The sequence below is a fragment of the Rhamphochromis sp. 'chilingali' genome, assembly GCF_963969265.1.
Source record: "Rhamphochromis sp. 'chilingali' genome assembly, chromosome: 16".
Taxonomy (NCBI): Eukaryota; Metazoa; Chordata; class Actinopteri; order Cichliformes; family Cichlidae; genus Rhamphochromis; species Rhamphochromis sp. 'chilingali'.
In genome coordinates this window covers 22,211,671-22,283,110 of record NC_137943.1, presented here as the reverse complement: position 1 = coordinate 22,283,110, position 71,440 = coordinate 22,211,671, and the positions used below count along the sequence as shown (strand labels likewise).

At 39.0% G+C, this 71,440-nt stretch overlaps 6 protein-coding genes and 3 pseudogenes across 9 annotated transcripts in view; 2 read left to right on the top strand and 7 right to left on the bottom strand.

The window, feature by feature from the left end:
- LOC308413065 (chemokine XC receptor 1-like) overlaps window positions 1-51 on the bottom strand; it is a 1,301-nt pseudogene extending 1,250 nt beyond the window's left edge. The window contains exon 1 of the transcript in view: window positions 1-51. This exon is cut by the window's left edge and continues 452 nt beyond it. The product of the transcript in view is annotated as a chemokine XC receptor 1-like (transcript).
- Window positions 52-6,354: 6,303 nt separating this feature from the next.
- On the bottom strand, window positions 6,355-7,313 carry LOC308413005 (chemokine XC receptor 1-like; annotated as a pseudogene). Its single transcript has one exon. The product of its transcript is annotated as a chemokine XC receptor 1-like (transcript).
- A 2,422-nt stretch (window positions 7,314-9,735) lies between these two features.
- Window positions 9,736-11,723, bottom strand: LOC308413004 (chemokine XC receptor 1-like; the record flags this gene model as incomplete). Its single annotated transcript, XM_080907787.1, has 3 exons — window positions 11,589-11,723; window positions 11,308-11,452; window positions 9,736-10,620 (listed from the first exon to the last, which is right to left on the bottom strand). The coding sequence occupies exons 2-3, from the start codon at window positions 11,440-11,442 to the stop codon at window positions 9,736-9,738; spliced, it is 1,020 nt and encodes a 339-aa protein (XP_080763913.1). The 5' UTR covers window positions 11,443-11,452; window positions 11,589-11,723.
- A 3,953-nt stretch (window positions 11,724-15,676) lies between these two features.
- Window positions 15,677-16,690, bottom strand: LOC308413002 (chemokine XC receptor 1-like; the record flags this gene model as incomplete). The annotated part of the gene is made up of 1 exon (XM_080907785.1): window positions 15,677-16,690. One exon carries the CDS (start codon window positions 16,688-16,690, stop codon window positions 15,677-15,679), a length of 1,014 nt encoding a protein of 337 aa, XP_080763911.1.
- A 964-nt stretch (window positions 16,691-17,654) lies between these two features.
- LOC308413064 (chemokine XC receptor 1-like) lies at window positions 17,655-18,647 on the bottom strand (the record flags this gene model as incomplete). Its single annotated transcript, XM_080907852.1, has 1 exon — window positions 17,655-18,647. One exon carries the CDS (start codon window positions 18,645-18,647, stop codon window positions 17,655-17,657), a length of 993 nt encoding a protein of 330 aa, XP_080763978.1.
- A 2,004-nt stretch (window positions 18,648-20,651) lies between these two features.
- On the bottom strand, window positions 20,652-21,632 carry LOC308413063 (chemokine XC receptor 1-like; the record flags this gene model as incomplete). Its single annotated transcript, XM_080907851.1, has 1 exon — window positions 20,652-21,632. The coding sequence occupies one exon, from the start codon at window positions 21,630-21,632 to the stop codon at window positions 20,652-20,654; it is 981 nt and encodes a 326-aa protein (XP_080763977.1).
- A 1,691-nt stretch (window positions 21,633-23,323) lies between these two features.
- Window positions 23,324-24,367, bottom strand: LOC308412944 (chemokine XC receptor 1-like; the record flags this gene model as incomplete). Its single annotated transcript, XM_080907676.1, has 1 exon — window positions 23,324-24,367. The coding sequence occupies one exon, from the start codon at window positions 24,365-24,367 to the stop codon at window positions 23,324-23,326; it is 1,044 nt and encodes a 347-aa protein (XP_080763802.1).
- A 3,173-nt stretch (window positions 24,368-27,540) lies between these two features.
- fyco1b (FYVE and coiled-coil domain autophagy adaptor 1b) lies at window positions 27,541-56,562 on the top strand. Its single transcript, XM_080907778.1, has 18 exons — window positions 27,541-27,615; window positions 28,160-28,240; window positions 29,226-29,332; window positions 30,346-30,471; window positions 31,804-31,910; window positions 34,839-34,982; window positions 36,316-36,412; window positions 36,519-38,960; window positions 40,285-40,377; window positions 41,634-41,752; window positions 42,136-42,303; window positions 43,355-43,495; window positions 44,819-45,027; window positions 45,175-45,316; window positions 50,696-50,800; window positions 52,566-52,776; window positions 54,317-54,426; window positions 54,518-56,562. Exons 2-18 carry the CDS (start codon window positions 28,183-28,185, stop codon window positions 54,591-54,593), a joined length of 4,455 nt encoding a protein of 1,484 aa, XP_080763904.1. The 5' UTR covers window positions 27,541-27,615; window positions 28,160-28,182; the 3' UTR covers window positions 54,594-56,562.
- Window positions 56,563-64,426: 7,864 nt separating this feature from the next.
- LOC308413062 (arrestin-C-like) lies at window positions 64,427-70,975 on the top strand (annotated as a pseudogene). The gene is made up of 14 exons (XR_013974710.1): window positions 64,427-64,453; window positions 64,518-64,578; window positions 64,680-64,724; window positions 64,812-65,005; window positions 65,160-65,219; window positions 65,321-65,397; window positions 65,493-65,628; window positions 65,717-65,801; window positions 65,925-65,997; window positions 66,281-66,418; window positions 66,574-66,651; window positions 66,751-66,774; window positions 66,863-66,912; window positions 69,292-70,975. The product of XR_013974710.1 is annotated as an arrestin-C-like (transcript).
- The last annotated feature ends 465 nt before the right edge of the window (window positions 70,976-71,440 follow it).

The following is a 71,440-nucleotide window of genomic DNA, read 5'->3' as shown; positions in this document are numbered from 1 at the left end:
GTCCCAGGTAAAGTCATAGTAATCATCATAGTTGTATAAAGTTGAGTCCATTGTATCCACTTTCTTCTTGCACAAAAACAAAATCCAAATTTAAAAAAAAAGGCTTTGTTAGTCAAAAAATCAAGTACGTCAAATTACACAGTAAGACATGATATTATGACAACTTCAGCTTCATTAGATGTTAATCTATCATGCTGTTTTACTCTGACTACATTCACATATTTTTGTTTCATCACATTACGCTAGTGATATTTAGCCACTAATTAAAATTTTAGATTCATTTGCTGAAGTTAAGATTTCTGTCTCCATCCCAGTGCAGAGAAAGCTGATTTTACATTTTGCTCTGAGATTTATTCAAATTCTTCTAAATCCTCTATGATCCCAGAAATATGTCTCCATCTTGTTTCTTTTCACTTTAAATATTCATGTAAGTATGGAAAGGTTTTTTATAAAATGTATTAATGATATCACATCTATTTTCTACCTACAAATTCTACAAAATCTCTTATTTTTGGAGGGAATTCATATCAGCCAATAAAGCATGACATAAAAAAAGATTCATGAAAATTAAACAACAAACATCTTTTTCCAATAATAGTGTTTGTGTTACTTTGGTGTTGATGTGTTTTATAGGTCAGTGAGCAGCTTTTGTTTTAAAATTTGTTCTAAAAAAGAAATAAAACAGAGGTTAATCAGTCCATACATATTATTTAAAGCATGAACTCAGAGTTGTGACTACCAAGAGGAAGAATGTTCAAGAAATTAACTTCACATCTAAAATTCACATCTAAATCTCATTTTTACCCACAAGAATAACCACAGCAAGCAAATTAGTAGAGCTCACCATCAAAGTTAACCAGCCAACACCACTTTAGACCTTGAAATGGGACAAAGAGAAAATATGTTGATATATCATCAAAACTAAGAAAACAGTCAAATGGGCTTATACTGTAATTAATCATATTTACAGTATATCTCACTTATTAATTAATATTGCAACTACACAAATTACCTTCCGCTTGAGCTGAAAGTATACAAAAGTCAACTGTCCAGTTTATATGCAAAATATACAAAACAAAATTTTACGAAAAATACAAAAAAAAAATGTCAAATGTCAAAAACAATCACTCAAAAAAAATATGCAAAGCAAAAATGATCGAAATGCTTTTCAGTTTTGTACAGAATGAAAGCAAACCTACAAAGAGTGTGGTAACTAACCACCCAGACTTACTATAAACAATTTAGCTGGTTTTCATGCACCATCACTGAGTTTGTTTGAAAGTGCTCGAAGGCAATAAGATGCAGTAATGTAAAATTTCCACGTTCCAAGTTTACATTACATAGAAATTTGATAGCTTCTTCTGAAACAGGGAGGAGGTGACCTATACAGAGGGCTTATAACTATGAGCTATAAACAAAACAGTAAACATCTGCAACACAAGCTCCAAAAAAAGCACAAATACAATAAGCAGCAATGTTTTAAATTCAGACAGAGGCAGCAGAGAGAAAAAAACAGACTCAAACCTGTGACAGCTACAAAAATCAGGTGAATAAGAAACAAGATGTGCACTGACTTTTCTACCTAATGCAATATGTTGCATTATATTATAAAGGCTTCTTAGGAACTTTATTCTGCTGTGTAGACTTTATATTCTCTCTTAGTTTTTAACTTAACGTTAACTTAACATTACTATTGCGTTTCACATTCAGTCAGATGTGACACCAATATATTTCCTCACAGTGGTTATCTTACCATTAACGTAACATACGTTTGCAGCAATGATGCTTGTGGTTTACACAAAACATTACCAAAGCTCACCATATCTTGGCTCAAATGAAGACTTGTTTGATGCTTCTGTTTAACTTACATCATTATTTATGAATGTTAATGATATTTTTCCTGTTTTATTTTGCTTATTTAATTTTTTTTTTCTGCCCCAGAAGGATACATACTTTTTAACATCTACTTGCAAGTTACAATGTGTATGAATGTGATCCTAGCTCTGACACAGGCAGTGGAGATGATTAAACCAGCAGGAAAAATTGGAAAATAATTAACTCACATTTTTGTGTATATTCTTGACAACATGTAAAGATTTGATATTTACACGTTTTAATATTTAGACGTTTGATATGAAGAATTGCCTGACAGCATCTACACCATGACCTCCTCTTGATCAGTGGGAGCTCACCAGTCGTAGAGTTTAATCATAGATCTGCATAGTAAGTAAACTGTCACACATACAATAACTCAAGTATGCCTTTAAATATAAAGTCTTTAATGTGTGCCATGCAGCATCATTTTAGGAGTATATTGTTAATGTAGGCATGTGAGTAAATGAAGCTTAAAAAATATGTTGTCTGTTACACATGAGAGGTGGAACGTTAAAATTACCCTCATAGGCAGATTTGGGAAGTCTTTTTTTTCTTTACAACATAGGCTAAAGTAATTAGGGTATCTTTGTTTGAGCCTAATCACACTCTTTTACATCACACTCTTTCTCTGAACCTCCATCTGTGTCTGCTTTGTGATAATATATTACAGAGCAGTAACAAAGTACTGTATTTAAGTAGAATTTCTCATTTTTCATCTGCAGTCCGATGTCATTGCTGTATATCCTGGTGTGGATCAGTGAATCGATGTCTCATTCACTCTTGACATACAGCTTGATGTCATCCATAGCCAGTCTTGTCAGTGATCTCACTGAGGCAGAGCCCGCACTTGATTGCGACTTGGGCTTGTAGTCTTATACACCACATTCCCATCGAGTTCCTGATAAAGGCTCTTAGGGTCCTGTTGATTTTGTATAGTTCTAGGCATTTCACAGGTTGGTCAGCCTATAGTCTTGCAATGTCGGGCAACTGCTCTGTCTACCAGTAGCTGGTGTTTTGCGCCTCTGGTGCTCTTGCCAATTTCTTTCTGTGCCCCACTGAAGAGCTTATATTACCCTAGTTCAGGAGTCGGCTCTTTAGTCCTTATAGTGCGGCTCCGTGTGGTTTGGGAAAATAAATTAGAAGTATTTAGCTGAAGTGTATGTAAGTTGTTTTTTAACTTGTAGTTCTAAATTGGAAGATTATTGTGATATTGAAATATAAAAATAGAATTCTATTCTATTTTTATTTTTTTTTCATCGCTCAAAATAAGCGTCACACACACACAACAGCATAGATAGCACAGACGTAAAGGCGGCAAGGCGTGATTGCGGGTGCCGCTCAGGTGCGTCCGCCTCCCCTACAGCGGCGCTGCAGACCACGCCCCGCCACAAACATTAACCAGGTAAAATACATATTTAGGCAGAATTTTGCAAATATCTATTTTTCATTTTTTAGCAGCATAGTGCTTTTTTTTTCCAGTTATTTTTTAAAAGTCAGGTCAAGGCTCCAAAAGCCCAAAGGCGACATAACAGTTTTTGTTTGCTACATGGATCATTTTAGTTCAGCTGGGTGTCTTTCCTTTTGTTATATTTCTTTAAGAGTTTAAAATGTGTTAATTACATAAATAAAATTTTATTTTCTCTGTAGCACTTCAAGGATTTCATAAGCAACACACCAATATATACAGTGTTATCTTCATTTTAGATGTCAAAAAGTATTTGCGGCTCCCAGTGTTTTCTTTTGCATGGAAACCGGGTCCAAATGGCTCTTTCGGTGTTAAAGGTTGCTAAACCCTGCCCTAGTTCTTTAGCAGCTTCACTGGTTGCCCAGAAGCCAGGATAAACTTTAAAATCAAACTTCTCACATACAAGTGTATCCATAAATCTGCTCCTTCCTATTTGTGTGACCTGCTTCATATCACCACTGTTTCCCGCCCTCTCAGATCCTCATCTGCTATTCATCTTACTGTCCCGTCCGTACGTCTTATCACTATGGGGAACAGAGCCTTCAGTCGCTCTGTTCCTCGGCTCTGGAACGCTCTTCCTCCAGCCATAAGAAATATAGACTCTCTTCCCGTATTTAAGTCACAGTTAAAAACACATCTGTTCAAACTGGCTTATTCGGTTTAGTGCTGATTTTATCTGTTGTCAAGTTCTGTTTTGCAATTTTAATTTATTTTATGTATTTTATGACTATTGCTCCTTTTATTCATTTTGTTCTTCTGTAAGGTGACCTTGGGTTTTTGAAAGGCGCCCTCAAATAAAATGTATTATTATTATTATTATTATTATTATTATTATTATTATTATTATTATTATTATTAGTGAGCCATGCCTATTCATCTTAGTCGCTATGATGTCTGACAAGAGCTTCCATGTGGTACTCTCGTGTACTAATATTATTTTATTATCATTTCTATAAGGAGAGATCACTTGGAGGAATTGAACATGATTTATTGTGACAAAGAAATGAATGTAATTCGCGATAAGACTCTGATAAACCCCCCAGAATCTAGACGCTGGAGGTGGTGGTGAAGATGAAGACTGAGGCTTGAATAGAGCTTTGGCCGAGGTGCCTGAGGTGGAGATGGGGAGGAGGTGGGTTACATGAAAAGAAACTCAAAGAAATCAGACATGTCAATATTGAGATTGACAGCATGGGAAAGAAGCCAGGATGTAAAGAACAGAAATATCAATATTAATATTGCAAAGGTTCAGTTACTTTTGCAAAGTTGCTTCACGGAGCTACTTTTTACATTTATCTTACTTTTAATAGATTTCAGATCCTTTAATTTCTATTTTTACCTAAATAAAGAAGTTGGCTCAGTACTGTAACTTTTACTGGAGTATTTTTTTTAACGCAGGTGTCTGTACTTCTACTTAAATAAATAATGTCAGTACTTTGCCACTGCTCTGTTTTGTATCTTACACTGTGATTAATGTTAAATGATCAATGATTTCCCCTCCCTTCAGGTGGAGTGGTGACTCCACTTTTGGGAAGACTATTACTTTCTGGGCATTTCTTCTCAAAACAAGTATATAGAATTCGATTTTAATTTAAAGGACCACTTTAAATGGCGAAGCAATAATATGACAGAGATCTTTAATTACATTAAGTGAGCCTACAGGGGTCGCTGAGAGTCAAAGAAACAAAGGGTCACAGCAAACGTTGTTGCTTGCATAACATCGACATTTTCTTTCTTAAATGATATATCTGCACATCTGCATTACATAAATTTGTCTATTAAGCACCTACCCTATGTCACTCAAAGTACTGCTCATTGTATTGCATATCACACTAGTTTGACTCTACCTGGGATGCCAAAAAATGGGTGTTAATGGAATAATCTGCACATGCCACAGAAAAGACACATTTTCCCATGAGACAGCAGAAAAGACAAAACAGATTCACTGGATTTAAGCAACATTTTAAAAAGAAGAAACAGAAAGTGATGGTGCAGCATAAAATACACATTTTTACACACATACATCCTTTAGTTGGCACATTAAACACCTGAAAAATAGATGTATCCGGTTGTTCAGTCTGACGTCACTAGCCGTGTCTGGGTCTAAAACTCCGCTGCAGGTCCATATATCAAACGATCACTATGGCATTACTGAGAGTTGAAAAACTGTCTAAAGTCTTTCATCTTTAATAAAATGATCAGCGTTCTGCTCTACCAGGTGTAACAATTGAGTTTAACATCCAGGCATCCATGAAAACAGAATTTATGACATTTAACGGAGTTAGAAGTTAGCAGGGAGTTGGCTCGCTAGCTTCTATCTAAATACAATATAGCATGTCCTGACTGCGGGGTTTTGGAAACAAATTAAAACGTACAGCTCTGTTATCACTTCCAGCATAAATGAAGACAGAAAACTAAACAGCAGTGACGTTTGTAGGGTTACTGAAGTTGGGCTAGCTGGTATATAATGTGTTACGTGACCGCTAGCGACACAGCTATGTTAGCATAATATAAACAAGCTAACTTTTTTTCCACTCGATAAAAGTTACCGTGAGTGTTCTCGGTGGTCAGGAACAAATGTAATCGCATGGCAGGATGCTGTAAAAGGACCAAACTTCAGCCAGGAGAACAACTGAGATAATCCATCCACAATACGAGGTTAGTCATTCATATACTGCTGCATGGGCTGGGCTGTAGTTACATCCTAAGGTTTTAAAAACTGAGCTTAAATAAATGGTTAGTGGTAATAAAAGCCGAGGGAGGTCAACAGTGATCACTGACTGTTTTAGGAGCTTTTTGAGATCAAATAGAAGAAAATACATAACATTAAACATGTTAACAACACAAAAGCCATATTAAACGCAGACTACTTTAGACCCGGAAGTAGGATTCGTCGCGTCATCACTGAACAACCGGATATTGTTTCAAGAGAATATATAAAAGATGTAAATTCAAATGAAAGTATTTACACACTGAACCAACAGTTCATTTGTGCCTGCTTAATGGATCAGTGTTCAGTTACTCTTAACAACAGAGCTCTCTGCTGTGAAAGCTACATTCTGAATAACAAAAGTCTTCTGACTGGTGTCTTTCTTTCTGTTCTTCCTGCACAGTTTTTCACAGCACAAAAGATTAAACAGATGCTTTTGCGAATCCTGTGAGATCATATACAGCAGCGAGTTCATACAGCAGTGAGAATAGGCAAGCATTTCACAGATATGGTAGGCAACTGCTAACCGTTTCAGTACCTTACAATCTTTGTTTGTATTGAGAGACTTGATTAAAAGCTTAATATGGTATGGCCCCCAGCAAATGAAGAAAGCTGCAACAATACACAACAGCAAAGCTACAGCCCTGTGCTTCTTTTTCTTTAAACCTTGTAAAACTGTCTTGAGGATTGAAGAATAGCAAAAAATAATAATGGGAGGAAGAATAGGAGTGATACTTGGAGATAACGTCCAAGCTGTTCATCAGATCCATCCTCACAATAGTTAAAACCATACCAGTTTACCACCTTTACTTTTATGGCTTCACTCAGGGATGCTGAGATGCTGATGACCCAGGCAGATATACAAGCACCGACTGCATACTTCTTTCTAGCATGGTTGCTCGGCCACTTGTGCAGCACCACGAGAATGAAACGATCCACTGTCATGGCAGTCAGTAGAATGACACTGCTGTACAGCCCAACAAAGAATGCGGCAGTCAGAAATTTGCAGACAAATTCCCCAAAGACCCAGTGGTGTAAATGATCAACAGCCCAAAATGGAAGTGTGATGGTGAAGATCAAATCGGAGCAGGTCAGGTTCAGGATGAAAATAGTTGTGACACTTGTCAGTTTCTCGTAGATGAAGAGAACGCATAAGAGGAGACCGTTGCCTATGAGACTGATGATGAAGAGTGTCCCAGTTGAAATTGGAAAGTCAGTCTCACAAAGATAGGCAGCCTCATTGATTGTGAAGTTGTTTGCCATTGTTAATTTTCTAGAAAACATAAACACAAAGCTAAATTTTTTTCTCTAAAATGACACAAACTGTTGCTTTTAGTTTTAGTTTTTTCATGTTACATAAACCATGCATTCTAGTAAAGTACAAAATTAGAGGAGCAAACACAACAATTTACTTCAAGCATCTCTTGTCAAGTCTTCTGTTGAATTGAGCTGTGCTGACAAAGCTGTAATGTACTTAAACAAATCGGTGTTCCTCTTTTTGTTTCAAATTAAGTCAAAGATGCCTCCTTACCAAAGGTCACATTTTTTAAAGAAAAAGAATCCATATGCAATCCTTTTCTCATAGTGAAACTGAAAGTTGAAAATGAAACTCAAACTGTCAAGAACCATAGTTCAAGCACACAAGCTGGACCCAGAAGCAAACACAATACGCAGAGATGCACGCAAAATAAACTTTATTTCTGAACTAAGGGTGTCCCGGAATGGTCAAAGGAAAACACGCTGAGTTAATGTTAAAACAAAGGGACCGAGAGACAAACAACTCGGGAACGCCATGATCAGGACCGTGGGAGGCTGCAACAGAAAAGGCAAGAGAGTTACTGGGGAGCGGGGAGATAACAGCATACACGGGGTAGAGTTATTTATCTTACGATCAGGGCTGGGCCGTGGGAACCAGAGAGAGGGGTGAGGGTCTGCGGGAGAGCTCCAGGGAGACGGAGGAGATGATGACCGGTGGTTTATTCGAACTCCAGGCGGGCAGGAGGACAGGCAGATGTAGGCTCAAACACACCGAGCGATAACCGCTGAATGGTGACTAACGGACTGGCCTGGAGCAGCCAGCTGAGAGGGGTTAAATAGTCCTCCTGATGATCGCCTGGAATGGGATGCAGGTGTGGAGACGACAGCCACACCCGTAGTCGTGGGCATCCCATCTGCTCCTCAGACACCGGGCCGCGGACCATGACACAAACTGACTGTTTGGAACACAAATGTTTGAATATTTTTTTCTCATACTTATCAGGGACATATAACGGTGCACAAACATGCTGCACAGATCAGAACACACATAAACATAGATGTATGATTGTTTTTTGTAAAGCATGAAAATGCTGACTACATAATTTTTATGTAAAAGCACAATACCAACCATTGTGTTGGTAAGAAAGTATTTCCTGCTGATAAAATGAAATGGATCCATGATATCATCAAAGTGACAGATTTATGATATCTCTGATGGTATGCCCAGTGTAGTAGATCAACATCGAAAGTTTTCCGTTGTAAAACTGCACGGTTTTATAGCAAGAATAGATAACTACAAAAAACTACATGAAAGATACCAAACAAAGCACATCATATTACACATCAATTAACTTAGAGTGGTCCAGATATGCAATACAGAAGTCAGAGTTGACTATTAAGAATGCATGCAAAAAGACTGACACCATGTTCGCAGGTAATTCCCAAGTGAAACTAGATTTAAAAGAAGACTGAATTTCTCAAACTGAAATTTGAAATCAGAGCATGTTAACATATTAGACAAACAAAGAGAGAAGTCAATAAGCTGTTGATCAGTTCGTGCATATAATTTAAATCATCAACTGAGAGTCAGCCTCTTCTCATACAGAGAGAAATACAAAAGCAGGAGTACCAACAATCAGCAACAAGATCTCAAACTGAGACCAAGGCAGCGGATAAATAAACAAAACCGTGACAGCTACAGAACTCCAGGTGTCCAGGTCTGACCAACAAAGTCAGTGTGCCTTCACCCGAATTCTACTGACACACACAAAAGTAAATCAAATGATCTGAAAATGAAAGTCTTAAATACCCACTAGTTATTGCAGTAACAACCAAGCCCATGTTAATTATTCAGTTCATAATGCGAGACCTTTCTTTTTGCCTTTGTAATGAAATAGTAAAAAGAGTTCACTTTAATTTCACACCCATATAAGATCCAGAGTCATTTTTTCAAAAACATTTTCCTATATTTCTCTTTGAAACCTTTTAGATTTTAATTATTACATAAATCATTTCCCATTACTATGTTGTCACCTTACTCAAAAGAGATAAAATGCCACGGAGAGCTTACCGTGTGCTTGCACTCCATGTGACTTTAGGTACTGCTCAATGAGTCTCTCCATGGTTGTGTTATTGCACTCATACTTGACCAGTCTGACTCTATCAGCAATCACAAAAATCTGCTGTCAGTGCATTTCTTTTCCAACCCAGTCTATCCTGGCATACCATAAGAACAGAGAAGTGAAAATAGCTTCAACCGATTCTAGCAACATTTTCTTTTTTACAGGCACAGCTGATTAAAGCGGTGAAATACACATCTTTACACACATAAATCTTTGACTTTACACATTAAAAAATAATTTCAGGTGAATATATAAAAGATGTCAAATCAAATAAAAATAGTTACAGACTCAATTGGTGTTTAATTTCAACTGTGTATGTTTAATGGATGCAGTTCCAACTGAACAGCAGAACTCACAGTTGTAAAAGCTACATTACGAGTAACAGAAGTGTTCTGGCCAGTGTCTTCCTCTCTTTTCTTCCTGCACAGTTTTTTACAGCATAAAAGATTCAACAGATGCTTTCGTATCTTCTGTGAGAGCATACATAGCAGAGGGTTCATACAGCAGTGAGAATAGGCAAGCATTTCACAAATATGGTAGGCAACTGCTAACTGTTCCTCTGCCTTACAACCTATCGGTTTATAAAGAGATTTAATTAAAAGCACAATATGGTATGGCCCCCAGCAAAAGAAAAAGGCTGCAACAATACACAACAGCACAGCTACAGTTCTGTTCTTCTTTCTGTTTAAAGCTTGTAAAACTTTCATTAGGATGGCAGAATAGCAGAAAATAATGATGGCATATGGGAGGAAGAATAGCAGTGATACTTGGAGATAATGTCCAAGCTTGTCATCAAATTCAGGCTCGCAATAGGTAACATTTTCCCAGTCTACTACTTTTACTATCATAGCATCACTCAGGGATGCCGAGATGCTGATGACCCAGGCAGCTATACAGGCACCAACTCCACACCTCTTCCTTTTAACTTGGTTGCTCGGCCAGTTGTGCAGCACCACGAGAATGAAACGATCCACTGTCATGGCAGTCAGTAGAATGACACTGCTGTACAGTCCAACAAAGAATGCAGCAGTCAGAAATTTGCAGGCAAAGTCCCCAAAGACCCAGTGGTGTAAATGATCAACAGCCCAGAATGGAAGTGTGATGGTGAAGATCAAATCAGAGCAGACCAGGTTCAGGATGAAAATATTTGTGATACTTTTCAGTTTCTCGTAGATGAAGAGAACACATAAGTGTCATGGTCGGCTGTGTGGCAGGCAGGCAGGAGTGGTGGACCCAAAATGCAGGATTCTCAGGACACGAGGTTTAGACAGAAAATGCAGCTTTATTGCTGGAGCAGAACATCAAGATAAAATAAAACTCACAAAAGCAAACAAAACTCTAAACAGAGATGCAGGAGGACTGGAAATCCTAAACACGCAGCAAGTGAGGGTGAACAGACGTTAACGATGCGACACAGAGTAGGGGAAGACACAGACACTAAATACAAGAGGTGAACGGAGCAAAGAGGAAACAGCTGGGAGACACGGCTGACGTTGATTACACTGACGAGACAGGGAGAGCACAAAGCTGAACGCACTGACAAAGGACACAGACCTACAAAATAAGACAGGAAGCACACGCCAGACAGAGACAGACTCGTAAACAGGCATAATGACGTCATGGACAAACAGAGGGACATACGGGCAGAGAAGACTAAGCACAGGCAACCTAAACCAAACATAAGGGCAAGATAACAAAACCTAAACCAGACATAATCATCATCGTCATCAACATCATCATCAGATAACTAAAGAATCAGAATATAATTATAATCAAAACAGTATCACCAGAGAATAACCAATCCATAATGCAAAAATAAACCAAAACATAAGAAACTCAAAATGCTGGGTCGACCCGACCCAGGACCGTGACAATAAGAGGAGGCTGTTGCCTATGACGCTGATGATGAAGATCAAGATGAAGAAAGGGCCAGTAAAAGTTGGAAAGTCAGTCTCACAAAGAAATGCAACATCACTCAGTCCATGGTCACTCATTGTGAAGTTGTTTGTCATTGTCTGTTTTCTAGAAAAAACATAAACACAAAACTAGATTTATAAAATGTATGTACATTACCCCTTCTTTTTCCAATAAAATGACACAAACTGTTGAGTTTTAGTTTTCACCTTATGTAAGCAACAGGGATAGAGAAATCACTTACCCAAATCATCAGCTGTCATGCCTTGTGGTCAGTTGCATTGTGCTGGAAAAGTTGTGAAGTTCTTGTGTTAACTTACAGTTCCTCTTTTTATTCACAGTAATTCAGAGTTGCAGTTTTTTCTCTTTTGCAAAACACATGAATATTGCTGATGATATTAAAATGTGATTATGAGGACAGTACCCAAAACTTGTTGGAAAGCAGTTATTTTCAGCTGAAAACTGGAAAGATACAGCAAACCTTCAAAAAACTGACAATGATAACCTAAAATATACTTCTAATAATATGTACAGCATATTCAGTAGGTCAATGTATTTTAAAATTGCTACAACAGAATAACAATAAAAGGTCCCAATCATATGAACTGCAAAACCTGAAAATAACTTGAGGAAACACAGCATACACGTCACTGTTATTAAACTAAAACTTCACGCTCTTTATCCTAAGTTACACTTTCCGGTAATTGTTACCCTCCCATATAAAAATGAAAAAAATAAATAAATAACCACCCCTTAGAAGGGATAGTATGCATGTGAATCTTAAGCTTTGGCTCTCTTCCAGAGGCCTGATAGTTTGAGGGTGTTGAGCAGTATCTTAGGTGTTCCTATGTCTGCAATCTTCTGGACAAACACCTCTGATGTTGTGCTGAAATCTGCTGGAGCCAGTCTTCCAATTTCAGATTTATAGCTTCTAATGCTTCCTTTACCACTGGGACCACTTTGGACTTTACCTTCCACATCCCGCTGTTGCTACAGTCCCTTGTACATCTCTATTTTCTCATGCTACTTCTTTCTGATGTTGTTGTCCACTGGGATTGCCACATCTATCACAACCTCAGTCTTCGCTTCCTTGTCAGCCACCACTGTGGTGGTTGCTTGGCCAGCTGCTGCTTGTCTGTCTGAAACTGGAAGTCCCACAGGACATTAGCCCTGTTGTTCTCAACCACCTTTGTTGGTGTCTCCCATTGGGACTTAGGGACTTCAAGTCCATATGCAACTCAGATGTTCCTGTACATTATCCCAGCTACTTGATTGTACCTCTCAGCGTAAGCTGTCCCAATTTGCATTTTACATCCTGCTGCAGCATTGATAATAAAGACCAGTTTATTAAATCCAGTATCCAAAATGCTGGTGCATGCTCATTTTTACATTTATTAAATCAATTTGATTATTGGTAGTATCAATACCACTGCTGGTATCAATGCTAGCATGATAGGATCGATACTTTGTTTTGCTCCTTTACCTTTAGTGCGTTGCTCCCAGTCATCAGAAAGTTGATGTGTCTGTGCAAACACCACTCCTCTCATCCTGCCTAACTTTGCGCCACCCCTTCTTCCCTGCTCCACTATGTTTAGTTGTCTTGTGGTCAGGTGACTCAATCGCACAGAGCTGTAGTGAGTGAGAAAGCGCAGCATTGTGTAGAAGTACTTCACAACTGCAAATAAAAACACTGCGAACACAAATCCTGTACTGTGACAAACTAGTATAAATAAAAAGAGCTTTCACACAGAATGAGCAGCAAAAGAAACGAAGACAGGAGGAAGTAAATCCCTCCGACAGACCCAGACCACCAGCATACAGAAAAAGTCTAAAGACATTCCAGGTCTCCCAAAAACACAAGGATAGTTATAAGGCGTGGTCTTGTGTTCATTCATTATCATGAAAAGTAAAAATCACAGTGATTTTTTTTTAGTGGTTTTTAAAATGTGTTAATCTTGTAGATAATGACGCACCACTCTCCCCTTCATAAGCTGCTTTTATAAGTTAAAAGTATTAGTATACTGGCCCCGTATTTACTTGGTATCACATCAAAACTTGCACAAATATCACACACCACTAGCAGAAAGTCTAAAACAGGCTACGCAGCTTTCAATGAGCAGACTGCCTGCAGGTGTATGACAGAAAGCCCAGAAACGCAGCTTCACAGGAGGGCAGAAACCAGTTGGGATCCACCCACCAAACCACCTGCAACGAAACACAGAGAAAGGTACAAAGACCTGCTGGCTCGACCCTGTTTTAATTAATCTTTGATTTTCATGCAGCTGTTTCTTTTATTTAACTATTAAATCATATTTAATAATGATAAATGTTAGAAATACAGAAATAAACAACTTGCAGTTATATGTAATAATATATTAACTCTAACATGATTATGAAAACTCAAGATGTTGTATTAGTGGTTAAACTGGTTAAATTAAGGACATTCAGCAACCAGTTTTTTTTTGTTTTTGTTTTTGTTTTTTTGGTTATTTGTTTTTTGGCTATTTGTTTTTCATACATGCTAATCTGATGGCTGAGTCTGCACCTGCTGAACTTGCCTGCTTTGTTGAACTGAACATGCAAGGTGTTAACACGCTGGATCAATCGTTGAGCCTTTTCTATTATCATGCTAAGTCACACTTCACTCTAACTGATCTGCACCAGGAAATTTGTCCAACATGATTAGAAAGAGAAAATTGATCTTTCAAGTCGACAGGTCAAAGTGAAATTTGCTTACTTACTTCCTAGTTGCTCGCTTGTTGAAAAAGAAAGTATGCTGTTAAGAAAATATTAAAAGGTATCTCTTTCATATTAAATAAACTTCCACAAGATACAAACGTTAGTTTTATTTTTTTAAATCAAATGCATTGAGAATACTTTACATGAAATAAAATGTGAAAATAATCATGATATCAAATGTATAAAAAATAGCTTTGAAAGTGATTTTTTTGACAACAGAAAATGTAACACATGTAATCATAGAGACCGATCTACAATATCACTTCTACAATGTACAGTATAATCAACAGATCATTTTGGAGTAGTAGAAGTATAAAATAGAAGATTCTGATCAGAAAGTATATAAACACAGATAAAAACATTAAGAAAAGGTATTGAAACACAACACATTACACAATGTCAAAATGAAATTGTCACTTCTGTTTCTCTTTATATGATGGACACCTTTGCAGTAACTGGTAGAATCCCAGTCTAACCACAGAACACCCTGAATTTTCTGTGCATGAAGCAGCAGATGTAGCATTTGTCTTTCTATAAAGCTTGACTAATTGAGCTGTTTTTTATTTATTTGCCATTTTGTACCACTCTCTACCAAAGAGGTAAACTATGAGAATGTTGGCTTTCTTTGTCTTACCTGGCTCAACAAAACTGAAAACCCATGTGGGACATAACGAATATTACAAAGGTGGTTATCAACTTTCACTGGTTGGGTATTCAGCATGTTACCATGGTGATTTAGCCAGGTAAAAACAAAGTCACTTTCGTAACAGAAAACTCAGGTCACTAAGCCATTAATCTTGCTGTGTGGTACACCCCTTTGGCATCAACAAAGTCAGACTCTATCATTAATAGAAACTGCTGGACATTATGAACAATGCTGGGCATCCTCTGCACATGGCCATAAACAATCAGAAGAGTCTGTTCAGTGACAGGTTGCTTCTCCCCAAGACAAGAACTAGCAGACTTAAAAACTCCTTTGTCCCACACGCCATCAAACTGTTTAACTCCTCTCTGGAGGGGAGAGGGAGGGGAAACAGGAGGACAAAGGAGGGGGGAACAACTAAGCTGTAGTGCCTCTTCACCTCACTGTACAATACCTTGTGCAATACTTTTTGTAAATAGTCAACAGTGCAATAGACTCAATACTTGAAATGTGCAATTCACTTGTATTTTTATTTTTTATTCCTATTTATTCTATTTATCCCCTTTGTATATTTTATTTATATTTGTCTCTGTATTTATATATGTGTGTGTGTGTGTGTGTGTGTGTGTGTGTGTGTGTGTGTGTGTGTGTGTGTGTGTGTGTGTGTGTGTGTGTGTGTATATATATATATATATATATATATAACAATTCTGTAACTGTAACTTCGGTCGTTGCTGTGCTTTTTGGAAGTCGAATTTCCCAGAGGAACCCACCCGAGGGATTAATAAAGTTCTATCTTATCTTATCTTATCTTATCTTATCTTAATAGGTGCTGCCCATTTTTTGATCTTGTTACTGTTGCTTGTACTATATTAAGTTCAGCTAATTTATCTAATCAAACCCTCAAGCATCTAGCTGTCTCATCCTAATGCATGCATGCTACAGTAAATTCAAATTTCTTCCGCATTTTGGAGAGGGATTAATGCCATTGGACTGTCAGTTTTAGTTTCATCTCTGCACAGTGATAATGTATTGCACGGCATGGGAAGATACCTCCTAAACCTTTGTACTCCTATTAAATGCACCAAAGGGATAAAGCAGCAGTAGATGTGAATGATGGGATGAATGATCAACCAAGCATAGTGCAATGCATATATCAGTTCATGTGTGTACTCATAAAAATCCAATAGTAGCAAGGACTGTATAAACATGTGGATGCTAGAAGGAGCCAAGCATAGAAAAGTACTGACAGTTATGCCTAAAATCAATTTTGAAGGCTGTTGTTGGCTGTTTATCCTGCCCTGCTTCGCCATTATCCACATGTGAACATAACAGAATGAAGTGATAAGGACAGGAATGAGAAAGAAAAGAAAAATCTGTGTGTAGATTTCAGTGAGTTTCATGGTTAGTGACTCCACAAAATTTACACACACTTTAATGTCAGCAAATTCGATGACTCTACAACTCACAGCCAGTTTAATGCTTGCAGCAGCACACACCAGCCACATCACAATGCTACCTATGAGAACACCATATTTTGTTAAGGCCTGTGCAGACAAGCACCAAGGCTGAACCACAGTAACATAAGAATGCAAAGACATGGCAGTGAGGATCACCACGGCGGTGAATAGTCCCAGAAAATAAATCCCTACACCTACTCCGCAGGCCCACTCTCCAAAGACCCACCCATGGAGTGCATTACAGGCTGCAAAAGGCAATGTCACAGTGAGGCAGAGGTTAGAAACTGTGAGCTGAAGAAGTAAAATATCCGATGTGATCTTCCAAGCTTGTTCCGTCCAGAGGACCCACAGCAGGAAGCTGTTTGCAGGAAGGCTGATGCAGAAGACGAGACTGTTGACAGCAGCAGGATAGTAAAGTTCTGATATCTTAATGTCATACTCGGTCTCACTGCTGTGAGTCTCATTAAAGTGTATGTAATCATAACTGTCACTGTCCAAGGCCATGATTTACTTGTTTAGGTCTTGGGAGGAAAGTACTGTTGAGGAAATGAAAAAAAAATCTTATACTGTGAAGATGATTTATTTATTTATTTATTTATATATAGTAACATAATTAATGCATTTTGGTACAAATATGTTAGTCAAGATAAAAACTAATACAGTTTAGAACCAATGATTATAAAGTTGAACAGCATAATATTCATGCCTTCAACAGCATTCAGGAAAAATTAAATGTAGAAATGTAAAAAGAATGATATAACATCATAAATCTATGAATGGCAAATAAAGCATGTCCACAGGGGTTATTGTGAACCAGTGAAGAAAATGGTCAAAACATATAATGTTGCTTGCATAACAGCACTGCAGTTTTATTTAATATTCCCTGGTTAATTCACATCGCAGTTATATCAAATTCCACTCCATATTCCTACATTTCCTTACATTTCCTGTATTTCTGTCACAACATTTATTTTTGTTAATAATAAATAAATAATACTTTATTATTGTTATTATAATAAATAATAAATACTAATATTTTATTATTACATGAATCATTTCTTATGAGTATTATCACCTAATTCAAAAGAGAAAAACAGCCAAGAAGAGCCTACCTTGTGCATGCACTCTGTGTTTCCCTCACTGATTGTGTTAATACACTTACACTTCGTACTAATATGACCACAGAAATTTGCTTTCATTGCATTTTTTCCATCTAGCCTATAATGACATGTGCAGAGAGAAGAGAGAAGTGAAAACAGCTTCACTGGATTTCAGTAACATTGTATTTTGGTTTTTTTTACAAAAACAGCATTGCTTGTAAAAGTGCAGTAGAAAACAGATTCCTACACACGTACATTTTGCTTTTACTTGGCACATTAGAATTAAAAATGCATGTAATTTCTACTTAATTTCAGGAGAACATAAAAAAGATGTCAAATTAAATAAGAATATTTACAGATGTTTAACTTCACAAGTGGCTGTTTAACTGATTGTTGTGCAGTTCCAAGTTTATAGCAGAACTCCCAGCTATGAAAACTGCTTTCTGACTAACAGAACTGAGAGATGTGTCTCTCTCCCTGTTCTTCCTGAACAAAAGATTCAACAGATGCTTTCGCATCTTCTGTGAGAGCATATATAGCAGAGGGTTCATACAGCAGTGAGAATAGGCAAGCATTTCACAAATATGGTAGGCAACTTCTAACTGTTCCTGTGCCTTACAACCTATCGGTTTATAAAGAGATTTAATTAAAAGCACAATATGGTATGGCCCCCAGCAAAAGAAAAAGGCTGCAACAATACACAACAGCACAGCTACAGCCCTGTGCTTCTTTCTGTTTAAAGCTTGTAAAACTGTCTTGAGGATGGCAGAATAGCAGAAAATAATGATGGCATATGGGAGGAAAAATAGCAGTGATACTTGGAGATAATGTCCAAGCTTGTCATCAAATTCAGGCTCGCAATAGGTAACATTTTCCCAGTCTACTACTTTTACTATCATAGCATCACTCAGGGATGCCGAGATGCTGATGACCCAGGCAGCTATACAGGCACCAACTCCAGACTTCTGCCTTATAGCATGGTTGCTCAGCCGGTTGTGCAGCACCACGGTAATGAAGCGATCCACTGTCATGGCAGTCAGCAGAATGACACTGCTGTACAGCCCAACAAAGTATGCAGCAGTCATGAATTTGCAGGCAAAGTCCCCAAAGACCCAGTGGTGTAAATGATCAACGGCCCAGAATGGAAGTGTGATGGTGAAGATCAAATCAGAGCAGACCAGGTTCAGGATGAAAATATTTGTCATTGTGTTCAGTTTCTCGTAGATGAAAAGAACACATAAGAGGAGACCATTGCCTATGACACTGAGGATGAAGATCAGGATGAAAAGGGGGCCGGTGATGTTTGGAAAGTCAGTCTCACAAAGAAATTCAACATGATCACTCAGTCTATAGTCACTCATTGTGAAGTTGTTTTCCTTTGTCAGTTTTCTAAAAAACAAAAAACAAAAAACTAGATTTTTAAAATGTAATTAAAGACGTTAACTGAGCAGTTCTCTATTAAATAACAGAAATTCTTTATTTTAGTTTTAATCTTTGTACATTATGTTAGCAAGTGGGAGCAGCCAGTTGAAGTCCAACTTAGGAGAAATAATACAGCAACTTACCTCAACAATCAGCTGTCAACTCTGGTGTTGAATTGCGCTCTGGTCAGATAGCTCTGATGGTCTTGACTAAAGTAACAGTTCCTCTTTTTGTTTCACATTAAGTCAGAGAGGCCGTCTTAACAAAAAAAAAAAAAAACATGCCCAAAAACCATGGGCAACTTGTTTTTCTGCATTGAAAATCCAACTTAAACAAAATTAAAAGTACATTTTAATATTTTCTCATAGTTTTATTAAAAATGTAACAGACTACAAGCATGCAGCACTAGCCAAAATGAACACAAAAATAACTGCATGTATTATTTTGTTTATTATTTTGTAAAGCAAAAGAATAATGCTGATGGTATTAGAATATGAAAATAAGCACAATACCCAATACTCTGTTGGGAAGAAGTCATGTTCTGCTGAAAACTGGAAAGATTTTTTTTTTTTTATTATTATCATGGATAATCAAAGTGACATATATGTATATATATATCTGTAATACCATGTACAGCATAATCAGCAGATCTAAACACAAATGAAATTGCTACAGCAACAAAAGGTTCTTTGATCATAGAAGAGTTTGGTCAGAAACTATAACCACAGATAAGTACATGAAGCAAACTTGATTAAACATAACATATTACAACATATTACAAAATATTACAACATATTACACACCATCGATGTTAAACAGAAGTTTCCCACTTTTCTATTCTTCTTGTTTCAGTTGCACCTTTCCAGTAAATTACACGACTGCACTCTGACCCCAGAACAACTTGAAGTCTTTATGATCCAATCATCTGAATGAGGCTGTTTGAGTTACGATCATAGGTTTGGCAGGATGAACAGCTCTATAATATTTTACTCAGACTTTGCATTAAAAAGTCAGTTTCTGTTATTAGTAACTGCCAGTCATTTCAATTTGTGCTTCTTTTTTTTTTATACCATTATCTGTAAACTCCAGAAACATAAGTCTTAATCCCAGATATCTCAAAAAGTTTCTGAGACAATCAAACCAGCTCTTCTGGTTTGAAATCATATAGACCACACTCCATTATGATGTTTATGATGACAATAAACCTCTTGAATATGTGTGCATACTTTGATCACTGATGGCTAAAGACATTAGGAAACCAAATGCAGTTTCACAAAGAAGTAGCAGGTTATGTTGCTCAGTCTATTTTTGGCATTTTATTTTTTATTTAATGTTATTTAGTGAATGTTAATATAAACATATTTGACTGAATAATAAATGGCAAGCAATAATCTGATGAAAATAAGCCGTTATGCTGCATTGATATAGGTTACTGATCAGTAATTTTAAAGAAGAGTCAGAAAATGGTTGTAAAAAGCACCAACATTGGGGGAAATCATTTTGGAAAAACATATTGGCAGTTCATTCCCAAGTGAACCCAGATTCAAAAGAACAATGAAATCCGTTTGAGACATTTTGAGAATCAACTATGTTAATGAACAAGATGTATTAGTTCTGTTTTTTTACAATATCAAGGTGCCTGTGACAACTCTTCACCACTTGTTATCGATGTTATTGTGTGCCGGTTTTGTCTGTTGCGAAAGCTGTTATTGTTTTTTTTGCGGCCCAAGCTCTTTAGCATTTTCTTCAAATGGGTTTTGAATTTAACCCCCACAAACACATAAAACACGGGGTTAAGGCAGCATTGTGAAAAGGCAAAAAGTCGAGTACATTTTGCTTTTACTTGGCACATTAGAATTAAAAATGCATGTAATTTCTACTTAATTTCAGGAGAACATAAAAAAGATGTCAAATTAAATAAGAATATTTACAGATGTTTAACTTCACAAGTGGCTGTTTAACTGATTGTTGTGCAGTTCCAAGTTTATAGCAGAACTCCCAGCTATGAAAACTGCTTTCTGACTAACAGAACTGAGAGATGTGTCTCTCTCCCTGTTCTTCCTGAACAAAAGATTCAACAGATGCTTTCGCATCTTCTGTGAGAGCATATATAGCAGAGGGTTCATACAGCAGTGAGAATAGGCAAGCATTTCACAAATATGGTAGGCAACTTCTAACTGTTCCTGTGCCTTACAACCTATCGGTTTATAAAGAGATTTAATTAAAAGCACAATATGGTATGGCCCCCAGCAAAAGAAAAAGGCTGCAACAATACACAACAGCACAGCTACAGCCCTGTGCTTCTTTCTGTTTAAAGCTTGTAAAACTGTCTTGAGGATGGCAGAATAGCAGAAAATAATGATGGCATATGGGAGGAAAAATAGCAGTGATACTTGGAGATAATGTCCAAGCTTGTCATCAAATTCAGGCTCGCAATAGGTAACATTTTCCCAGTCTACTACTTTTACTATCATAGCATCACTCAGGGATGCCGAGATGCTGATGACCCAGGCAGCTATACAGGCACCAACTCCAGACTTCTGCCTTATAGCATGGTTGCTCAGCACCACGGTAATGAAGCGATCCACTGTCATGGCAGTCAGCAGAATGACACTGCTGTACAGCCCAACAAAGTATGCAGCAGTCATGAATTTGCAGGCAAAGTCCCCAAAGACCCAGTGGTGTAAATGATCAACGGCCCAGAATGGAAGTGTGATGGTGAAGATCAAATCAGAGCAGACCAGGTTCAGGATGAAAATATTTGTCATTGTGTTCAGTTTCTCGTAGATGAAAAGAACACATAAGAGGAGACCATTGCCTATGACACTGAGGATGAAGATCAGGATGAAAAGGGGGCCGGTGATGTTTGGAAAGTCAGTCTCACAAAGAAATTCAACATGATCACTCAGTCTATAGTCACTCATTGTGAAGTTGTTTTCCTTTGTCAGTTTTCTAAAAAACAAAAAACAAAAAACTAGATTTTTAAAATGTAATTAAAGACGTTAACTGAGCAGTTCTCTATTAAATAACAGAATTCTTTATTTTAGTTTTAATCTTTGTACATTATGTTAGCAAGTGGGAGCAGCCAGTTGAAGTCCAACTTAGGAGAAATAATACAGCAACTTACCTCAACAATCAGCTGTCAACTCTGGTGTTGAATTGCGCTCTGGTCAGATAGCTCTGATGGTCTTGACTAAAGTAACAGTTCCTCTTTTTGTTTCACATTAAGTCAGAGAGGCCGTCTTAACAAAAAAAAAAAAAAAACATGCCCAAAAACCATGGGCAACTTGTTTTTCTGCATTGAAAATCCAACTTAAACAAAATTAAAAGTACATTTTAATATTTTCTCATAGTTTTATTAAAAATGTAACAGACTACAAGCATGCAGCACTAGCCAAAATGAACACAAAAATAACTGCATGTATTATTTTGTTTATTATTTTGTAAAGCAAAAGAATAATGCTGATGGTATTAGAATATGAAAATAAGCACAATACCCAATACTCTGTTGGGAAGAAGTCATGTTCTGCTGAAAACTGGAAAGATTTTTTTTTTTTTATTATTATCATGGATAATCAAAGTGACATATATGTATATATATATCTGTAATACCATGTACAGCATAATCAGCAGATCTAAACACAAATGAAATTGCTACAGCAACAAAAGGTTCTTTGATCATAGAAGAGTTTGGTCAGAAACTATAACCACAGATAAGTACATGAAGCAAACTTGATTAAACATAACATATTACAACATATTACAAAATATTACAACATATTACACACCATCGATGTTAAACAGAAGTTTCCCACTTTTCTATTCTTCTTGTTTCAGTTGCACCTTTCCAGTAAATTACACGACTGCACTCTGACCCCAGAACAACTTGAAGTCTTTATGATCCAATCATCTGAATGAGGCTGTTTGAGTTACGATCATAGGTTTGGCAGGATGAACAGCTCTATAATATTTTACTCAGACTTTGCATTAAAAAGTCAGTTTCTGTTATTAGTAACTGCCAGTCATTTCAATTTGTGCTTCTTTTTTTTTTATACCATTATCTGTAAACTCCAGAAACATAAGTCTTAATCCCAGATATCTCAAAAAGTTTCTGAGACAATCAAACCAGCTCTTCTGGTTTGAAATCATATAGACCACACTCCATTATGATGTTTATGATGACAATAAACCTCTTGAATATGTGTGCATACTTTGATCACTGATGGCTAAAGACATTAGGAAACCAAATGCAGTTTCACAAAGAAGTAGCAGGTTATGTTGCTCAGTCTATTTTTGGCATTTTATTTTTTATTTAATGTTATTTAGTGAATGTTAATATAAACATATTTGACTGAATAATAAATGGCAAGCAATAATCTGATGAAAATAAGCCGTTATGCTGCATTGATATAGGTTACTGATCAGTAATTTTAAAGAAGAGTCAGAAAATGGTTGTAAAAAGCACCAACATTGGGGGAAATCATTTTGGAAAAACATATTGGCAGTTCATTCCCAAGTGAACCCAGATTCAAAAGAACAATGAAATCCGTTTGAGACATTTTGAGAATCAACTATGTTAATGAACAAGATGTATTAGTTCTGTTTTTTTACAATATCAAGGTGCCTGTGACAACTCTTCACCACTTGTTATCGATGTTATTGTGTGCCGGTTTTGTCTGTTGCGAAAGCTGTTATTGTTTTTTTTGCGGCCCAAGCTCTTTAGCATTTTCTTCAAATGGGTTTTGAATTTAACCCCCACAAACACATAAAACACGGGGTTAAGGCAGCATTGTGAAAAGGCAAAAAGTCGAGTAATCTCAAGCGCATAATCCAGATTTTTGCTATATTGACAATCTTCCCCTAATGAGTCACTTTCTCTGGGCCAGTAGGAAAAGGACTGCAGAAATATCACTAAATTGTAAGGTACCCATCCAACAAGGAAAACAACCATGAGAATAAAAATTAGTTTCAAAGTTTTGTTTCGTCTTCTTTGCACAGGATGAAGCAACCTGCACATGATATGAGTGTAGCAAAACATGAATACCACTGAGGTAATTAGAAAGAGGATGTTTTGCTGGTAGATTCCCCACAAGCTCCAATAAGAATCTGCATATACACAGTACTTTGACTCTGCAACTTTGGTGGAAGCAAAAGCTAGACTGGAAACCAGGATGCTAACGACCCAAATGATCGCAGATGCTACAATACTGTAATACCCTGTGGTGGAAACAATGTCAGACAGAGGATTTATAACAGCTATATAGCGGTGAGCAGTCATCAGGATGAGGAGGATACCGCTGCTGTAGAATCCAAGGCAGAAGATAAAGTTCACTATTTTGCATGCATGCTCCCCTAAGGTCCATCCGTGCATGTTGTAGTAGGCCCAGAAGGGCAGAGAAGCTGTGAAGAAGAGATCTGATACAGCCAGATTCAGGATGAAGGTGTTGGTGAGGGATTTCAAATTCTCAAACTTGACCAGCACCACGAGGACCAGGATGTTGCCAAAGATGCTGAGAATCACCACAATGGAGAAAAAGACTGGAGTGAAGATCGCTCCAAATTGGATGACACCTGTTTTGTTGCAGAGTTCATCGTAGTCATAATCATAGGGGTACGAGGTTGAGTCAAGGCTGGTGCTGATAGTATCTACGTTATCCATTGTATCCACTTTCTTCCAGCATAAAGGGAAATTTAAAAAAGACTGTTAGACAGGTATATCAAGTAGGTCAAATTTAACAGTCTTACTTAAGGACTTATAATATTATAAACCTTTGTTAGACAAGGCTATCTAACAAATATTAGCTAATGGTCATTGAGTCTGTATTTGGATGCATATCTCACTTTTCTCACTTACTCTCTATTATAATATTTAACCAAGAATACATTTTAAAAGTCATTTATATTTATGGACTTAAAAATGTATTTATGTAGTATATTCTATGCACTGATTTGTGTTTTTTGACAGGATTTTATCAACGAAAACATCAAAGAAGAAATGCAGCAAACCTAGAAGCTAGCAAATAAAAACTAATCAAGGACTGTTTGTGACTGAGCCACTTTTGTGTATATTTAGTCATTGCAGTGGGTACAAACTGGCTTGGAGAAACATTGCAGGTTGAGAAGGTACAGCACATTGTGAATTGCCTGACCAAACAGTCTGGTAGAGAACCTTAGAGAAGATGAAGGGCTCAAAGCTTTAAACATAAACCAAAACTTACTTTACCTTTTCACCCTGACTTTTAACTGATTATGCACTATGGAGAGCGATTAGAAAGCAAAAGAAAATAATATAGTATGTGTAGATTATATTATTTAAGTTTATTTTCTATATTTTAGCTCATATTTTTAGCTGTTTTGCTATTTCTTATTTTTACTAAGTATATTTTTCAGTTTTCTTATCAGATTATTAGGCATACACACAAAAGGTGATTTTGTTTAAAGTTTGATTGACTAATTGGTAATTAGAGATGCACTAATCGACCAGTCAGGAAGAGGAGCCATCTGATTGCCAGAGTTCTCTGTCCTGAGCAGTAAGTCAGCCTCCCATATGTCTGACTGTGAACTTCATTCCAAGTGTCATTCAATTGTGCACAGATACTCACAGGTGCATACTAATGTGTCGTTACCATGGAAGCTCTTCACTGTGAGTGAAGACACAAAGTTGAATTTTGTTTGTTTATGCCATCAAGTACAGGTTTTAGAAATAAAACTGGAACATGAAAAATTGGTACTGAGAGACACTTACAAAAAATTGGAAATTGGAATTGACTAAGAAAATCAATGCATCTTTAATGTTGATCAATATGTAAATGTTGGAATATTGCAAGTAATCAGGATTGGTGGCCTGTTCTTTAAAGCATCTGTAATTTCATGTTTTATGAAAGCCTTGTGATACAAGGCTTATGTTAACACAAGAAGTATCATGTAGAAAATGAAATAAATCATATCAGAATCGGGGTGTAAAGTTAGTAAATCTAAGTAAATATTACCTTACCACACAGAATAAAGATAAGCTACTCCAAGAAGTTTTGTAATTTGAGAAAAAGGAAATTGTTTTGTGTTGCTAGTATAATTTGCTTGAGAACTTTTTTGCAAAAATCCATTCTAAGTAATAAGTAGGATTTTTTTTGAAAACATTCTAATTAAAACGTAGAGTTCTAGATTTATTTATGTCAATGCAACTCAGTTTGTTCAGTGAATATAAGATAGCATTAATGGTCATAAAAGGGGGGAAAGCCACAAAAAGGCTACATACATTCATTGTGTGCAGTGCACAAAGTGCTGTTGTGTGTCATTGTTTTCAATTTTCTCCATAGTTTCCTTAATCAGTGTCCAGGTTTTCACTAAATCAAATGCACAAATTAATCAAAATGTGTGCACAAATCTGCAATAGCAGTCACGCCTGAAAAATGTTCCCACTCTGTAAACATTGATTGAACCTGTACACACTCTAAACTTTAACGTCACTTTCAGCAAAGGTCAACCTTAGACTATGACTGAAATGAAAGAAAATCAAAACTATACTGTACCTGCACAAAGGGGGTCTGCACACCAGGGTCCTCAGCAAGGTTGTTAGCGAAAGGTTGGTGAGAGTGGTTTTGAATATCACAAAGGTGAACAGAAACTACGCATTTTTTTCAGTTCATCCAATAAGCAGTGATTGTGGGACTTGTGTTTCACATGTGATGAAAACATGTTCCCTGTAACTGAAAACACTTAGTGGTGTGTACAGGTTTCATTTGTAAATCTGTGTTCTACCTGTAACTGTTTATTGAGAAACTTTCATTACTGCAGATAAACCAAAGACAATGAAAAGAGCCGATAGGGAAGAGATATCAAATCAGTTTTCCAATGCATCAAAGGTAGCCCTTTTACAATAAATAGACATTCAGGAAGTGCTGTTGCCTTAGCCGGATGATTCTAAATTGCCCATGTAAGAATAGTGAGAATGAGAATGTGAATGTTTGTCTGTCTGTCTGTTAGCCCTGCGTGAGACTGGCGACCTGTCCAGGGTGTAGCCTCCCTGTCCTCCTACTGTAGCTGGGACGGGCTCCAGCCTCCTCGCGACCATGATAATCAGATAATCGGAAGATAATGGATGGATGGATGGAAAGAAGTATGTGTCTAATTTATTAATATGTAACCCTTAGTAAACACAAATTACATTTGATGTCACTTCATGGCTGTTATTTAACCTACCTACCCAGATGCTGAGTGTTAAGAAAAGTCTGAGCAATAACTAGAACAGAAAAGTCAATAATGTGAATAAATGCACACTGATTTTGTGCGTGCTTGTTTGAGGGCATATGTCTGTGGTCACTTTGGTATTTTTATCCTTATGAGACTGCTAAACTAACAACAAGAGCTTTTTTTTCTAAATAAATTCAGATTCAGACCTCTTTGTGTACCCCAGATATTTAATGTCAGTCAGTTGTTTTGTAATTCTTTTATTTAGCTTGTTTTTATTTATTTATTTTATTTTATTTTTTTTACGTGAAATGGTCCCTTTATTTAAGCAGCCAACAAGTTCTTACGTTTTTGAATTCTAACAACTGGTTTTAAATACCCTGCACTAATTTTTTACTTTCTATTATGAATTTGAACTCTTAAACGGTTTTACGTTGTATTTATTTTATATATTGTATCGTGTATATCCAGTATTAGACTGTATTCAGCTTTCTATTTTACCTTGCATTTATTTTATCTATCATGTGTATTCCGTGTCATATAAACATATCATGTTTTCAGCTTTCTGTTTATGGTGTGTCTCAACCAAACGTGAACAGACCTCGGCCATACACCGTGGTTAGTCAGCCGTCAATCATTTCCAGAGCCCGCCCCTCACCGGCAGCAAGTTTCTGCTATACCACTGATAAACTGGACAGTCCGGACAATTTTATACATCAAGTACGTGTTTTGTATTGTGATTTATTCAACAACGAAGTCTTTATCCTTATTTACAACCAAAGTAGGATGATTAGCGACAGAAATGTAGATGAAATAAACCAGGAAACGAGTCGCTGAGAGCAGGTGCATGTCCATCCTGTAGCGCTCACTGTTTTGACAAATCGATGTTTATGTCGCGGTTTGTTGCATTTTAAAGTGATAGGAGTCAACTTTATTGGCTCGTCATGGCGACGGTGGATAAATCTAGACAAATCTTGTCCCAGTGCGCTCTGACAAAGACGATGTAGCGACAAATTGTGACCTGTCGTTGTTCCTTTGTACATGCAGTTAAATTTTGTTAACTTTACTGTTACTTCGTTTTACAGCCACCAGAGCCTTCATGAACCTCCTACTTTACAGCAGGAGGAACTAATTTAGGACTGCACTGTTTACCTCCGAGTGTTTTCGGTGTGTGTGTGTGTGTGTGTGTGTGTGTGTGTGTTCTGGAGAACTCGTGATGACGTGCTAGATAACTTGAATTTCCCTTTTTTATCCCTCTGTGAAGAATTGCCTGAGTACATCCCTACAATGGCCTCCACCTCAGTTGGGGATAAACAGTTGCAGAGGATAATCAGAGATCTGCATGGTAATCAAGCTCTCCACACATACAGCAAACCCCATATGTGCATTACAGTAGATACAATATCATGCAATATGCATCAGGTGTCTTGTCCAAAGGATTCTGCAATATTTACATCAGCCAAAGATTTTTTTTATATGTAAATGTTTGTTTGTTTGTTTGTTTGTTTTACCAGATGAACTATACACTAACCAGTTACAGCATTTACCAGCATCACCAGACAAATACTGTGTCAAGTCTCCACCTGCCACCAAAAAAGCTATGACCTGTCTGAGCTGTTTTGGCAGCTCGTTTGGGAATGTCCTGGGGTGCAAGAATAGGGAATCAGTTAAGGGTCCAATTTTGTGCAGTTGGTCTAAATTCGGTGTCACCGAGCTTTTCATGTACTTTATTCATAGCTGAAGAGTTTGAGTTTTTGCACACCTGATATGTACAGAACCTTTTTTCATACTGTATATCAACACTGTGTGTTCAGATTAAAAAAAAGAAACAAAGCAGTCACATTAAAAATAACTCTGCAAGATTCCTTTTTTTCCTCACAGAAAACATAAAAAATAATCAATTACAGTAAAGTCCTTTAAAAGCTTTTCAGTATCCAAACCCTACTTGGGCCTCCATACTGTAAATAGGTCATGTTTCTGTACATCCCATTAAGTTTAGAGGCTAAGTCAACATACTAGGATCAGTTTTTTTTGGTGTGTCTCATAATTTTGCTGTGGGAGGTCACTATCTTGGGGAATAGTCTTCTTTTGCAATTATGTTTAAGGTGTGTCTTAGTAGTGTCCACATGACCCAAGATTTCCCGGCCAAACACGGTATTATAGTGACACGACCAAAGGTATTCACTCCACCTGTCTATGGCTTGAGTGACGTGGCTGCTTGGTTTAAATGTCACAAAAATATTCTGGGACAAAAAAAAAATCTATCTACACAAAATCACATATTTGTGTTTGGGTTAATAATGCTCTTGTTCTTCTTTTTTAAAATGTAGATGCAGTGATAGAGTTAAGTAAGGAACACAGGGAGTGTGGTGAACCCATAACGGACGACTTCGCCAACCTGCACAAGTTCTTCTACAAACTAGAATACCTGCTGCAGGTATGTCGCCATATCAAAGAGAGTAGCATTGGGTAAATTAAACCATAAGTACCTACCACTCCCCCCACACACTCTTCCTTTATCGTATGTGCTCACATAGCCCTTAATGGATCTGAGCCAGAGAACGCATCAGTTAATCATAGCATCTCAGCACTTCCATCTAATGCTTGCTTTTCCCTTTATTTCATTCATTCTTTCTTTTGTGGTTTCACAATTTTATGCGTTTTTCTGCATAACTGGGGAAGTGGTCACACATTGTCTTGAACATATTTGTTAATTGCTTAGCAAAAGCTATTTCTGTTGGAGCCGTTACTAGAAAGACAGTTCCTGAGGCATGTCTAGCCATCAAACTATGTGCATGCTTTACCCGATCCAGTTGACCTAAACCTTGGGCCCCGCTCTTTCTCAACCAGATCAAGGCACAGTAAGGATAATCACATCAGAGTATGGCACGAAGCGATCACACTCAGTAAATACTCTCCAGGATTGTATAGATTGCCTAGTGTGAATACACCATTAGCTTCTGGTGGAAGTGGCTAATTTTAAGGGGATCCCGGTGTAGCCAGTGGATTTCTGAGCAAAGAGATCCATTTCTGCTTGCAAAAAAAAAAAAACCACAGAACTATTTACCTGCATGTAACAGAAGCCTGGTCAAACATGACTTGTCAGTACTATTGGGAGTGCTGTAGACTAGTGTTCTTAAGTTATGAACTCTTAAAATGAAACATTTCACAAGACTCATCTCACAAGCCTTCCTGTATTTAAAGGTTATGAGTCCTGATACCAGTGAGTAATTTCTTTAATGTGCTTGAGCTGTTCTTGTAAAGTCCAAGTTGAAGAAAATACACATTTGTGTAGCTCAACTATGTCTTTTTCTTTCCCTTAATCTTCTTGAATTACATTAACAACTACTAAACACTAGCAACTCAGTCACCACGGTGATGTAGTACAGTCCACATTACAGAGCACGTTGTTTATGAATGCAATAATTTTGTGTCCTTTGTGTCTCTTAGTTTGACCAAAAAGAGAAGACAACCTTTCTTGGCCAGAGAAAAGACTACTGGGATTACTTCTGCGACTGCCTGATTAAGATCAAGGGAGCTAACGATGGCATCCGTTTCGTTAAGTCCATCCCTGAGGTAATCCTCCTCTGCAGCACACGCGTACACTTAGTCACCCTTCGTGCCTCAGCCCTTCCATGGCGTGAAACACATGCGCACATGTATACAGACAGTGACCGTATAACCATGTAACTAATATTCCGACCAATCAGGTGCACTAAGGCTCAACGCTGCTAATTCACATGCTATCTTACACTTGTGCCACCTGTACTGTTTCCTCCTCACTTTTTGTCCTGGAAATTCACACTGGTGAGCCTCATACTTCAATAACTATTCATGATTTGGTCCTAGTTTGTATTGTAATGAATTGGTTTCCTGTTGAACTGTTAGTAATATTTGGTGGTTAAGTGATCAAAGTGTTCTTTGTGTATTGGTTATTAGCATTTACAAGTTATGTTGTTCTATTTGTAAAGGCAACAGCTATGACTACGTTCATTATCTGCATATTTCATGGTTATTTTCCTGCATTCCAATAGACGTTGGGTACCCACTTTTATAGATGATAATTTTAGGGTACTGAATTATGTGCCAGATCATTTTTGACTTATCATCTATTTTTAAACTATTTTTGTAATTGTTTATCACAAGCCTGTTAATATTTTTTTGCTGTTAAGTAATCCTTGATTTGATAACATAAGGAAGACAGATCTGTGGTTTAAAGTTTTTTTGAGGGGGGAGGGGTGGGGTTTAAATGGGTCAGCGTGTTTATTTTCAGAAGTCACACAGTCTAGTCAATAACATCTGACTGATAATTAATAATTAAAAACCTTTGGCACTCTGAAAACCTAAAACATTATTATTTTTTTTCTCTTCTTTTACTGTTTTTATTTGCTGTCCATTGGTCAGAGACATAAAGACGTCTCCAGCTGGTGTCTGTCTGGTGTATCTGTGTCTCTTATCTTACTTAAATCCCTCCATCTGCCAATGCATTGGAGAGTCTAGGCTTAGAAATAACATTGTACATCTATTCTCTATATGGTGATCATCTTTAAATTTAGATATCTTTAAGCTGAACTGCGATTTATGCAGTAGAATTAAACATTTCCATGTTAAATTGAAATGGCCAAGACTGTTGCTGAAGACAACTAAAACTTTGATCCTTAAAGTCTGCGATGAACAGATTTTACATTTACTAACCTCAAAAAAAAAAAGAGCTGTAGTCTTATTTTTAAAAGTCTTAACAGTTTCCTTTTAATGCTTTATACAATAATATTTTAGGAAGTAGAAACTGACGTCTGACCTATTTAACAAGTTAGATAAGAAAAACAGTGGAGGTTAGTCCACCTTGGATTGAGTTTGCCAGTGTTGTGCATGTTTATGACAAAAGAGTCTATTTTTGTGTGTCCTCAGTTGAAGACATCACTGGGGAAAGGAAGGGCTTTCATCCGCTACTCGCTCGTTCACCAGCGTCTTGCTGACACACTGCAGCAATGTTTTATGAATCTGAAGGTCACAAGGTGAGAGGACACATCAGCTCAGATTAATCTAATGTTCACTTAACGCATCGAAATATCGTAACATTTAAGACTAAAAATAATTAGATGATTATTTTTAGTCTTAGTGTTATGGGCAAAAGAATTCTGTAAATGATAGAAACTGGAAGCACTATCTGTAACACTATTTTACATTTTAAAGTGGATATTATGTGCTTTAGTTACATTGAGCAGTTGCTTCTGTGATCACTTCCTAGTGATGTCATTTTCTGTACTTGGACAAGGTAGCGCTAAACATGCCCCAAAATCTGTAACTTTAAACACTTATTTTTAAAATCTAGTTTTAAGTCTGTATCAGTTTATGCAAGCAGGACCCGATGGTATGTTTCATGTCTGCTTTAAGAAGAAAAAAACATGATATCAGATTGAATGCCTGACTTAAACATTGAGATCTATGGACATGTTCCATGACAGTTCAGTTTAGTGAGAATATTAAACCCGTTTCGATGCACACTTAGGCTTAAATTCATAAATACTATTGTTTTCATGGTAGCTGATGATATTGAAATCTAAAAGGTCAGCTTTAATGTATTCTATGCTGCAAGTTGTGAAATGACAAAATTCTGGATACTGGGCAGTGATAAAGCTGACATTGCGCAAATGACTGCAGTAAAGGTTTAATCTCCACTTATCTGAAAAAAAGAAATTATTTACAAAAAACTGACAAAACAAAATTAGGAAAACATAATTTAATAATGGAAGCTTAAAGTATTTCCCTGGACTAACCGATTAATCAAAGCTAATTAGAATGTGTAATTCTGTTGACTGCATGCATTTCCTTCATGGCTACATGCAACATGAACAGTGGTTTATCTCTAAATGTCCTAATTCATCAAAGAGTACTTGTTATTGAAGATAAATTGATACATTTTACAGTTCCTGACTATGACAGTTTGAAAACTGTTGCCAAGATGTGTGTTTTACTCCAGGCATACTGTACTGCTTTGTTTTGGATGTTCTTAGGAAGTGTGATTCTCCCTTCCTTTTTTATGTCCTATTTCTCCTTTTCGACTGAAATCACAGCAACCAAAAAAAAACTTGACCATAGACCTTTGTAGCACTGCTCAGTTCCTGTCTTTTCTCAAATCAAAATGTCAGTTTTATTTTTGCGTTAAGGAAAAAAAGAAGTAGTTTATTCTCCACGCATAGTAAAACTAAACACAGCAGTTTACACCAATGACATGCTAAGTTTGCAAGTTTCTCTTCACATAAACAATATTCAAAATGTAAAGAAAATAAAAATGCAAATAACAAAATGCAGGTTTAAGTAATAAGTAATTAACAAATAAAGAAATGAGTTAAAAAAAAATATAGCTCATCTTAAAAACCAGAGATGCAGTATCTGTGCCTTTTGCAAATAAAGGAAGCGCTGTACAAATTAGACGCAGTCTAATGGGCCATGTTTGGCAGTATGAAAGAGAAAATATTTAACTTATATTTAAACACAGTGGGTTTTGTAAGTATTTTACATTCAGTAGAGATTCAGCGTAGTTAGCAAACACACTGGAATGAGGAACCTCAGGAATGGACCTGAAACAGGTTTGGTGTTTTGGTGGTGGGTGGCAGCTTCTATGTTTGAGCAAATAATTCTTCACCTCTGGGGTGCAAAAGCATTTTTCCCAATATGAACTATGAAAAAAACAAAATACCATTTCATACGACCTTTGGTGCTGGACTGAGTGCGCTTAGAAATAGTGCCTAGAAATAGTTTTTCTTTTCTTTTTTTTAAATTTCAAGACTTTGAATACTTCAGTAAAAACTTTCCCTGTTTTCAGTCTATAGGCTCAGCTTATGTAAGACAAGCCAACTGGATGCTGACTGTGCCATCAGATTTACACTGCAAACATGCTGACAGTTGTTTTATTTAAACAATTAAAGCGTTTTCAGAAAGGGTAGCCTCATTACTTTATGTCTTCATTTTATGTCTGAATTATTTTTTAAATCTTTGAAACCTTTATTTCTCTGTTCTCTAGATAGCGCAAAATGTCTTCTGTTTTTCAGTATATGAGGGAGTGTTTATTATTGTTGATAGAGCAAGGAAAAGGAATAGCAAGGATATTGATATTTGGTTGATATAAATAAATACATTTTATTTTATTTTTTTGGTTTCCCTTTCCACGGTGCCAAATTTGGGAGGAAAATATATTTGGGGGTTGAGCAGCAACTACTGAGACTTGTTTTAAGCTTGAGCATGCTGTTTGTGACAGATTGACCGACACAACCACACTGGTGAACTTGTAACAACTTCTTGTCAAAGAACCATCCCACAGCAGTGTGTGACCAAGTTCTTGACCAGCATAATGGGGAGGTGCCAGGCTATTGTGTGTATGGTTCCTCCACATGCCTCCACTGAGGCTGCTGTTTATTTAACTAATACATTGTTGAATTTGAATGTATAAGCGTTGAATGGATTTTAATGCAACTTTGTGTAGAGTCATGTTAACAAGAAATTTAAAATTTGCGTTACTTTCACCAAGGTGTTCATGGGTAACTTAATGAGTTACTGGTTGAAAATTAACAAGAAGTCTTATAACTTGGAAACAATTATTATTAAAAGTGTGATGTGTATTGTCATTATGTAAAAGGTACGGTATAAAGATATAAAGATAAAATATCTTGTCACGTTTAACAAGGTTAACAACAACAAGGTGACAGTATTGCTTTATAGTGCTATTTAAAGCTGTTTTTTACTGCCATTGTTTCTATTGACAAGTTGTGGGCATAAAGGGAAAGCTTTAATTTGAATATTAGCTTTGTATGCCAATGTCTGTGATGTATATCATACCTTTAAATGTATTTTTTCTGAATGTTTCTGTTTTTACTAGTTGAAATTCTCTGACTTTCATTTTGTGAGTTGTTTTTTCAACTTTTTTTTCTATTCTTCCGATAAAGTGACTGGTATTATGCCCGGAGTCCTTTCCTCAAGTCTCACCTCACTGGAGACATAATCAACAATCTTTATGAACTCAACCAGATCCAATTTGATGTGGCAGCCAGAGGTTATGACCTTGATGCAGATTGGCCAAAATTTGCAAGGTATGTATGTATGAACAATAGAAGACTAAAAAACTTTATAACACATAATTCTTCAACCTGGAAAACATGTAAGGTGTAAGAGACTAAATATCTAGACTGAACACATTATTTTTTTGCAAATGTTGAATTGTGGTGAAAGCGTACTGGGTTTTTCACAACTTGAAGTTAACACCTAATTATCTTATCTCCCTGCACATTCACAGTTCTGTCTTTTTGCTGTATTGCTCGTGTGTGCGTAGGTGTGTGTGTGTGTGTGTGTGTGTGGTTGCTGACAGTGTGTGAACTTGGATCATTGTTTCTTCTATCAGCAGCTTTGTCAAAACTTTCAACTTCGTTGCAATAAATTCAAGCAATACTTTCATAACCTTGCTCCTCCGTATTTGTGTGATCTTACATACATATAGAGTGCACTTTCACCAGATCTCCGGACTATAAATGCCCTCTACATTTAAATCACGACTCAATCTGTTCAGAACTGCAAACCCTTCATTATAACTTGGTCTTAGTCTATTGTTACCTCAATTAGTTTTATAGTTGTGATTTTATTTGTTTACTTTATGTTTTTATTTTGCTGAAATAATGTAAGGTGACCTTGAGGGTTTTTAAAGGTGCCTATAAATAAAATGTATTGTTATTACTATTTTTACAAGCTATTAGAAAAGAAGACAGTAGAGTCCTGCACTCTTTTTAAGAAATTCTTAAAAAGAATTTGCTGCGGTTGTCAATTCTATTTCCAATGAGTAGCATGAAATCATCACTTTCTAATTCCAGAGAAGAAATGTGTAACGTCTGAGTGACTTCCTTGCTTGTATTTGTGTAAATTGACTCATATTTTCCCCACTAACAAGAAAAGCATAAAAGCTGGACTACATTTCAAATCTGTTCGTCCATTTAACATACTGCTAAAATTAAATTAACTTTTCTCATTTCATCGAATGAACTAATCTCATCTAAAAGTAGACTTTATGGCAGTCTATGGGATTTTTTTCGTTTTTTATGTTAATCTTTTCTACAGAATTAAATGCCACTGAGTGTGGGCTCCCACAGTAAAATTAGGCAAGATAGTTCCTTTTAAAATGAAGAACTAAGAGTTTTTTAAAATGACCTCAGTTATACTCTGTAAATATTGCATATTTTCTTGGGTTCTTTAAAATCTTGGCATGTTCTTGGTATGTGTATTGTATATAGGTGTGGTTTTTACTTCCTGTTAACCATTTCTAAATAATACAGTTCTTTCTGGTATATATTACAGAAAATTAGCAGAACTTTAAAATAAAGCATTTTCACTGTTTGTCATTATGTGACCCTAATATTTGGTGTCTCATTAACAAAGGCGAACATTAGGATCTGGCTCCTCAGCTTACCTTTGGAAACCCCCGAGTCGCTGCTCTAGTGTGAACAGTCTGGTTAGCAGTTATTCACACTCACAGGTACACAAAAACTGTTATATCAGTATTTCCCACAATTTTCTGGTTAAATGTGACTAATGTTTAATGCACCTGACCTTTGCTCTCTCTTTTTCCATGCACTGAACAGGGTCAGGAGTTCCTTCCAGTCCCAGACTTGAGCCACAGTGGTCTTGATGAACTGGGAGAACTGGGGGAACCTTCTTCCTGCAGCATTGCAGAGAATCTGCGCATTGAGCTTGACCAGTCCGAGCTCAGACAGCAGGAGCTTTTGGTGCGGGTTCAGGAGTTAGGCAAGGAGGCTGCGGAGCTGAAAGATATTGTAAAACACCTTCAAGAACAGTTGTCAGCTCAGAAGTCTGCCAATTCGACATCTACAGCAGTCCAAAGTAACCCAGAAACATACAGTGAAGAAAGAGTTAATCACTATCAAACCTGCAGGGAACCGATAAGAAGTGAACTTCAAGATAGACTCACAACTGCTGAGAACAAAAATATGGAGCTTCTTTCTAAGTTAGATGAGGCTCTTAAAGAAAGGGGCCAACAAACTGCTAGTTACTGTGAATCAGCCTGGAAAATCCAGGAACTCCTGGATAAACTCAAGTCTGCAGAGGAGGGGAGGCTGGAGGCTAAGAGAGAGGCTGAGGACACGGCGAGGCACTGTGAATGTCTGTCGCAGCAACTAAAACTCAGGGAAGAAGAATTGAAGAATGCTAAGGAGAGGCTAGCTGAAGTAAAAGCTGGAGCTGATGACGAACGGGAGGCAGCGCTCATGCGGTTAGAGGAGCTCCAGAGTGCGGTTGGTCGAATTCAGGGGGCATTGACTTTGAAAGAGAAAGAGACAGGGAATTTGAGAGCACAGCTTCAGGACCTGCAGGCCTCACTGGAATGCAGGGAAAGGCAGGCGGAGGAACTGAGAAAAATGCTCCAGGAAGAGAGGGAGGAGGTAGAGAAGCAGTGTAGTCTCAGTAGCAGCCAGAATGAGGAACTTGAGAGTCTGAGCTTGGATTTAAGAAAAACGCTTAAAAGCAGAGAGAAAGAGCTAGCTGCGAGTTCAGAAAGAATCAAACATTTGGAGGAGCAGTTAGATAAGCTAAACGTGGGGAAAGAAACAGTGGCCCCTCGAATTATTGATGATGAAATAACATCTTGCAGTCAATCAGAGAATACTGCAGATGACAAAACACAGTTCAGCAGTCTAATGGAAATAAATGCTAAGCTTCTCCAAACGGTTAGGAAAAGTGAGGTAAGCATTTCCGAGCTAACTGAGAGCAGGGCTGCCCTGTTAGACCAGCTAGCTTCTTTGAAGGCGTCTGAGAAGCACTTCAGAAGTAGAGTAGAAGCTGCAAAGATGAGTGTGGAAGACAGAGAGAAAAAGCTTTTAGATGAAAACCTGAAATTGGAGGAGATGGTTCAGAAGGCGTTTATGCAAAGGGAGCAATCTGATGCTCAGTTAAAGAAGCTGGAGCATGAGAATACTGAGCTTCTCGGCAGTCAGTCCACACTGAAGAAACAGTTAGCCACAACTCAACAGGAACTGGATTCATTCACTACCAAAGCTGAAAAGTTAGAGAAGAACATTATAGCGTCGCAGAAAAGCCAAGCAGAGTTACTTGAAAAGCTCCAGGAAACCGAAGCTAAGCTAAGAGACCAGACTGTAAAATGTGAGCTTCTCCAAGGTCGAACTGATGAGCTAGAAAGCAGGAGTGGGGAGCTGCATGATGAAAAAGGAGCCGCAGAGAGCAACGAAAAAATGCAAAAGCTTCACAGTGAGCACCAGACTTCCTCAGTGGAATCCAAAGAGGCCCCATTCAGGCTGGTTATAGCTGAGGCACAACTGGAAGTCAACGTGAGAGAGGTAACCAGGCTCCAGGAAGAGGTGGTGGAGCTTAGGGCACAACTCCTGGCAGGAAATGAGGAGAGGATGAAAGCTCAGGCCCTGCAGGAGGTGACAGAAGCCTCCAGAGAAGACCTTCGTGTTTTAGTAGAACAACTGAAGGCCCAAGTGGAGGAACTAAACCGCCGGCATGTGGATGAAATTCTTAGATCTCGCGAGCGTGAGGAGGCTCTTATTCGTGAGCGAGATGGCGAGGCACAGGCTCGAGCCGGTCTTGCTGCAGAGGTGACGGCCTCTAGAGAGGAGCTTGATAAGCTTAAGATGCGTTACAATGCTTTGTGTCTGGAGAACAGTGAATCAAGGGAGGCCCTTCACAGAGCCAACACAGAGACCGCAGAACTAGGCGTGCACGTGTGCATGCTGACCGCTGAGAACGAGGAGGCTCGGCTGCGCTGGGAGGGTCAGTCAACAAAGCTGCAGGAGCTGGAGGAGGAGGCGGCTCAGGAAGCAGGAAGGCTGAATGCCTGCATGGAGCAGCTGCGCAAGGAGAACCAGGAGCTCCACAGTCAGCTCCCAAACACTGAGAATTTGATGGCATCCAAGGAGAAACTGGAGAAACAGTTGAGGGAGGCCCAACAGGAAGTCGAAGCTGTGCGGGAGATGAACCAGGAAGAGAATCAACAACTGCAGTTGCAGCTCAGCAGTGAAGCTGTGAGCCATGAAAGCCAGCTCCAGGTCAGGCAGAGTAAAGTATACATGTACAAAGTTACTGTTGTCTTCCCGTTTATGACATACTTCCTTGTAAACAAAACTGTTTCTTATAAACTGAAAAACAGTTTTACGCAGCTTAATTTTTTGAAAGAAATCTGTTAGCGAAATTACAGGTTTCTTTTTAATGTTAACTTTTGAGCTCATTCTTTTAATGCAAATTTAGGATTGTGCATCAGTCTTGTCCTTGTAAGCTGTGATTATGGTTGGTTGGCATTGTTCATGTGTTCTTCTTAATGAATATGTCGCAACCCATCAGTGCTGGTATAGAGTTACTTAAGTTAAAGAAGGAAATAAAGCAGGTATTTATTTATTTTTTCCTTTTTCTGACCATCTCTTTGCTCCTGCTTTGATATATAACTGAAATATTAGTACAGACTGACCCTCTTGTGCACTTTTATCTCGAGTCTGGTCGGTTACAAAAATTCAGATCTTACACGATGAGCTGAAATGACGCTAAAGTTGAGCACTCAACAAAAATGACATTGAAACCCCTGCTACGTGCTGCATTTGCATATGAGTATTGCCACATAATGTCATTCAGCATCATGTGTTTGGAAATATAAAGCAGATTATTCAAGTTTCAGTCATGAGTACATACATAAATGAAGCCTGATCTAAGTATAGCATACAAGATCTTAAATGGAGTCAGGACATTTGAGAAAAAAGGTGTTACTTTTGGAGCAGTGGTCCCAATTTGCATTTGTACTGCACTTTCATTTACATGTGAAAGCCTCCCCAGCACTAGAGGAGATTTTCACGCTTTGCGTTTTTGTAAAACTGCCAGAAATTCCACAAATTCTATGTCAGTTCGTGGAAGTTTTTATCTGCTGCCTACACTTTTCTTTGAAATAATATTATCCTCAAATTGTACAGCAATTTACAGAGCTGTTTGATGATTCCACTTTTTAATATAGTGAGGTGAGCGACAGAACCTGCACCTGGTTATCGGGGAAAATCACTGGTTATTACAGAGAAATACAAACGCATTCCCATATTCTCAAATAATTTCATCTGCAGTCCTGAGAATAAGTAACCATACCACTGAACTCTTGCTAAGATGCAGACACGTGCTTTTAGAAAAAGTTGCACAGTCTCACTGCACTGTACACGAGCAATATAAACAAGTCATCTTTTTTGTTACTACTAAAATATTTAGGCCATGATTTTGAAAATAACTAGAATGTATAGAAAGATTTATACCAACTCGGCTAGAGTGCAACTAGATATGTTTTCTACATACCCTGCTCAACGTTAATGATGAATTTCTGATTATTTTTTGTCCATCTAGAGCACGATTCAAGAGTTAGAGGATGTTAAATTGCAGCTCCAGACTGAGCATGAGAAGGTAGTTGCCCTGGAGAACAACCTCAAGGGGCTAGAGGTAAGAGGATAAAAAATTCAGTACGGTGTTGTAAACAGAAAGTCCATCCATTTTCTTCTGCTTATCCGGGGCCGGGTCGCGGGGGCAGTAGCCCAAGCACAGAAGCCCAGACCTCCTTCTCCCCAGCCACCTTCTCCAGCATAGCCAAGGCGTTCCCAGGCCAGCCGAGAGATATAATCTCTCCAGCGTGTCCTGGGTCTGCCCCGGGGCCTCCTCCCGGTGGGACATGCCCGGAAAACCGCGCCCATGAGGCATCCTTGTCAGATGCCTGAACCACCTCAGCTGGCTCCTTTTGATGTGGAGGAGCAGCGGCTCTACTCTGAGCCCCTCTCAAATGGCCGAACTTCTTACCCTATCTCTAAGGGAAAGGCCAGCCACCCTTCGGAGGAAGCTCATTTCCGCCGCTTGTATTTGCGATCTCGTTCTTTCGGTCACTACCCACAGCTCGTGGCCATAGGTGAGGGTATGGACGTAGATCGACCGGTAAATTGAGAGCTTCACTTTTACACTCAGCTCTCTCTTCACCACAACAGACCGGTACAGCGTCCGCATCGCTGCAGCCACTGCACCAATCCGTCTGTCGATCTCCCGCTCCCTTCTCCCATCACTCGTGAACAAGACCCCGAGATGCTTAAACTCCTCCACTTGGGTTAAAGAAGAAAGTTAAAGAGCCAAACTACCAACAAACAGACTCCTCTTAAAAATAATTTCTGTTGGTTTTTGACCATTAAAACCAACAGGTTATGGTCCTGAGTGGGAAATTCATGCAAAGAAAACAGCTTCTGAATACTGCTTTATGTGAAGCATTTTGTATTTTACATCTCTAATTATTTTAGAGAACTTCCCTGAGATAGTTCTTTTTTTCCCACATTTATTTTGAAGGCTCTTTGTCTGTTATTCATCGTCATAAAAGCCACCTGAAACTCGCATTGGTTTAATTTTGCAAGAAGATTTTTAGTTGTGGTCAACATGCTGACAGTATTCACATAGTGAAGTGGTTTTACATGTGGAAATGGAACTTCTTTGCTGTCTAACACTGACCACACTAAAGTCATCGCTGGAGGATGATGCGTGACAAAACGCATGTGTAGCTTGCGCAGCTCGATCTGCATTTTCATGTGTGGGGTTGATAAATGGGAAAACAAATTGCAGTTCCATTCTGTATATTGTCAATTGAAGTAACCATAATGTTATATTCACAAACATAATTCACAAAGAGAAAGAAATAAGGCTGTGCTTTGCTGCGCTGATTGCAGGCTGAGAATCAGAGATACTGCCAACAGATTGAGGAGACAAACATCCAGATGGCCGAGTCTGAAAACCTCATCCAGCAGAAAGAAGACGAGATAATCCATCTGAAAGGGAATTTATCAAGGTGAGATACTGTATTCATAATCACACATTCTGGACCAAATTAAAGCTCCTGATGAAAGTTTTTAATCTTGTCTGTTGTGAGCTGTCTAGCCCAGAAACAACCAAATACACGTTGTCTGTGTTGGTGGCACGGAGTCGAATCTCTCTGGGTACTCCCTCTTTGTCACACAGTCTAAAGACACCCATGTTAGGTTAATTGGCAAGTCTAATTTGGCCATAGGTGTGAATGAGAGCATGATTGCTTGTCTCTGTGTGTTAGCTCTGTGATGACTGTTAGCCTTTCTAGGGTGTACCCTGCTTTCCTAGTGACAGCTGGGATAAGGTCTGCATGGATGCTCGATCCTCCATGTTTTTTTGGTCAGCATGTATTTGTGCTATATGCAGATCTGAGGAGGCGTTAGCAGTTGCTCAGCGGGCCTGTCAGGAGATGGCTGAAAACCTACGGAGAGTCACACAGGACAAACAAAGCTTTGACGTGAAAATGGCTGCTGAACTGGATGATCTTTACCGTACCAAAATCAATTTGGAAGAAAGGCTTGTGGAGCTCATCAGGTATAAACGTCTTTTCTTTTTCCACAGATTAGCTTAATACAAAATCATTTCTGGGGGTTCAGAAAGAATCAAACATTTGGAGGAGCAGTTAGATAAGCTAAACGTGGGGAAAGAAACAGTGGCCCCTCGAATTATTGATGATGAAATAACATCTTGCAGTCAATCAGAGAATACTGCAGATGACAAAACACAGTTCAGCAGTCTAATGGAAATAAATGCTAAGCTTCTTCAAACGGTTAGGAAAAGTGAGGTAAGCATTTCCGAGCTAACTGAGAGCAGGGCTGCCCTGTTAGACCAGCTAGCTTCTTTGAAGGCGTCTGAGAAGCACTTCAGAAGTAGAGTAGAAGCTGCAAAGATGAGTGTGGAAGACAGAGAGAAAAAGCTTTTAGATGAAAACCTGAAATTGGAGGAGATGGTTCAGAAGGCGTTTATGCAAAGGGAGCAATCTGATGCTCAGTTAAAGAAGCTGGAGCATGAGAATACTGAGCTTCTCGGCAGTCAGTCCACACTGAAGAAACAGTTAGCCACAACTCAACAGGAACTGGATTCATTCACTACCAAAGCTGAAAAGTTAGAGAAGAACATTATAGCGTCGCAGAAAAGCCAAGCAGAGTTACTTGAAAAGCTCCAGGAAACCGAAGCTAAGCTAAGAGACCAGACTGTAAAATGTGAGCTTCTCCAAGGTCGAACTGATGAGTTGAGCTCATCAGGTATAAACGTCTTTTCTTTTTCCACAGATTAGCTTAATACAAAATCATTTCTGGGGGTTTTTGTTTTTATTCTTAAGTTCTTTTTTACCTTTTTCTTTTGGTTAGGCTATTCTGCAACCATCACATTTCAGTCTGTCTCATAAAATATAATGTTAGCATTTTAAATAAACTGCCTCCAACATTCCTAATAATGGAGTTTAACTTTAAGAACAGTCCGTATCAAATTGGCTGTCAAAAATCATTCTACTGGTATCAGTATAATCTAAATTTCTGGTACCGTGACATCCACACTGGAAGGGCGGATTTTGAAAAGTGTAAAAATATGCTTGTGCTTGTTGCAGGGAGAAAGATGCCCTTTGGCAGAAGTCAGACGCTCTGGAGTTTGAGCAGAAGCTGCGGGATGAGGAGTCGGAGAGGGACGTTAACTACTGTCTGGGCTGCCACACTCAGTTCAGCTGGTGGTTCCGCAAGTACAGCTGCAGGTGATGGTCCATCAAAACAGAAACTGCTTGGAAGCACCAACCAGTAAAAGCACACTCATTTCTTTCACAGCTTCTCAACACTCTGAGGTCATTCACTGCGTGTTTACACTGTGGTTGTGTGATAACTGTTTTCTCACACATTCCTCACTTGGTTTACATTGAGCATTGCAAAGCACTTCTACAAACTTAGTTCTGCAAAAGACTGTGCTTATTCAAAACATGCACACATGTGTAGGACATGATAATGCATGACCGTGACCCTCAGTGACCTGAGGGAAGTGAAGACAAAGTCAAAGTGACTATGATACAGAACTCTTTGTGCCTCATGAAGCTTTGTGATCATTATTCAGATACACTCTGTTCTACCACTGAATGGTATCCCTCACAAATGCATCACTCTCAATTCAGCAAATGTACACCTTGTCGGGTACCCGGTTGGACCCTCTTTTGCCTTCATAGTTGCCTCAAACCTTCATGGCACTAATTTGAGAACTTGCGGGACGTTTCCTGAGCTGATAGGAGTGACACTCGGTACAATCTTCTGGTGATGCAATCCGTCCTTTTCAACATTCGGTGTGTTCTAAATTCAGAGATGGTCTTCTGCATAAACTGGTAGTAACAAGTGGTTGCTTTCCTATCAGCTTGAAGCAGCGTTACTATTCAGCTCTGACCTCTGGCAAGGCACTGTTACTCAGAACTGTTGCTCATTGTAGATTTCCTCTTTTTAAAGCCATTGTCTGTAAACCCTACAGATGGGTGTGTGGGAGTATTCCAGTAGATCAGCAGTTTCTTAAACACTCACACGAGCCTGTCTTGCACCAACAACACGATCAAGTTCAACGCCACTTAAAGCTTTCTTCCCTGTTCTGATGCTCTGTTGGAGCTTCAGCAGGTCGTCTTAACCACATTTACATGCCTAAATGCTCTTCCTTTACTTTTACCTTACATCAGTAGTGCTCAAGCTTTACTCATAGGTCATTCAATTGAGCTTTTTTCCTGTTTATCCACTCCACCTCTGAAGTGGCTGTTATGAGTCACATGTTTTGTCCCATAGCACTGCTTTAGGGTTTTAGATCAAAAACTGCTGACTACCCAGAGATGAAGGCTGAAAACTAAGGAACTATCAAGTCCTACAAGTTACATTTTTACACGTCTTCTGTTTTTTAATGCCCTTTTTTTTACCTTTGATAGTTTCATTTCTTTTTGTGCAAATCTATACTTCACATAAAAGGAACTACAACGCACAGGTCAATTCTCTCCAGTGAACATTTCACAGCGAGTTGCACTAACACGCTCTGTCTCAATCTTTTTGCCTTATTCTAGGCTATGTGGTCGTCCTTTCTGCTACTACTGTTGCAGCAACACAGTGAGCATCCAGCAGGGTGGCAACAGAGAGCGCTGCTGTAAGGACTGTTACAACCAGCACAGTGCAGTAGTTGAGCGCCACCCGCAGGAAGAAGTGACTCACAGCACACCGGGAACACCATTTAGGCGCTTTCTGCAGGCTGGCCTGGCTGTAAGCGGTGTTTCAGGTAGTCTCCTACACACTCACTGGATTAATGTGTCAAAGGATAAAATATTTACATATTTAATTTATATTGGGGACACGGTAGTGATATACACACTACAGTAAGAGCTAACAATAAAGATCTATGGTGAATATGATGTTTATCTTCTAGGAGCAGGTGGAGATGAGAAACTGGACGATGGTGTTTTTGACATTATCACAGATGAAGAAGTGATTGGGGCGTACGACAGTGAATCCCTGTCTTTTGTCCCCGCTTGCTCGCCTGGACATGGACAGCAGGGGGCAGCACAACTGTAAGTATCTCACACACAGATGGACAGATATAGTAAGCAACAGGATTATCAGACACTGCATGGCAGATTAATAACAGCCACTAAAACAGATTTTCTATTTGCACCTGTCCTTTGCAACATGCCTCCTCTGAAACAGTCTACTTAGTGTGCTCCAGATTAATCAGAAGCAGCCAGAAATAAGCATGACTGCTAAAGTGATTATTGAAAAATTCACTTACCCCGGAATATAATTACAATTTTATATTTAACACATTTGCATATCCCAAAACAAATGACATATGCTCTAAGACATAGATTTGTACTTCTTTAGCAGTACGTTGGCGTCTTTGGTATGTGAAGTCAATAAGCTATTACTTGTACTTGAGGTCTCTATTCTTGAGGATTTTATTGTTAATTTATTTGGCTTTTATTGTTGTTTTTAAATGTATTTAAGTAATGTGCAAAAGTCTTGAGCCACTCCTCAGTTCTTCATATTTTTCTTCCAAGCAGTCCGATTTTCCCGTTATTGTTTTTTTTTTTTCAGTTTTTCTTTGGACATTGGCAGCTTTTTTACTTCTTCCCACTCCAGTCATTTTACTGGATCATTTTCAGAAGAATGTTCTTTTTTGCTTTGTTTAACAAACTCAAGCCAGTCAACACTGATCTATGAGTAATTCAAGAAAGTCACCTAACTCGAAGGATGAACCAGTGTTGTGACTACACATAACAGAAAACTTGTACCATCGGATTTTGATCCACCATGCAATGCCATCTGGAATTTATAGCTTGGCAACAGCGTTCATCCCAAACACAATGGCAGTTAGACGATCACTGTCCTCCCCAGAGACTGGACATCAACATTATTATTGAAACAGTGTGGCATCATCTCGACAGAAATGGTAAATGGCCTGTATTTGTATAGCGCTTTACTAGTCCCTAAGGACCCCAAAGCGCTTTACACATCCAGTCACCCACCCATTCACTCACACATTCACACACTGGTGATGGCAAGCTACATTGTAGCCACAGCCACCCTGGGCACACTGACAGAGGCGAGGCTGCCGGACACTGGCGCCACCGGGCCCTCTGACCACCACCAGTAGACAAGGGGTGAAGTGTCTTGCCCAAGGACACAACGATCGAAACTGTCCAAGCCGGGGCTCGAACCGGCAGCCTTCCAATTACAAGGCAAATTCCCAACTCTTGAGCCACGATCGCCCGAAAACAAAACAAAAGGTAGAAACATCCAAAGAAGAGCTTTGAATGCACTTCAAGAAGCCTGTAGAAGTACTGGTGTACTTCTACAGGCTTCTCTATGGTTCTATGATGACTGCTTAAAGAGATCACAAGAAAACTTGGCCAGGCTGTGCTGAAGAATAAAGGTGCTCATACCAAATATCAACTTTGTTTTTGTTTTTTTGTTTTTTTTTGTCCCGTTTGGATCTTTAGCCATCAGAATTGTTGTCTTAAGGCCAAAAAAGATGCCAAGCGGATTTATTTTACCAAGTGGATCATCATGGCCTTGCCATATTGGTCCATTTGATTGACCTTTATTATAATTATGTATTTATTTTATTTTATTTTCGGTTGTTACAAACGGGACAGACATGACTGGGGGATAGGACAGGGAGAAAGAATGAAAGAAAGAGAGGGAGAGAAAGAAAAACAGAGGGGAGAAGAGACGGTGAGAAAGGGGGGAAGAAAGAAAGAAAAACAAATATCGACTTTCAATTTGTGTGAGCGCATGATTCTATCAGAATCAGAATCAGAATGGGTTTATTGCCAAATGTTGAGCAGGTTTACAACATTAGGAAATTGCTGCGGTGCTTCAGTGCAAACATGCTGTCATAAATAGCACTTAAATAGACATGGAAAAAAATAAAAGTAGGGATAAGAATTAAAAGTGCTACGTGGAAAGATATGTGCATGAGATATACATGAGATATATACATGAGAATAAGAATTAAGAGTGCTACGTTGAAAGATATATACATGAGTGCAGGTGGTGATCAGTGCCAAACATAGAATGATGCAGTCACACAGCGTAGGGTCATGTGTTAGTGGCGGGTACAGTCATATGGTTATTGTTCATGTGTCCAACAGCAGAGGGGAAGAAACTGTTCTTATGGCGAGAGGTTCTGGTGCGAATGGACCGGAGCCTCCTGCCTGAGGGGAGCAGGTCAAACAGACTGTGTCCAGGGTGAGAAGGGTCAGCCGAGATCCGAGCTGCACGCCCCAGTGTCCTGGAGGTGTACAGGTCCTGCAAAGATGGGAGTCTGCAGCCAATCACCTTCTCAGCAGAGCGCACAACACGCTGCAGTCTCTGTTTGTCCCTGATAGTGGCTCCAGCGTACCACACGGTGATGGAGGAGGTGAGGATGGACTCGATGATTGCAGTGTAGAACTGCATCATCGTCCGTGTTGGCAGGTTGAATTTCTTCAGCTGCCTCAGGAAGTACATCCTCTGCTGGGCTTTTTTAATGACGGAGGTGATGGTGGGCTCCCACTTCAGGTCCTGGGTGATGGTGGTACCCAGGAAGCGGAATGAGTCCACAGAGGTGATGGGGGTGTCAGTCAGGATGATGGGGGGGAGTGGGGCTGTGTGCTTCCTGAAGTCCACAATAATCTCCACTGTCTTCTGGGCATTTAGCATCAGGTTGTTGTGGCTGCACCAGGACACCAGACGTTCAACCTCCCTCCTGTAGGCAGACTCGTCCCCGTCCGAGATGAGTCCAATAACGGTGGTGTCATCTGCAAACTTGATTAGCTTGACAGACTGGTGGGTGGAGGTGCAGCAGTTGGTGTACAGGGAGAAGAGCAGGGGAGAAAGAACACAGCCCTGAGGGGAGCCGGTGCTGATGGTCCGAGAGTCCGAGACATTCTTTCCCAGCCTCACATGCTGCTTCCTGTCCGTCAGGAAGTCAGTGATCCACCGGCAGATGGGATCAGGCACATTCATCTGGGAAAGCTTGTCTCGGAGATGGTCTGGAAGGATGGTGTTGAAGGCAGAGCTGAAGTCCACAAACAGGATCCTGGCGTAGGTTCCTGGGGAGTCCAGATGCTGCAGGATGAAGTGTAGGGCCATGTTGATGGCGTCGTCTACAGACCTGTTGGCTCTATATGCAAACTGCAGGGGGTCCAGGAGGGGGGCCGTGAGGGTCCTGAGATGGGAGAGAACTAGGCGCTCAAAAGACTTCATGACCACAGATGTCAGAGCCACGGGTCTGTAGTCATTTAGTCCAGTGATCCTAGGTTTCTTGGGGACAGGGATTATGGTGGAGGACTTGAAGCAGGCAGGCACATGACATGCCTGCAGTGAGGAGTTGAAAATGCCAGAAAACACTGGGGCCAGCTCGTTTGCACAGTGTCTGAGGGTGGCAGGAGACACACCGTCTGGGCCGGGAGCTTTCCGAGCATTCAGACTCTTAAACTGCTTCCTCACATCTGCTTCATGAATATGAAGAGTTGTGGTGGGAGGAGGTGGTGTGAAATCCTCTTTTGTGTGGGGTGAGGAGGGGGGTGTTGTAGGTGAACGGTTTGAAGGTGGTGATGGCTCTATGGAGGGGGGAGAGGTGGGGGAATGAGTGTCCAAAGTGTCTCTATTGTTGGGGCCGTTGGAGGTGTGAAGGCTGCCTGATGGCTCGTCAAAACGGCAGTAGAAGTCGTTAAGGGTGTTGGCTAAGAGCAAGTCATCAGTGGAGTGGGGGGTTTTAGGCTTGTAGTTTGTGATATTCCTAAAACCTTTCCACACAGAGGCCGAGTCATTCTCTGAGATCTGCTGCTGCATCTTCTCAGAGTGCTGATGTTTAGCAATGTCCACTTCTTTAGTGAACCTGTACTTGGCCTCTCTGTAGCAGTCCCTGTCTCCGCTTCTGAACGCCTTTCTCTTTTCCAGCCACAGCTTTTTGAGTTTAGGAGTAAACCAGGGTTTGTCATTGTTATAACTCACCCTGGTGCGTGATGGCACAATGCTGTCCTCACAGAAGTGGATATAGGAGGTGACAGTGTCCGTAAACTCGTCCAAGCTGTTAGAAGCAGCCTTCAATGTGTCCCAGTCTGTAGACTCCAAACACGTGCGAAGCTCCTCCACAGCCTCGTTGCTCCACAGTTTTTTAGTCCTCACGACAGGTTTGGAGAGCTTCAGCCTCTGTCTGTACGCGGGGATTAGGTGGATCATGACGTGGTCAGAAAGTCCGAGTGAAGCGCGGGGCACCGCGCGATAGGCCCCGCTGATCGTGCTGTAACAGTGGTCTAATGTCCTCTCCTCTCTGGTCGGGCATTTAATATACTGCTTATATTTTGGAAGCTCATGGCTCAGATTGGCTTTGTTAAAGTCCCCAAGAGCAATGATGAGAGAGTCCGGGAATGTCCGCTCCGTGTGGAGAATCTGCTCCGCGAGTGCGCACTGAGCTGCCTGCGCATCTGCGTCTGGCGGGATGTAAACAGCGGCCAGGATGAATGAAGCGAACTCCCGCGGAGAATAAAACGGTTTGCAGTGGATAAAAAGATATTCCAGAGAGGAAGAGCAGTGCTGAGCAATCACTGTCACATCTGTGCACCAGCCACTATTGATGTAGAAGCAGAGACCTCCACCTTTGGACTTACCGGAGAGAGCGGCCTGCCGGTCCGCGCGCAGCAGATGGAAACCCTCCAGCTTGAGCGCGCAGTCTGGGATGTTCTCACTGAGCCACGACTCCGTAAAACATAAGACACAGGAGGAGGCAAAGTCTCTGTTCATGCTTCTCATCAGGGCCAGTTCGTCAATCTTATTGCCGAGTGAGCGTACATTAGAAAGGAAGATCCCAGGAAGAGCAGTTCGCAGTCCGCGTCTCCTCAAACGCACGAGTGCGCCGGCTCGCTTCCCTCTCTTTCGGCGTCTCGCTTTCCTGGTTCAGGTATCAGTTGCTGCCATGGTTATTATAACTAACTGAAACTACATTTCAGTAAACTACCATAAAAATAAAAACTAGACGTCTGATTAAAATTAAAAACACTGGATTATATAAACTGAAACAATTTTGTAAAACTTGAAAAACTAGTGAGTTTTTTTTATTAAATAGATTTTGTTTTTAAATGATCAAAACTTGCCCGATGAGGCTTTGGTAGATATATTTCTTGATGCTTTAGATGTCTACAAGACTGTGAATCAACTGCTTCCAAAATTCAGTGTTTTTATTGTAATAACTGTTCTGATTTTCTTAAATATTGCCTCCCACATATGCCCTTCTTACAATAATTTTCATTTGTTTAGCAAAATATAATGAAAGAAGGGGAAGCTCAAGACTGCTGCTCAGTCTCATACATGTATTCAGTCTAGTGTTTTTGTAAGCTTCAAAAAATGCTTGAATAATGAGCCGTAAAGTATGTGTTGATCTGAAATATAAATGCCGTTTTGATTAGAAACAGCAGTGCCAGTGCGGGAGACGTCACATCAGAGGATACTGACGACCTCAGCGCTGCGGTACAGGACGCAGAGATCTGCCTGCTGAAATCTGGAGAACTGACGTAAGTTTCTGTGAAAGTTACACCTGAAAGCCACAAGTGTAGTTGCATTTTGTGAGGTCAAATGTTTTGTTTGGGTTTCTAATTTTCAGAAGAAGTTTCTCTTGTCTTTTTGTGATAAAAGTGTTGAACTACATTCTAAAAGGGAACTGAAAAATGAAGCAAATCTGGTTTGGGGGTTATCAACTTCTCTAAATATTGTGCAGTACATGTTGCAGATCCACAGTTTCACTTCTGGTGTAACCTGGAGCTGGTTTGTTCAGGCTGTGTGGAAACTTTCTGCTGTTAGCACTGTTTTTCAGTTACAGTGTTAAAGAACACACCTTTGATAAGGTCGAAAACTGTAAACAGGACTTTGAATTTCAACATTTTAAAGGGAAACAGTCTATTTATAGATTCAGGGAATGCACTACTTCAAACGTGTAAACATGGTATAAAGCGAGTCATATGACCAGATGATTTATGCCACTCAGTGAGCGTCAGATGGAACCAGTCAAGATTAAAATGATTCAAAAAGAGTGAAGTGAAATTCCAGACTTTTGTAATCATTTTCTCATCACCACAAGGGGTGAGCAGCTCAAGGTTGCTTGCTAGCCGCACACTGCTAGTATTATTCTTCTTGTTATCAATCGATCTGACAGCTGATCAATGAAGGTTTGGTCTGTAGGATTTCAGACGTTTCTCATTTCCAAGATAACTTTTTCAAATTCCTTTTTAATCAGAAAAGAAATGTTGCAATGTGAGCTTGTGTTTTTGCACGTCAATCTTTTCAGCTCTACAGAGATTTATGGAATTCTGCAGAAATCTTCAACATACCGTAGTTTTTGGGTCATAAGCCGCTACTTTTTTCCCACACTGTGAACACTGCGGCTTATACTGACATGTGGCTAATGCATTTTTTTTTCATGCGGCCAAAAACATTTTGCCTGGTAACAGAAGACCAATAAAATTGATAAGTAGTATATATACGGTATATATTTTTACCGGTTGTTAAGAGACATTGTAAAAAAACCATAAGCAACGTAATTTGTGTGTTACTGATACGTACGTGTACTTAAAGGTAGCCGTGTTACAGGCGCTGTTCGAGGAAAAGAAGCATTTGCAGTATGAATTTTTGTATGTTACCATAACGTTTATGTTACCATGTTTATGTTACCATGTTTATGTTACCATGTTTATGTTACCATGTTTATGTTACCTTACGGATTAAATTAAACGTTAAAAGTCCTCACATGTAATATTTCTGTGTAAATATCTCATATTACAGGTGAAATGCATACGGCTTAAAATCCGGTGGGCCTGTACAAGTACAAAATTGATTTTCTTTCTAAAATTAGAGCATGCGGCTTTTAATCAGGTGCGCTCTGTAGTCCGGGAATCACGGTACTTCTTATTACCACTGTGTTTTGAGAAATGTTAGCGTTTTAGCTGCTCTCAACCTGCTGCAAATTCAGTCATGTAGCATAAGATACCAGCCAACTATATTTGTAATTAATATTTTTTACAGTTTAACAGAAATATGACCCTGAAGTTACTTATTCTAGCTCATTAACAGTAAATGTGGTGTGTTTCTTAAGGTGTTTGATAGATATCGGAATACTTTTTTGTGCACAGTGACTGGATAAACTGAAAAAAACCCTGAAAAATATCAAGTAAATTGGAAATTAGGATTTTGTTTAAAAAATGGATAAATGATATGGGATTAAACTGGGTTGGGTACTGCAGTGCCACTGTTTCAGCGTGAAATGTTTCGTTCCACATGCTGCAGGTTCTCTGTGCACTTCACGGTGGATGACATCGCAGCGTTTGGCGACAGCCCCCGAGAGCTCTTCATCAAATCCAGCTGTTACAGCACCATCCCCATCACCATGAGCAACCGTGGTCCTACCGTGTCCTGGACCTTCACATCTGAACCAAAGAGCATCTCCTTCAGTGTGGTCTACAGGGAGAGCACTGAGACTCCACTGGAACAAGCCAAGGTGAGAGCCCAGCATGTGTATAACCATGGGTGAAGGACACGTCCTCACAGAGATACATTTCCATCCAATTCCATTCCAATAAAGTGGATTTATTCAACTGTAAACCGATCTCCAAAGGAATATAAACTCACCAGTGAACATTAACGTGAACATTTGATCTCATTTGATAGTTGTAAAATGAAAAGGGTAAGCAATATGAAAGAATAGAATTGATCTACAGAAAACAGTCGCTCGCATATGCAGCTCATCACAACACTGGGTTTGTTGGTTATCTTTCAAACTGATTTTTTTTAGCACTGACTCAGTCTCATTGTTCTTGGTGTTCAACAAACACAATTTAACTGCTGCTGAACGCAGTGGAGCATTCAGCAGCTAAATAGCCAGATGTTCCCCTCAGGAGAGGATAGTGACCAAAAGGCACTACTGCCGTGACTACCGCCACACAAACATGACTCCAAATGAATAGTAATGGATGTGTTAATAGCCAACCTTTAACACTGATGCGATATGAAAATCAATCTGCTAGTCTGATGTCTTAGAATATGGAGGACTTCCTGTGCTTGCAGCAGTTGTCGGGGCTAAGCTTTCAGGTCATTACTTACAAATGAAAATTAATTTAAAAAAATTAAAACGCTGTCAGACGATAGCTGACGGTTTCAGATGTTTTCTGGCAAATGCCGCCATTTTTTTGCTTTCTATACAGATCGTTCACCTATGTGCATCCAAAGCCCGCTCAAACCTGATTGGTCAGTGTTTCCCGTTTAAATTCTGGCACTGATGGGTTGACATATACACAGATGTGCATACGGGTATATGTACACATGCTTTTGTATATAGTTTTGTATTTTTACTTTTGTTTTTTTTTTATTTTGGATATGTTTTTTCTATTTGCCAGGCAGTCAATGACAGATAAACTGTACATGTATAGTTTACAGTTTATAGTTTACAGTTTAGAGATTGTTTATATAGTGTAACCTTAATAATACCGTGGATGTGTATTTAGCCTAACCGTCTAACCACCAGTGATTGAAGTAAAAGTTTGTGTCAGTTTATTTCATCAAAGTCAACAAAACACCTCAGACTGCTGCAGGATTTTTCCTAAATATTTATTAGCAATAAATCAAGTCAGAGAGGGACAAGCGGCCTTTCCCAGCCTGCTGATAGTGTGGGGCTGTATTCTGTGACCCCTGATGTAATATGCAGTGTGCATGCAGAAGCAACTAAATTATTCAGTTCATATTTCCTCAGTGATAAAGCAGAGCTAATATTTTATTCTACTGTGGTTCTTATGCAGCCGTAGCAGAGCCGCCCACTGTGTAAGCTGCCCGGCAACAAACATAAAAATGTGTCAGGACAGGGTTAAAAAAGGTCACGGAGCAGTGGAGAAAGTCCGACAGCTTTTCTGCACATTTATTGGGATTTAGATTCAGTAAGCTGATTCTGAATTGGTTTCGCAGTTGGTAAAATGTTGCCTCCTGTTGCCATCTTGTGTACATAGAAAAAATCCTTAACCCGGATTTCTCTCCTTTGCTCTCTGCAGGTTTTGATCCCTCTGACCCGTTGTAACTCCCACAAGGAGACAATACAGGGGGAACTAAAAGTCAGAAATCCTGGAGAATACACACTTATCTTTGACAATTCCTTCTCCAGGTTAGTCACGCTGTGCTCTAAACAACAACTGTTCAGAATAAGACTGAACAAAGCAGAACATAAAGCCTTTTCTCTCTCTCCTGTTTGTCAGGTTCATCTCTAAGAAAGTGCTGTATCATCTGAGTCTAGACAAGCCTGTGGTCTACGATGGAACCGACCTCCTCTGAGTGTGGCAGGAGCAGCACGAGGATGTGTAACACTGACTTTTTCAAACTGTCAAGGCTGTTTAAGCGCATAGGTATCACTTCAGAGTCTTCTGATGCTGAGCAGCCACAGCGGAAAGGTCACAGCATTAAAACACATAAGTAAATAACAATATTACACTACGGTATGTCAGCATGCACTTTTATGAAAGCTAGTTTAAATATACATAAGGAAGGATATCCAAAGTTCAGGCGCTTTCGTATTTGAATGTGACCGCTTAATGTGTGTGTCAGTTAAAATCTTCTTTTCATAGTATGAGAAGTTTTATGTTTTGATATCCAAAAGTATCAAAATCAAACAAAAAGGGTTGAGAGAGTGTTTATATACACTTTAAAAAAAAAAACAGGGAGGGATGTGGGGTGTTGCGTAAATAAGATAAAAATTCTTTATGAGAAAAAAAATAATATACAGTAATAATTGTAGTACATTGTTCCCAGAAAAGCTCTGACTGCTGGCAAACACATGCGATTGAGTCATAATCAAACAGGGAGCCTCTTGTTGTGAAAGCGTCTGTGGTTGCAAGCTGAGATCAAATCTAATCACTTGATTTATTAACGGTAACTTTGATTGTAAAACTTTTCAGTGGAAGAATTCAACTCTGATGTTAACAGAGTCTTAACTGACGCATCAGTGGACATTAATGCTGCGGTAGAATGAGCCCAGCAGTCCTTTCACATATCTTTCTTACTGTTGCCTTTTCAGCTGTCAGAAATTAGATGAAATGGATGTGTTGCAATCATGACGAAGCTTAAATGGAAGAAACAGAACCACAGGAAGAACCCGGAAAGCATTTGGTTTTATTTATCTTGAGTAAACAGGCTTTATTTCAGTGCTTTGTCTCTAGTGGTTGCAGCTGAAGACAGAGGGGAATGTGGCTGCTTGGGTTCTGTGCATGCAAACATTAAGAGTGTGTGCAAGCTTTCCCATCTTCATTACGCACATATCAAAATGTAAGTTTCAGTGCTTCAGTATTTAGTTGTTTTTCCCCATCAGTTTAACCATCACTCTTGATGGTTTTACATTTAAAGTGAGCAAAAATGGGACAAATTCTCATGAAAAGCACAAAGCTGTTACTGTCTCTAGAAAGAAAAAAGAATCATCTTTAGAATGATTTTCTTGGGGTTTTTTTATGCTTTTGCTGTGTAATGTTCTGGATGAGTTAATTAGAGTGTTTTGTTATGAGAAATGTGCAAAACCTGCAGTGTGTCAAACAGAAAACACGAGCCTCAGCCTTTAAATCACACAAGTCCAAAAATTCTGTTACTTTAATACTTGAATTTTTTCATATGTGGACCTTTAAAAGGTTTAATGTGGAAGATGATCCAAGTTTTCAATCAGCAATCCTCTCAGTGTCTCATCATTTAACAATACTGACAGAGTAACATTGATTTAACTGCTTTGCTCTATCCAGAGGTTTTACAAAATCTCTTCCACCATTTTAAACCCATTTTGTAATTTATGTTGTGAAGAACTGACAGGAGAAAAGAAAATAAGGAAAAATGCTAATTGATTTTTATACATCCGCTCATTAAGAGTGACAAGTTGCCAAATATATTTTACAATTCTTAAATGGGAGTTTCTATTTAAAGACACTGCGACATGACTGCTGTATAATGCACTTTGTGAAAGGGCTTTTTGTCGATATGTATCCCATGAGCCTTTGTGCCAGATGATGAATGAGGTTTTTTTCTCCTCCATATGTAGGCAGTGTTTGATTGTAGATGTTTACAGCTGGATTTACCAGAGGGAATCTGCCGGCACGTCTTATGAGAACTAAATATTTATACTAGAAATGATGTACGTTTATGGTTAATAAATAAGGATTGTGTGATGAATGTGTGGTTGCATTTTAATCTGAAGCATATCACTGTGATGTATTTGATGGTCACATTGTTTTTTAGCCACACTGGTCTGTGGATGTCAATCTGCTCACGATGGAAGTGTCTCGACAACCACCAGAAGAGCTACCATGCACATTCACGCATGTACGGTTTGCAGAGGAGCAATTCAGCTGAATTTGCTGAAGGTTGTGAGGTTAACAAGGAGTAAAAGCTAGCCTGATGTTAAAATCCCCAACTGTGAAGCATTAGAAGGCATGTTTACAGAAAGTAGTTTTGGCCTATATAGATAGTTTCCCCTTCATAGATGCTCTGTGGGGGGTGATTTTTGCTTGTAATCTCAGAGGAGCTACGGTGTAAACAACAGGGTTTCAGTGCTGGAGCTGATACAGTGATCATCGTGGGGAACGTTTGATGAGCTCGGTGAGCTGATTAAGACCAGAGGGAACTCAGTGAGTTTGATGCGCTCCATGCGACGCTGTACCAGGACTGTCACGCCCTGACTGCACCGACCACAGCATGATCATACCTGGCTGTACGACTTCTATGGCGGACAGGAACTAGAAGCCGGTAACAGCAATCTTACCAGCTCGGGATGAAAAAGGATACGTTCAGTGAAACATTTATTTACATAACAGGTGACTACTGGATCTGTTGTTGTTACACCGCGTTTATTAAAATGTACAATGTATGTACAAAAGCAGAAAATATTTTTATGTTACATTTTTGGAAAGAAACAGCAGCACGTTATTTATGATTCAAACAGCTTTAAATGAATGAACAATTTTTAATTTGCATATTTTAGTCACATAATGCTGGTATCCACACTGCTGGAGTTGGAGTGATAACATTATATATTTTTTACGATTTCTGTGTAGTTTTCACCTTGTGGGTTAGACTGCTCCCTGTGGTGAGGATAAATTTCCCAACCCACCTTACTTTACATCTACAATCTCAAATTTCACATTAACTGCATTTGTTGTTAACTTAACAGCATTTTTCTCACTAAGCAGCAAAATGTTCTCAAAGCACAGAGTTGGTATGTTAAATACAAAAGACTCCTCAGCCTGCTGTTGGTACTCATAATGCAGTGGACAAAGAGACATAGGCAGCATGTAGCTGGGAAAAGGTTGGGGAAACGGTCCAAATTACAAATCTGAGAAACACAAAAGAAATATTAAATCTGAGGGAAACTACAACATGTAACTTGCATACAATTGTAAGTTACATTTTTATCATATTCATATGAGTATTTTAGTTACTAAGATTGTTAACTTGCATTCATAATTGGTATAAATTTAATTTGATACTCTGTTAAAATAGTACAGTAAGACTGTTGTAAATATACTGTGTACTCAAAGAACTGTTAGGTGGTCTGTACCTAGGGTTGCCAACTCCCTGAAAAATAAATAAGGGACACCTCGTGGCCAGGGCCGGGCGACCCAGTTGTCTTCACCCTTCCCAGTGTGGTGAATTTTCTAGCTCTTTTTTTGTGTGTGAAATTATTTTTTTAACCCTTTGACTTGAATTTGATTTAAGTAGATGTGTATTCTTTGTGATATGAACACATGTGAAACAAATGATCATTTAGCCATTTATTTTTAGCTCAAAATGACAACATTAACACAATAAAACAGGTCTCCTTCTTAAACAGAAGCCTGTCATGCTTAACTTTTGAGAATATAAGTAAATCTTTCTTTAAAAGAACTCTGTCCTGCTTAACTTAAAATAATAGAAAACAATAGAAAGAAAAACATTCTTGTAACAGTGCACATTTAGTGCATTTAGTACAATCGGCTTCAGTTGAAATATTATTTCAGCTTTTCTAATGCTAATCAGCTGCTCCTGTTTGTAAACCCGCTTGTTCCCATGATTACGCATCTTAACTCATCATCATTATTCATCTATGTATTACTTTTATGTATTAGTCATCTATTTGTTGTAATCATCTATCCTTGCAGTTGTTTATTACACAAAATAAATTATATTATCACACTTCTGGCCACATAGCGCTGATATTCATTGCACATGCCCATATTAACTTTTTCCAGCCAGGTGTTTTCCTTTTCCCATTCTTCCCTTTCTCTGAGGGGAACAAACATTGCTGCTCTAATGCTGGGCTCACACTGTGCGGTTTTAGGCCCATTTTGAGCCGATTTTTGACCGATTTTGGCCTTCATCGTGCATCGTGTAGTATACGTGGGGTAACGAGAAGTGATTAACACCTCACGACCAGCTCCCGATCATCAATCGCTCGTGAGGGTCTCATCACAGCCGCTCACACTGCTCGCGCGCAAACACGTAAACGTCGGTGAAAAAGACGGAGCAGCACGGCTGTGCAGCGTGTGATCTGGACACAAGCGATGGAGGCACAACTTGTAGAACTTTGGAAAGCTCATCCGAGCCTTTTCGATGTGGCATCACAAAATTATCACGACCACAACAACCGTGAAAACAGTTGGATTTACACTGCTGCTCAATCACAGCTGCCTGATCATGTTTTTCATTAGCAATTTAGCAAAGTTGATGGTGGTGGTGTGTCTGTGTGAGTGTAAGACGGAGAGAGAGAGAGAGCGAGCGACAGATTTTCTGTTATAACCTTCGTGTTATGGAGGCACAGTGTGAGCACTCAGGTCGCATCAGAGCATCGGGCGGTATAGTGTGAGACCCTGCATCGTGACCTACCAACTTCTAACCCCTGCGAGTCAATCGTGCAGTTTGAGCAGGAGCTGAATAACGTGACTGAAAAAAATCGCACAGTGTCTGCCCAGCTTTAGGTGTACTGTCGTCCGAGACTTGCACCGCCGTGTCGGCGTTTGTTTCCCTGTTGGCCATGCTTCTTGTTGTGGTCATCTGTTGTCTTCCGGTATTTTCTCCGTAAGCGACCTTTCCTCGACCAATGAGATGAGCGGTAATCTGAATTGTCATACTCGAATTGTCATAAGTGTGCTGTCAGCTCATTGGTCACAAAGCAGGAGAGGGGCTGGGAATTATGTTTTCAAACAAAGCATTAATTCCATTAAAAGTTATAGACTACTTTTGATTCTCACTGTATTACGGGACAAAGTGCGTCCCTTATTAGCTCAATACGGGACGTGTACTTTTGTTTCTAAATACGGGACGATTCCGTATTTTAAGGGACGGTTGGCAACCCTACTTGTACCTGTATAACAGTTGCAGAGAGGCCAACACACACATACACCAATCTCATTCATTATTCTTGACTGCCAAGGTGTGACAATCCATCCAGCTCGCTTATTTATCAATTAACTACTTCAGGCTAAAGAAAAGATGTTTGATCTGCTAAAGGTCACTGCTAATAAATGCTGGTGCTTTGGCAGACATTAAAGGCGGGTCAAACAAATGCCTACAGTTCAAGTAGACCAGTTTCATAGAGCCCAAACTAACAGATCCTCATTAACTTAAAGCCAAATATTCCAAACCACGGAATCATGGCATAGCCACAAATTCTGCTTCAGTTTTCATACTTCAAATAGGATCCAAAATTGGCATGACATCACAATATACTCGTGCTTATCATTAAGTTGCTCAATCAACCATGCTCATAGCTAAACAGTAGAACTGCCAGGATGATTTTGTAATCAGACTGATGCTAGCTGTAAGGCCGTGTTCCTTGTGCAACATTAAGTCACTTGGATTTATGTAAACCACCTATGTGCACAGATTGGGCAAGGCTTGGTGGAGGAGCCATCTGTCGACCTGCTACCATAACAACTAAAATCCTACTAATACCACTCTACTCTAGTTTAAGCTATAAGAAAAGGAGTCCTTGAACATTTAGTCCATTCACAAGGCATTCTTTACAGCTTAGCAAGTCTTAATTAGTATTTTAAGACCATCTGAAGCTTGAGAGCAAAGAATTCATGAAAATTTTGTTACTAAACTATATTATTGCACCATACCTGCAAAGTATCAAATTCCCAGTTTTATTCATGCATACATTTACTTCTTAAAAAAGCTCAAATCAATACATAAAATGAAAAGTTTTTCTGCATTACATGCTGTACTAATGCCAAGGCTCCTATCGTTATCTTTTATGTTGAAGCTACATGCACAGTATTATTTTTAAACATGCTGTAGGTTAAAACAGTAGTGGTATAATGAAATAATCAGATTTTCTCCAAAACAGCCTTCTTCAGGACAGTAAGCTTAAGAGGAGAGTTTCAAGGTTGGGAGGTCATAGTATAAAAACAATAGGGAGTCCGTGATTGGCAGGCACTTACACTATCAACAGTGAAGGATTAGAGAGCACAGCAGCGACGACTCACTGTCAGAACCGAGGGCACGGTAAGTTAGCGTTTTTCTTGCTGACCTGCAGCATAATAGAATCAGATGAAGAAGGTATATGAAGAAGGTATTGGATCACTGTAACTGCACAGAACAGAGTCAGCATTTGTTGGAAATTTATCACGGTATTATTACATGGGAATATGTAGTTTTTATCAATATTTATATATCCGTTAACAAGGAGCGCATGGTCTGTGTCACGCTAGGTATTAGGAATGTTGTTTATTATGATTATGATCTTAAACTAACCATAAAATCAGAAAGATCCTTTCCTATTAGAAGTTATAGGGAACAACATGACTGTCGTTTGCCATAGTGTCATCAATGAGGAGCTTTCTAGCGTGTACTGTACCGGCATAATAAACTAAAATTGACACAGATAACCAAAGCACCTAATAGTTATCAAATCAAATCAAATCAAATCAAATCACTTTTTATTGTCACATCACATGTGCAGGCACACTGGCACAGCACATGCGAGTGAAATTCTTGTGTGCGAGCCCCACAAGCAACAGAGATGTGCAAACACAACAACACAAACGAGCAAAATACAAGAATGGCCAACCTGAAACTAATAAATATATGTACAATATATAATAGTGTATGCATTTCTGGATGTGTATACTAAATATTTTCCTACGTGTGTGTGTGTGTGTGTGTGTGTGTGTGTGTGTGTGTGTGTGTGTGTGTGTGTGTGTGTGTGTATACACATTTTTACAAATTAAATAGTAAAAAAATAAAATAAAATAATAATAATAATAATAATAATAAAATATATAAAATATACAGAGTTGAATATGTGCAAAACAAGTGGCATTTATATACAGTGTGGAGTGCATAATGTTGAAGTTCCAGTAGTGAAGCTGAGGTGTCTATGACGTGTTCAGCAGTCTGATGGCCTGATGGAAAAAGCTGTCTCTCAGTCTGCTGGTACGGGACCGGATGCTGCAGAACCTCCTTCCTGATGGAAGCAGTCTGAACAGTTTATGGCTGGGGTGACTGGAGTCCTTGATGATCCTCCCCGCTTTCCTCAGGCAGCGCTTCCTGTAGATGTCTTGGAGGGAGGGAAGCTCACCTCCAATTATCCGTTCAGAGCACCGCACTACTCGCTGGAGAGCTTTGCAGTTGTAGGCGGTGCTGTTGCCATACCAGGTGGTGATGCATCCAGTGAGGATGCTCTCAATGGCACAGTGATAGAAGGTCCTGAGGATGCGGGGGCTCATGCCGAATCTTTTCAGTCTCCTGAGAAAGAAGAGGCGCTGCTGGGCCTTCTTCACTGTTTTGTTTGTGTGTACTGACCACGTAAGATCCTCAGCCAGGTGTACGCCAAGGAACCGGAAGCTGCTCACTCTCTCCACAGCAGCGCCATTGATGGTGATGGGGGTGTGTACTTCTCTGCACCTCCGGAAGTCCACTATCAACTCCTTTGTCTTTGCGACGTTGAGGGTGAGATGGTTGTCTTGACACCAGTGGGTCAGGGCGCTGACCTCCTCCCTGTAAGCCGTCTCATCACCGTTGGTGATAAGACCCACCACTGTAGTGTCGTCCGCAAACTTCACAATGATGTTGGAGCTGTTAGTGGCTGTGCAGTCGTAGGTGTAGAGTGAGTACAGGAGAGGGCTCAGTACACACCCCTGTGGAGCACCAGTGTTCAGTGTGATGGGGGATGAGGTGATGCTGCCCAGTCTGACCACCTGGCGTCTGTCAGACAGGAAGCTAAGGATCCAGCTGCAGAGGGAGCTGCTCAGTCCTAGATCCTGCAGTTTCCTGTCCAGCTTCGAGGGAACGATGGTATTGAATGCTGAGCTGTAATCCACAAACAGCATCCTCACATACGTGTCTCTCTTCTCCAGGTGTGACAGGGCAGTGTGTAGTGTCAGGGCTATGGCATCATCAGTGGACCTGTTGTGGCGGTATGCAAACTGTAGAGGGTCCAGTGAGTCGGGTAGTGCAGAGCAGATGAAGTCCCTGACCAGCTTCTCGAAGCATTTGCTCACGATGGGGGTCAGGGCTACAGGTCGCCAGTCGTTTAATGAGGAGATGGTGGAGGATTTGGGTACAGGGACGATGGTGGCCATTTTGAAGCAGGCTGGGACTACAGACAGAGAGAGGGAAAGGTTGAAGATGTGCGTGAACACTCCAGCCAGCTGAGCCGCGCATGACCTGAGGACGCGGCCGGGAATCCCGTCCGGACCAGTAGCTTTGCGTGCGTTCACCTTCCTGAAGCACTTCCGCACATCCTCCTCAGACACAGTGTGCGCACTGACATCATCCGCGGTGCGCACACTGTCCGGTCTCATGGTGTTCGCTGTGTCGAATCTAGCGTAGAATACGTTTAGATCCTCACACAGAGAGGCCGTGGTCTGCGGTGTGCTGGTTTTCCCTCTAAAGTCTGTGATCGTGTTTTAGCTTTTGTTACTATCTCGTGTTTTGAGCTATTTATGACTTTATTGTGTTTTGGGATTTTTTGCAGAGTGGACCTAAAATTTTGCCATCGACATGTCCAAGTGAGTGTGAAAGGTTTAAGGCTTATTCATCAACAATGTTAATATTGTGACAGTTTTAGAAAGGTTAAAAATCAACCATCAAACTTTCAATATAAAATCCAAAAAGAACTTTAGGCAACCTGTTTAATGCAGTTAAATATGAATGATTTCTAAATAATTAATTAATTTTGATTATTTATTTTATAATCACGAAAAGTTGTTCATGAGGGATGAAAGCGATAATTAATTTAGAAGAAACAAGGATAGTAGATTGGATGTAACATCGTGACAGAAGTAGCTTCTGCAACAACCTTAAAACTTCTTAATTGCCCCTTGGGGATAAATTAAGTCTTTCTGATTCTGATTCTGATTTATTTTATACTTTTTAGACACTTAAGAAAAAATCCTTATTAAGATGGATTTTGTGGATTGGAAAAGCATTAAAAGGATTATGTGGCATTTGAAAGCGACAAACACCACCAAGGATTACCTGTTTGTTTACTACATCCGCCCAGAACAAAAGGATTGCACTCTTGCACTCTCCATATCTTGGGATAAATCTGGGTGTTAAATTTGCCAATTCTGCCACTACTTTTTGTTTTGTAGCATAAACAGCTATTTCATAAAATAGCCTGCCTAACCCAGTATTGATCCAACTATGTCATTTTCATATTTTATATGATGTTTAACTTTGTTTACTCAGCTTACCCAATCACACGTCTTACGTTCAGATTAGACATTTGTAGCAGCAGGTTCAATTCGACTTTAAGCACTAATCCATCCTCACAGGAGAGGAGCAAGGGAGTTGATGGCAAGTGGGAGGTTATCCAGGACAAAAACTAGAAAAGTTGTAAGCGCACAAATATGTTATAGAAGACAACTTAGAAAATAGGGGGAAAGAGCTCATTATTTATAATCAAGCAAAAATAATGAAATTATGGGTCACTGCTCATTTAGACTTAACATCTTGTGTTTTTGTCTGCATGTGTTTTAGGGCCTTTTTTTTAGGACTTTCAGGTTCAAATACTCTTCAGATTCAGATTCTTTTCTTTTTTTTTCATTTCCAGAGTATTTAAGAAGACCAGTGGGAATGGAACTGTAAGTGGCTTCTACAATATAATCATTACAGGGCACCCCTTGAGCACAGGGAGGAGTGCAATTTGTATGTTGCTATTCCAACTTCCCGAAATAGCGTCCACATTTTTTTTAATCTTGTGGAGGAGTAACCGTTTTCCTTTTTCTTCATTTCATATAGACTGCCTTGTACTTGGGGAAAAGGGACTTTGTGGACAATGTGGATTCAGTAGAAATAGTTGGTGCGTGGCAAAACTGCATCCTGATATATGTGAATATATGAACTTATAAGAATCTCTGTGAAAGATCTAAGGCTGTGGATTGACTCTTCTCATATTTGCAGAAGGGGTAGTTAAAGTGGATCCTTCTGGTCTTAACAACAGAAAAGGTATTTTACTTTATAGTCTGCAAATCATAAAAGTTATAAGCGATGATTTACTGACACAGACTGAAACAACACATTTTTCCACTGCAGTGTATGTCTATCTTGCTTGTGCCTTCCGCTATGGAAGTGATGACTTGGATGTCATCGGACTGACCTTCAGAAGGGACATCTGGCTACATCGCATTCAGGTGTATCCACCTACGGGTGGCAGCGAAGCTAAATCCCCAATGATGGAATCCCTCTTGAAAAAAGTTGGAGAGCAGGGGCACGCCTTTTCCTTCCAGGTCCAAACCCTTAATCTTTCTCTTTGCGTAACAACAAATAAATTATTTTCAATGCAAGGTATTTTGATTAACCTTAGATCATATCCCCGCTTTTATTTTAAAATCATTTTAAAGTGTAACGTTCATGTATGTGACTCATTTCTTCTTTTTCCAGATGCCACCAAATCTTCCATGCTCAGTTTCCTTACAGCCTGGGCTAAATGATTCCGGCAAGGTACAGTTACCATCCAGTGTTATTGTTTGCTTTCTTTAAGTCTTACACATTGTGTTAAATGTTTGGAAAAATTAATTTATCTGGATTTCACCTTGTTGTAGGCTTGCGGTGTGGACTTTGAGATTAAAGCATACATTGCCAACGCACCTGACAATCCAGATGAAGTCATTCAAAAAAAGTATGTTTGTGCAGCGTCATTTTAAACCTTTCAGTCTTTGAGCTGTGTATGAAGGCCATGCATGGGTTATTCTCTTCCCTTTTATTTCCTTCTAGGGATACTTGTCGTCTGATGATTCGTAAAATACAGTTCGCCCCAGCTAACAACAAGGCCGGAGCCAAGGCTGATCTATCCAAGCAGTTTATGATGAGTGACAAACCAGTGCACTTGGAGGCTTCCCTTGAAAAAGAGGTACTTGAAAATATACCAAATGCATTTTTACCATTATAAATATTACATAATAATTGCTAAACTGTGTTTTAAAATCACTCTTTTCCAGGTTTATTACCATGGAGATCCAATAACCGTTAAAGTGCAAATCAACAATGAAACCAACAAGACTGTGAAGAAAATCAAAATCTCAGGTAAGGACCCAAATATGTCTGATCAGAATCATTTTTGTTTGTATAGTTTGAAGAGATGGGGGAAATATTTTCAAGGCATATAGTTTAATTCATACTTCTAACATGAACTATTTTTGTGTTAAGTTAACCAGCTCACAAGTGTGGTCCTCTACTCATCTGACACTTACGTCAAGGAAGTCTGTGCTCAAGAGTTTGGGTAAGGCGAATAATAACCGGACTCGAGTCATTTCTGGTTCAAATTAATGTATCTAAAAAGTACATTATGTGCTGTAACTATCAGTGAATCTGAGGCTATAAACGACCCCCCCCCACACACACACACACACACACACACACACACACACACACACACCAATATTCCAATATGTCTGTATTTTATTGCTACTTAAAATGAAAAAGGCCCTAAGTAGATTAACTGAAAATAATGAATACTAACCTAGTGTGAGTTCTTTTTCCCTCTATTTCACCTCTAAACACAGAGAGACCGTAAATGCCATCTCTACATTTGAGAAGTCCTTCCAAGTAACCCCCCTGCTTGCCAACAACAAAGAAAAGCGAGGTCTTGCAGTCGATGGACGTCTAAAAGATCAGGACACCAACTTAGCATCCACAACGCTGTAAGACTTTTAGGTCTCTTTTAGGTGAAACTAGGATGGGCCTTCATCCTCTTTTTGAGCAGCAATGTTGTCACTATATATTCTGCCGTCCACTTATAGCACCTTAAACCAAATCCCCAAGGTTTAAATCGTAAACTATTCCCATCTCCTTGCAGGAGTCAAGGAGAGAAGGAGATGCAGGGAATTATTATCTCCTACAAAGTCAAGGTCACTCTTACAGTTTCGAGTGGAGGGTAAGGCTTAATAGAAAACACTAACCCATAACGCTTTCCTGTTTTTGTGCCAAACTGTGCAGACTAAGGGATTCTTTTATCATTTCTCTCTGACCATAGCTTGCTGGGTGGTTTGACAGGACGGTAAATATCAGTTCTCCTTCATTTATTGCCAGTTGTGTAAATGAATGCAAATTATTCACGAGTATATGTTAATCTGTAAAATGTTTAGTGATGTTGTCGTGGAACTTCCTGTGACACTGATGTCCCCAAAGCATGCAGGTGAGTTCTGTATTTTGTAAACTGCTAGTTCCAGCTAAATTACCATTAAAATACTTCCTGAAATATCACTAAAAGTAGACAGTGGCTTTCTGTAACTGATCTTACTGTCATCTATATGCCATGCTCTCCCCTTTACTGCGTGCCATTACTGTGTACTGAGCAGAAGTGTAAGTATAAAGTATAAAATAGTCTCTATAAAAAGACGTGTATTCGCCTGTGGCAGTGATAATTGTATATGATGTTCATGTTTGTTTCTCATGAACAATTATGTGTTTTATGAACCACAGCAAATTGGATTAAATGCCTCTTTAGTTCAGGTGAGGTCAACTCAGATACAGTGAGTTGTGCAGTGTTGACTTCTTCAAGGGTTACTGCCCCTCCTATAACATCCCTACACACTAAAATATTAGATGATGACATAAAACACATGTTAAAGAACTACCGTATTTGGATAGAAAATTGCATGAATTGCAAAAGCGCAGAAGTGATGGCCCTTGAACGAGTGTCCTGTTTTACCCTTCAATCCTGTGTGAAAAATGAAATTTGAATCCTCTTGCTCCACCCCCAAGATCAATAATTAAAAGATCTCCAGTAGACATTAATAAGATAAGATAAGATAAGATAAGATAAGATAAGATAAGATAAGATAAGATAGAACTTTATTAATCCCTCGGGTGGGTTCCTCTGGGAAATTCGATTTCCAAAAAAGCACAGCACCGACAGAAGTTACAGAGTTATACACACACACATATATATAAATACAGAGACAAATATAAATAAAATATACAAAGGGGATAAATAGAATAAATAGGAATAAAAATAAAAATACAAGTGAATTGCACATTTCAAGTATTGAGTCTATTGCACCGTTGACTATTTACAAAAGTATTGCACAAAAGGTATTGTACAGTGAGGTGAAGAGGCACTACAGCTTAGTTGTTCCCTCCTTTGTCCTCCTGTTTCCCCTCCCTCTCCCCTCCAGAGAGGAGTTAAACAGTCTGATGGCGTGTGGGACAAAGGAGTTTTTAAGTCTGTTAGTTCTTGTCTTTGGGAGAAGCAACCTGTCACTGAACAGACTCTTCTGGTTGTTAATGGCCGTGTGCAGAGGATGTCTGGCATTGTCCATAATGTCCATCAGTTTCTTTAATGTCCTTTTCTCTGCCACTGTCACCAGAGTGTCCAGCTTCATGCCGACCACAGAGCTAGCCCTCCTGATCAGTTTCTCCAGCAGCATGTATGCAGATATTTGAAAGTTGGGCAATAGCTGAAAGTGTATGAGTCTGAAAAATTGCAGATGTTATAAATAGAAAAGAAGGGGTGGCCTGCAATACTGTATAAAAATTCACAAATCAAAGTAATCCATTACCCAATTTTCAAACCAGACAAACAAACAAACAAAAAAACCCAAGGGACACTACAAAATGTATGTATTGAAAAATGTAACCCTTCTACAAAGACAACTTATCAAATGTTGAAACTCAAAATGTTTTAAGTTAAATGAGATAACTGAGTGGTTGTAGAACGAGTACCCCGTCTGAGGCTGGCACTTTCAGCAAAGCAAAGATGAGCGAGAGGGTTTACAATTCTGTAAAAGACTGTGTGAAGAAAGAGTTCAACAATTAAAGAATAAATTTTTGTTTAACAGAACTACATAATGTTATTGAATGATTTAAAAGCCCAGAAAAATTTCTGTATACAAGAGACAAGGTCAAAAAGCATAATCTGGGCTTAGAAAAGGGACCAACCGGCTTGTTATTAGCACAGAGAAGAAGGGAGGGGTGCACGTATCATGTGTAATTTGCACATCTGTGATGGCATCACTAATGCTGAAATGTATATGTAGGTTTCATAGCAACATATCCATGGCTTCTAGTTCACATAAGGTCTTGCTTATTTCCTAAAACAATACTAAAAATTAAGCACATACTCCAGGTGCTTAACTAGCTCGCAGTCTCGTTCTGTCACCAAATGAAAATATTTGGTGTGTTATGAAATGAAAAAGACCCCAGACTGCAAAGGAGCTGAAGTCCTACATCAAACAAGAACTGGGAAACACTGTGCTCTCAAATTACACCAACTGTTCCCATCAGGCCTCCCAAATATTAACAGTGTCCCTAAACAAAAAAAGATGTGATCTAAAATAATGATGAAAATGCCCCTGCCACTCTCTCTCTACAAACACAAAACGTATCTAATTTTCAACATTTGATATGCTGTTTTTTTTTTTTAAATACAGTATTTAAATAACTTCCAAATCATTGCATTCATGTTGCAGCTTTTTTGGAAACTGGATTGTACAAAATTAGATGAGATATATTCCATAAGTTACCTTGAATAATGTTAGAGTCACAGTCCATTGTCTGTCCATTTTATCCACAGGTCAGATATCACAGTTAACACCACGGATGGTTGAAGCAGCCAGTCAAGGAAAATCATCTCTCATGCAGAGAACACAGAACACAAAGGAACTCATTATCAGCAAAGAAGAGCACAAATGCTCAAATTTCCCCTGTATATATTCAATTCTATTATAAATAACTATGAGAACTCAATTACTGAGGGTCAGAAGTCTGTGTGAAATTTCCGTGCGTGACATCATAGCACTAGAATCCAACAGATGTGTCCCACAATAGAGTAGACCTTTCAATATGTGTCATTGGTAATGAGGATGCAGAGCTTGATTTAACGTAATCTTTATTTTTATGTCATTAGAAATTACATGTTGAAAAATGGTGAATGGATGAAATGAGTGGCTATTTTAAAAACACAAATGTGACACTCTGTTAAGACAATTAAGAGAACTCAATAAATCCATTTTTCTCAAGTACAAACTTCTCTTTGTTCATATTTATGATCTGTTTTGGTGTTGGAAGGGGGTTTTTTTCCCCACACTAACCAAACTGATACATTTTTATGTTTATGTTAGCTATCATTTTTTGCTAGATTAAGTCACAGTTAAAGTTTTTCTGGGTGTAACCAGTTATTATACCACTGCTCCGAAAAGTTGCAGCAAGCCAGCTTTCGGTAACATTTCACATGGCCTACTTGTCTGTAAATAGTGACCCAAAAATATATAACTGTTTCTCTGCTTCTTGTGGTTCTTTCTCCCAATAATAGTGCAGCGGGTTACAGAAACAATCTTTCAAAAAACAATACAATTTTACATTTTTTGTTTTCATCTGGTGCCATGCCATTTATTCCCATGCATTTCAATGAATTAGATGTATCTGATGCATGAAGACTCCTTTGCCTATGGCTCAGCTCTATCATGCTCACACATCCTGTCATAAAGGATTTTTTAGGTAACAAAGAGAAACAGATAACCATTTACCATCAAACCAACAGCCACTTTAGAAACAACGCTTAACCTAACTTCACATTTATGTCTTTCTTTGGAATCTGACCTAGAATCCTCTTGCCGCACGACAGCACTGTCCTTCATTGTTATATTGGCCAACTCGTGTTACGAATATAACTAAGCAATCATAAAAAGACTATTGCAACTTTGGTACCCCTAACCACCTGTGGATGATTTTGCAGCAATGTTCAGTTATCTGCTGCACTATAAAATGTTTTCTGATTGAGATACAATATTCAGGAAGACCTTTTTGTGGTTAATTCTACAACTGGAAGACACAGGAAATCATTCCTGCCTGTGGCCATCTCCCTGTACAACGCATCCACTTAACACACTGTTTGCTGCTACAACTACACATGTTTCTTTTCCAACTATTTATTTATGAGTGACTTATGTATGTATGTATGTATATATATGTATATATTGTACTATTCTTAGTTAGTGTATTGTCTGTCTTGTCTTAATGTTGGTTTAAAATGGAGCACTGTAACAAAAAATATTTTCCCCCAGGGATCAATAAAGTATTCTGATTCTGATTCTGATATAATAATAATAATAAATATATAAAATAATAAACTTTTTTATTAGATATTTCAGTTGCTGTTTGCTACAGATCAAATGACTTGTCAGCTTGATGCAGCCTTGTTACCAATGCTGAAAAAGTTGTTTACCTAACTGTTGACCATTAAGTGGAAAACAGTCACCCTCATACTGAATGCTCAATTTCACATAAGATTTCATTTATATTAATTTGAAATCTATTCTGCCCAACTGCCCATCATGCAATTTATTCAGAATTTATTTTTTGGGATTTTATCCTATTTATTATTTTTTCTTTATTTTCAAATATTTGCTTAAATAAACTACACAAATTATTTTATTTAAAATAATTGTTAAAAATGAAAGTAACATGGTTCCACGAGTTAATTTGACTGAATGAATATATTACAGAAAATTTCCTGCAGTTGTAAAATGTCCTGTGTAAACATTTACGCTCCCTGTAAACAAATGCATTTAAATTATGTATTTATTGTTTCTGCAGATTTTTCAACCTGCAAATATTGCAATAGAATGGTAATCCTGATTGCAAGGCCTTTCTTAACTTTGCCATTTTTGTTGTCTCTCTGTGTTTGCCACTTGAAGGCGCTATTTCCACTGCTGTATGTTTCA

Bases quoted from the DNA above. Each gene is read 5' to 3' on its own strand.
- fyco1b (XM_080907778.1), top strand. From the start codon at position 28,183: ATGGCCTCCACCTCAGTTGGGGATAAACAGTTGCAGAGGATAATCAGA. The intron at 38,961-40,284 runs GTCAGGCAGAGT...TTGTCCATCTAG, and splicing joins GCCATGAAAGCCAGCTCCAG to AGCACGATTCAAGAGTTAGA. The intron at 41,753-42,135 runs GTGAGATACTGT...TGCTATATGCAG, and splicing joins CTGAAAGGGAATTTATCAAG to ATCTGAGGAGGCGTTAGCAG.